This window comes from Homo sapiens, chromosome 6 (genome assembly GCF_000001405.40).
Source record: "Homo sapiens chromosome 6, GRCh38.p14 Primary Assembly".
Taxonomy (NCBI): domain Eukaryota; kingdom Metazoa; phylum Chordata; class Mammalia; order Primates; family Hominidae; genus Homo; species Homo sapiens.
In genome coordinates this window covers 169,931,020-170,001,884 of record NC_000006.12, presented here as the reverse complement: position 1 = coordinate 170,001,884, position 70,865 = coordinate 169,931,020, and the positions used below count along the sequence as shown (strand labels likewise).

Genomic DNA, 70,865 nt, shown 5'->3' with positions numbered 1-70,865 from the left:
GTGCAAGCCCCAAGCCTTGGCAGCTTCCACATGATGTTGAGCCTGCAAGTGCACAGAAGAATTGAGGTTTGGGAACCTCTGCCTAGATTTCAGAGGTTGTATAGAAATGCCTGGATGTCGAGGCAGAAATTTGCTGCAGGGATGGGCTCTCATGGAGAACCTCTGCTAGGACAGTGCAGAAGGGAAATGTGGGATTGGAACCCCCACACAGAGTCCCTACTGGGGCACTTCCTAGTGGAGCTGTGAGAAAAGGACGACCGTCCTCCAGACTCCAGGATGGTAGATCCACTGACAGCCTGCACTCTGTGCCTGGAAAAGCTGCAGACACTCAACACCAGCCCATGAAAGCAGCCAGGAGGGAGGCTGTACCCTGCAAAGCCACACAGGGGCAGAGTTGCCCAAGGCCATGGGAACCCACCTCTTCCATCAGCGTGATCTGGATGTGAGACATGGAGTCAAAGGAGATCATTTTGGAGCTTTAAGATTTTATTGCCCCACTGGATTTTGGACTTGCATGGGGCCTGTAGTCCCTTTGTTTTGGCGAATTTCTCCAATTTGAAATGACTGTATTTACCCAATGCCTGTACCCCTGTTGTATCTAGGAACTAACTAACTTACTTATGACTTTACAGGCTCATAGGCGAAAAGACTTTCCTTGTCTCAGATAAGATGTTGGACTGTGGACTTTTGAGTTAATACTGAAATGAGTTAAGACTTTGGGGGACTGTTGGGAAGGCATGATTGGTTTTGAAATATGAGGACATGAGATTTGGGAGGGGCCAAGGGCAGAATGACATGATTTGGCTGTGTCCCCACCCAGATCTCATCTTGAATTCCCAGGTATTTGAATTGTGGGGGCAGGCCTTTCCTGTGCTGTTCTGGTAATAGTGAATAAGTATCCCAAGACCTGATGGTTTCATAAGGGGGAGTTTCCCTCCACAAGCTCTCTCTTTGCCTGCTGCCATCCATGTAAGACGTGACCTGCTCTTCCTTGCCTTCCACCATGATTGTGAGGCTTCCCCAGCCACATAGAACTGTGAGTCCATTAAACCTGTTTCTTTTGTAAATTGTCCAGCCTTGGGTATGACTTTATTATCAGTATGAAAATGGACTAATACAAGGTGAGAAGGAGGGGATGGCTGGGGTCCCTGCCTAAGCCACTCCAGGCCCACTGCTGGGGATGGCAACATTGGGCTGCTGCAGTGCAGGTGGTCTTGGTGGGGGGTGAGAGTTGCATGGGGCAAGGGCCCCACCCATCCTCCTTCCCATCTTGCCAACCCTGGCCTCATTGGTTTTGTCACCTCTGGGAACCACCTAGGAGAGACAGCAAGGTTGCCTCCAGGGGGACAGCAGCAGGAACCCCCCCCCCCCCCCGCAACAGCGCAAGCAGAGGGACATGGGGCATTCGACATGGCCAGAGCTGTTGACTGTGGCCAGGCAGGTACACCCAGCAGGAATCCGGTGTGAGCCATGCCTCTGGCTGGAAGTGAGTTTGCTGTTCACAGATGGCCCTGGCTCCTCTGTTAGCATCTAAAGCTGGCAGCAGTATGTGCTTTTCTGAGACTCACTGCTTGAACTGCGTGCAGGGAGGAGGCTGGGCACTGGCGACCCAACTGGCCTGGTGCTCTGTGATGAGGATGAGAGATTCGGAGCCATCACCCAAAGGCAGAGCTTCCAAGGCTGTTCAGTGTTGACTTGGAGCCCGAGAAGCAGGAATGCCTTATCAGTAAAAAGAGTCAAAATCTGTAAAATATTTGAAGAGATTTATTCTGAGTCAAATATGAGTGACCACAGCCTGAGACACAGCCTGAGGAGGTCCTGAGAACATGTGTCCATTTTAGGGAGTTGTAAGGCATCGGTCAATACACATCAGGTGCACATTGCTTCAGTCTGGAAAGGCAGGACAATGGGAAGTCAAGGGGCAGTGGGGGGCTTCCAATCATAGGTGGATTCAAAGATTTTCTGATTGGCAATTGGTTGAAAGAGTTGTTATTATCTAAAAACTTAGAATCCATAGGAAGGCAGTGTCTGGACTAAGATAAGAGGTTGTGGAGACCAAGGTTTTCTCATGCAGACGAAGCCTCCAAGTAGCAGGCTGCAGAGAGAAGAGATTGTAAATGCTTCCTATTAGGCTTAAGGTCTGTGCTGATGTTCTTGCTGGTCAGCTTTTCTGAGTTCCAGCGTTTGGGGGTATAATGAGGCATCTGACCCCCACTTCCTGTCACGGTGTTCTTGCTGGTCAGCTTTTCCTGGGTTCCAGCGGTTGTGTGGTATAATGAGAAATGTCTGACCCCCACTTCCTGTCACGGCCTGAAGGAATTTTTCAGGTTAACTTCGGAATGCCCGTGGCTGAGAGAAGGGGCCCATTTAGAGCCTTGTGGGGGCTTAGAATCTTATTTTTGGTTTATACCTTGAGTCACTTCATTCTCAAGCTCAGCGATTCAGAATATGTTTTGGAAACATAAATGTTAAATGGGCTGAGTGTGTGGCAAGACCTTGTTACTTCACTCATCTTAAAGGCCCTGAAACATCCAGACTTTCTCTGGGCCACTTCAGAGCAAAGCACAGTGATTTGTACAAGCCTTAGGTAGAATACAAAGTTTACATTGGATGCACAAGAATACGAACAGTAGGAGTCTACCTTGCCTTCTAAAACACCAAGACCTTTGTTCATACAGAGACAGGGACTCAGAAGCTTGCCATGCACTGAGCTTTTTCAGAACACAAAAAGGGGCTACGCTTGTCACTTCTTTGAACACATTTTTTGTCTTTATTTTAAAAATGTATGATTTTTTTGTAATGTCCTCCTTATATCACAAGAATGCCCTGTAAAAATATTAGAAAATATGAAAAATATAGAACATGAGAAATCAACACCACCACAAGCCCGAGGTGGCCACTTTGGATGCTCCACACTGTCTTTTCCTCTTCCCTTCGTACCTAGCTTTGCATTCTCAGGAGCCCTGCATCCACCAAACAGAACTTCTGGGCCTCCTCCTGGTCTTATTTCCTGTTTCCTAAATTTCCATTTTGATTTCCAATTAAACTTTTAAAACTGCAGTGCCCTCACATTAGTCCTGTCTCAGCCCACTGGTGGCTGCACAGGCGTTGACTTGGCCCTCGCAAATCTCCATCCCATGGGTGAGGGAGCTGCTGGGGAGGAGGATGTGGAGGACACAGGGACCCAGCCTGCAGACGCACAGACTCGCTGGTCACAGCGGTCCTTTCCTGGGAGTCACATCTCATCCTGTGGCTGCAGGATCTCTCCAAGGCCACACTTTTGGCCTTGTCAGTTGAAACGTGCATTTGGAGAGGGGTGGTTTTGCAGCTGTGACCATTCTGGTTCACATCGTCTGTGGCCCAAGGAAGGAAGGACCCCACATCACTTTCTTCTGGGGGTCCCCAACACAGTACAAGGCCCTGGAGAGAAATACACCCTAGGAAAGATTTGATTCATGAATGAATAAAGAGATGAGTGAATTTTGCAAAAAAAAAAAAAAAAAAAAAAAAAAAGATTTTTGTATAGCTAAGACAAACTACTTTTCACTTCAGTTTGTCTAAGGTAAGGAGAAGGGGGAAGTAACTCAATTTCTGACAAACCTGACTCCACTAACACTCACCATCCACTTTCCTGTCTCGTTCTCTCACTCGTTAGAAAACTGTTTCCTGACTGCCTGCTCTAGATCGTTCCACACTTTCAAATAGACGAGGGGTTCATGTGCACCCAACCGTCCCCTCCATGGAATGGGCTGGCTCCAGGCAGATGTGTCCCGGTGGAGTGTCCAGAGCTTACCGAACGTCCCTGCACCAAGATGTTCCTGCCCCCAGGGGCTCCCTGAGGTGGGAGCCATCGGTGCCAGGCCTCTGGCCAGGGGCTGGGGGTTGTGAGTCACTCTTGTGGTGTTGCTGAGGAAGTGGAAGAGACAGGCAGAGCAGAGGCAGAAGAATCCATGCCTCATACACAAGTGTGGTTCCAGCCATGGAGAGTTCCAGCCTTCGAGAATTCCAGGCGGCTTGGGTAGGGCACCCACCTGCTCAGCACCTTGATGGTGAGGGAACCACTTTTCTGTCCAGCAAAAGTCTCTCCAGCCAAGAAGAGGTATCCTGGTTCCTGGGAGATGACTCGGCAATGTTGGGATGATGTTGCTGGTTCTCAAACTTCCTCAAAGTCTGTAGGCATGGCGAAGGCTCAGGAGACAGTGACCACAGCGTCTGGCTATAATGCCAGTCCAGAGACTTAGAAGAACCTCTAAAATTTATTTTGTTTCTCCCTGGGTACGTTTGGAAACACACTCCCAGCAAGTCACATGCACGCATTCACAAAGAGTGCTTCTTACGGTTGCTTGGAGATGCAGTTCATCTGTTGGAATTGGGTCACCCCAGGCCATGAGAGGGGAGGCTCCACAAGGAGCCAAGGACTGGGTGCTGTCCTGGCAGCCATCAGGCCTGCCTGGAAACACCAACCTCAGGGCAAGTGCCCAGTGCCCACTGCTCTCATCAGCACCCACTTCTTACCCTTGCCCAGTGGTGAGGTCCTCGGGGGCCAGGGTAATTCTTCAGTAGGACACCCCACAGCATGGATGATCTTAGCCATTTCTAGGTGTTCAGCTCCTTAGTGTTACGTAAATCCACACTGTTGTGCAGCTAGTCCAGAGCCTTTTCACCTCCGCCCCCATTAAACACTCAGTCCCTGCTGCTTCCCCTGCCCCCATACCCACCTTCCTGCTTTCCCTCTCTGGGATGTGACTCTTCTAGGGACCTCATGAAGTGGGGTCATGCAGGACTTGGCTTTCTGTGGCTGGCTTATTCCACTGAGCATGGTGCCCTCAAACGTCGTCCATGTTGTAGCATGTGTTGGAATTTCCTTCCTTTTGAGGCTGAGTGCTGTTCCACTGTGTGTACACACACACACAACACACACATACACACAACACACACACGCATACACCACACACAACACACATAACACACAACACAACACAACACACACACAACACATACACAACACACAACACACACACAACACATACACAACACACGACACACACACAACACAAAACACACACACTCATACACCACACACAACACACATACACACATGACACAACACACCACACACATACACAACACATACACAACACACACAACACATACACAACACACACACAACACACACACATTTTGTTTATCCGTTGATCTGTTGATGGACCCTTGGGTTGCTTCCACATTTTTACCATTGTAAATAATGCTGCTGGATTCTATGAATATCTCTTCATGACTCTGCCTTCAATTCTTTTGCATATACACCCAGAAGGGGGATTGCTGAACAATATGCTAATTTTATGTTTATTTTGTGAGGAATTGCCTTAGGGTTTTCCACAGCAGCTGCACCATTTGACCTTCCTGCTCACAGGGAACAAGGGTTCCAATTCCTCTTCACCTTTGCCAACAATTTTTAACTTTTGTTGATAGTGGTCACCCGACTGCATGTGAGGTGATATCTCATTATGTTTTTGATTAGCATTTCCCTCATGTTTAGTGGTGTTGAGCTTCCTTTCATGTATTTGCTGGCCATTTGTATACCAGCTTTAGAGAAATAGAGAAATGTCTACTCAAGTCCCTCGCCCGTTTCTAAATTGGGTCATTTGGTTTTTGTTATTGAATTTTAGGAGTCCTGTAAATGTTCTGGATATTAACCCCTTGCCAGATACACGATTTCCAAATATTTTCTCCCATCCATAGGTTGCCTTTCCTCTGTCAATTGTGTCCTTTGATGTACAGAAGTTTTAAAATTTTAATGTAGTTCCATTTGTCTATTTTTGCTTTTATTGTCTGTGCTTTTGGTGTCACAGGCAGGAAATTCGTGACAAATCCAATGTTATAAAACTTTCCTTTATGTTTTCTTTTAAGACATTTACAATGTTGGGTCTTGCATTTAGGTCTTCGACCTATTTTGAGTTAATTTTTGTTCATAGTGTAAGGTAAGTGTCTAGCTTCATTCTGTTGCATATGGACAGCCAGGTTTCCCAGCATCATTTGAAGAGGTCATCCTTTCCTCATGGAGTGGTCTTGATGCGTGAGTTAAAGTCATTTAGCCACAGATGTGCATTTCTGAGCCCTCTATTCTAGTCTGTTGCTCTATATATCTGTCTTTTTTTTCTGCCAGTACCACACCATTTGATTACTATATCTTTGTAGTAAGTTTTGAAATCAGAAAATGTGAGTCATCTTTCTTTTTTATTTTCAAGATTGTTTTGGCTAATCAGGGTCCCTTGAGACTTTATGTATGAATTTTAGGATTAATTTTTTTCATTTGCACAAAATGCCATTGGGATTTTGGTAGGGATTTTATAGAATTCCTAGAGACTGCTTTGCATGTTGTGAATATCTTAACAATACTAAGTGAACACAGGATGCCTTTCCATTTATTTGTGCCTTCTTCAATTTCGTTTAGAAATGTCCTGTAGTTTTCAATGTACAAGTCTTTCACCTCCTTGGTTAAGTTCGCTTTTAGGTATTTTATTCCTTTTCGATGTTCTTGAACCTGGATCCTTTTCCTGGTTTCCTTTTTGGATTATGCATTGTTCGTGTATAGAAACACAACTGATGTTTGTTGATTTTGTATCTTGAAACTTTGCCAAATTCATTTATGAGTTCCAACAATTTTCTTTGTGGGACAAGCATTCAGTAATTTCTTAGGCAAATATAAGACCTGCAGTGAGTGGTCCTGCTGGAAAGAATGGAAAACACTTACTGAGCATTTACTGTGTGCTGAGCTCCTTTACAGCATCTCTAGCCTCAAGTCAGGTCTAACAGCATTCCTTCTTTTTAGGTAGGCACTATCTCTTTGAGGGCCCCCATACCCTACAAAAGAGATGGCTTTCTCCATTTACAAAGGCGAACGCTGAGGTTCACTGTTAAGGCCTGGGAACAGCGGAGCAGGGAGGCACCGGGTGCTGGGTGTGGGTCTGGACTCTGTGCCTGCAGAGTTTGTGTTCTCTGCATTAGAGTCCTCGGCATAAACGAAGCCGCACACACACTCACTCGTGCATCTCTTTTGTTGTTGTTGTTGTTTTGTCTTTGTTCTTCCTTCTGAGTTATACAGAACCCTCCAACACATCTTTAAGCACCATCTGGAGCTTCAATTCAAACACATTTTTAAAAAAGATCTTTCAAATTATTTTGTCTGTAACTCCCAAAGGGCACCCCAATGGATCGATTGATGTTTCATCTGTTTTTAATACTGTAACATAAATAAAAGTTAATGCACTTTAGCACGCCACACAAGCCTGATTCAAAGAAACATCATTTACAGGCCTTGTTAGAGGCGTCTGCAGGGAGCCAGCAGGGAGCTAAGCCCACAGAATTCTGTTTGGGCCTGTGGCTCAGGGTCCTGACGGGGCCACAGGACGGCAGTGCTGTCAGGCTCCTGAGATGTTCTCTGAAGAGCTGGTCCCCAGGAGAGGCTGTGACCACGGGGCTCGGAAGGCCACCAGGGCAGGTGCACCCACATGGATGCTCAGTTGGAAAGGCTGGTGGAGGAGTGGCTCCCTCCTTCAAAACACGTTTGTGGTTGAGCTTCACCGCGCAGGCTGGTGCCCTTGTCCACAAAGGCCCCTGCTCCTGGATCACCCCACAGGGCCCAGAGCCTTCAGCACCTGGGCTGAGCCACCACTCAGGGTCACACCCATGGCTGGAGCTTCTGGCCACAGACACTGGGTGATGCGGCCTTCTAGTCTCCCACCCAGCAGTGAAGGGCAGGGGCTTGGAGGGGCCTGCAGCTCCATCCCCAGCTGCTTGGCATGCATTGTCCTATCGGCAAACCCACCGAGCTTAAAGCAGCTGCCGCCCCCACTCTCAGCACCACTTTGCTTTGTCCCGGCTGGCCCCGGGGGACTGTTCCCCTTCATGTTCAGAGTTAGGGCACGGTCAGGCCGTGGAGACAGCTCAGAGGCTAATGCCAAGGGGCCACACCAGGACAGCTTAGCTCGAGCCGGCACAGAGGGGCAAGCAGGGATACAGACAGACACCTTATCCGCATGGGAACGTACTGTCACTCCCAGAACTGTCCATTTGCTGACAAACCCATGTTTTCTCCATTTTAAACAGCACTGTCAGGATCAGGGGGATTTCACCAGGATGTGGCCCAGCCCAGGGCTGCAACCTGGTCAGGCTGGGCTGTGGGACTCACAGGAAAGAGAGAAAACCATGGGGCACAAGGCCAGGGTGAGGGAGTGGCTGTGGGACTCGGGTCCTCGGCCTCCAGGGGTCGTTTCTGAGACAGTCGGGTCCTTGGGTGGTGAAGCTTCAGACGCCTGCTCCATTTTACTTAAGAAGACCTTGATGGGGGCACCGGGCGCGGTGGCTCACGCCTGTACTTGCAGCACTTTGGGAGGCCAAGGTGGGCAGGTCATGAGGACAGGCGTTCAAGACCGGCCTGATCAACATGGTGAAACCCCATCTCTACTAAAAATACAAAAATTAGCTGGGCTTGGTGGTGTGTGTCTGTGGTCTCAGCTATTTGGGAGGCTGAGGCAGGAGAATCGCTTGAACCCAGGAGGCAGAGGTTGCAGTGAGCCGAGATCACACCATTGCACTCCAGCCTGGGCAACAGGGCGAGACTCTGTCTCAAAAACAAACAAACAAACAAACAAAAAACCTTGAGGGAAGGTGTGGAGCTATTGGCCCAGGATTGCACAATCGACCTGGGCCATGCTGGACCGGCTCAGCATTCTCAGGCACAGAAGCTCCGGCCGGTCCCCTGGTCCAAGGCTTCAGAACCTAGGAGCAACCCTGACCTCTGACCTCAGGCATGTGACAGGTTGTCTAGGACTGCGCCCTGGCAACGGGGCTGCAGACAAGACTGGCAGGGATGGCCTAGAGGCAGGGCGGCCTCAGACCAGCCCCACTCTCTGCAGCTCAGAAGGAGCAGAGGCCTCTCCCACACCACCCGGCACACCCGGAACCCCTGGGGCAGAGGGCCCACCTGCTTGGCCCATGGCCCGCCTGGCCGGGTGCTGGAGGGAGCCGCTGTCCTTCACCTTGGCCTCTGCATCTCTTCCACAGGGAGAGGCCATCAGGATAGCAAATCACCAGAGGGAAAGTAGGTCATTTCTGCTTCCTCACCCTGGCTGGGGCCTGGCAGAGAAAACACCCTGAGCGGCCTCTGTAGAGGGGGGCCTGTCCCGCGGCTCTGCCGGCCATGCCTGTGGGGCTGCCCCCGAGATCTGGGACAGGCACCTCAGTCTGGGACAGGAAGCCACCCGCCCGCTGCAGGCACCGCAGAAGGCTTTCCTCGTACTTCCTGTCCTGGACGGGCTGCGGGGAGGAGGCTAAGGGTGTACGTCTCACTGGGAAGCTCAACTCTATGCCCTTTGTATCTGAGGATGTCTTTACTTAGGGTGATAAATTATGCATTCAGCATTCTGCGTGAATTCACAGAGCTCATTCCCCCATCCTTCCTGCATTTCCCAGATCCCTGGTGACTTGGGCCTGATCAGTGTTCTGAGAGGCGTGTGGGGCACAGAGGAAGGGTGGGGTGGTACCTCAGAAACCTGCAGAAACTGGAACACTGGATTAGCCTGGGTTCTCCAGAGAAACAGAACGAAGTGGACATATACATAGACAATAAGGAGCTGGTTCACTGAGTCATGGAGGCAAAGTCCAAGATATGCCAGTGGCAACCCAGAGAGCTGCCGGCGTCAGTTCTCATCCCAGTTCTGTCTCTCAACCCTTTTGTCGTATTCAGGTCATCAACTGTTCAGACGAGGCCCACCACACCTTCCTCACGCTCAGGTTCAAACATCAGTCTCCCCCAGCAACACCCTCACAGACACACCAAGGCCCACACCTTTCTCATGCTCAGGTTCAAATGTCAGTCTCCCGCAACAACACCCTCACAGACACACTGGAATAATGCTTGACCAAGTATCTGGGCACCTCTTGGCCCGGTCAAGTTGACACAAAAATTTCACCCCCCTAAACACCACAGCAAGGAGTATGGGCTTTCCCTGGATCCTTCTTTCCTCACACTTGGAGAATCAGCTCATTGAGCTCCATAGAAAACTCTATTGGGACTTTGATTTGAATTGGGCTGAGTCTATAGATTCAAACTGGCTAAAATTGTCATTTCCTATCTATGAACATGATATATCTCTCCATTAATTTACACCATATAGGTGAGTATCTTTTACTCCTTGAAATAGGAAAGCTTATCTTAAAGAAAGCTAAATATAGAATGTTGGTAATTTGACCATATTTAAATTATAAACTTTTCTTCATCAAAAAACATCTTAAAAATTTCAGACTGGGAGATTTTGGAATACACGCAACTAAAAATGATAGATACCAAAGATCTTTTTTACAGACCTCTTCTGCAACGGAGTCCTTTCTTCTTGCTGCTGCAACAAATTTCCATGAATTTAGTGGCTTTAAAGAACACAAATTTATTTCCTTCCAGTTCTCAAGGTCAGAAATCCCGCCCAAGTCTTTGTGAGCGAAAATCCAGAAGTGGGCAGGGCTGGTTCCTTCTGGAGGCTCCTGGGAGAAACCCTCTCTGTGCTCTACCCCAGCCTCTGTCTGGTCTGTGCCTGGCCTTCTGGCCAGCCCGACCCTCCACCTCCCTCTTTTCCTTTTTATGGATGCCCGTGAGGACATCAGGCCCCCTGAATCATGTGGCAACACCTCCCTGCTCAGTGTCCTCGATTTAATGGCATTTGCACGGCCCCTCTTGCCACACAGGTGACACATTTCAGGTTCTGAGAATGGGCGTGGGCACCTTGTGGGCCGCTGTCCTGCAGACCTCACACCCACGAGGACCCTGAACAGCCCTGCAGGGTGATTGCAGAGGACACAGAAGGTGTTTCACAAATGAACTGGGCACCCACATGCGCTGCTCAGCCTGAGGCCCCATCCGACACCCATGGGACCTGCAGGAACAGAAAGTCTGGGTGTCCTGGTGTCAGGAGGGATGTGGGGCCATTTGCCTCCAAACCTTGAGGTCCGCGGTAGACTGGGCAGCCGCACTGGAAAGGACTTGGCACTCCTGCCTGGAGGGGGGCCAACCCTCACCCCTAACCCTGCGACTGCACCCGAAATCCCAGGGAAAGCGGGCAGGGCTACGTGGGCTGTGGAGGAGGCTCTGAGGCGGCTCTGAGTGGAGAGGGCCGCGCAGACTCAGGCACGATCCCCAGGCAGGGCCAATGCCTGGGTGGACCAGGAGTCATAGATGGGTGGACTTCAGGGGCTCAGCCTCCGTCCAGAGTAGCAAGTCCCAGGAGATTGCAGGCAACTGCCATCTCACACAATGGCAAATGGCTATAAAGAGAGTTAAATAGAATGTGAGAGCTAAAACCATATAAAAGGGAAAGTGAGGAAATAAAAGAGGCCAACATCTTGGCGGCGCTGCAGCTCCTGAGGTCGCCCGGTGCTTCCCGTGCCCTCGGAGCGCCTCCCACTGTGTGGGCTGAGATCGTCAGAGGTGCAGTTGTATGATGAAGAAAACACTCAGTGAGAATGCCGCTGTTACCCAGTGGCACTCTCAGTCGATGTGAGCAGAAAGCACACTGGTCCACAGACCTCTCTGGCGTTAACAAGAGGTCACTACACTCGGCTCCACTTCAAGTCACTGCCACAATCCACATAAACGGGAAGCTCCAAGGGGTAACCAGCGTGCAAGACGGGAGCCCATCACGTGAAGGGGCCTCATCCTTTATTTCCTGTAAAGCACACTCAGAAACCGACAATGCAAATCATCTTCCTGACAGGCCACACATGACATACAGACACGTGTTTATATTTTAAGGTAAGAAATGATCATTTTTACTTTATTCTAATAAGAGCTTCAGTTTTCCTTTAAATCATGCAGATAGCAAACTATTCAAAGCAGAGGGTGATAGGGGATTTCCGCTCCATCCAATCGTCCGTTTACTTCGATCTGGTTGACTGTGGGGTCTCATACTTGTGTGTGTTGTGTGTGTATGTGTGTGCATGTGAGTTTTATTGTGTGTACCTGTGTGTATGCATGTGTGTTGTGTATGCCCGTGTGTAATGTATATGCATATGCGTGTGTGCTCATGAGTGTTGTGTGTTGTGTACGTGTGTACATATGAGTGTGTTGTGTGTGCCTGTGTGTAATGTATATGCATATGTGTGTTTGCATTCTTGTGTGTGTTGTATGTGTGTAATGTATATGCACGTATGTGCTTGTGTGTGTCATGTGTGTGTGTATGTGTGTGTATGAGTTTTATTGTGTGTGCCTGTGTGTACTGTATAGGCATATGTGTGTATGTGAGGCTTGTGAGTGTGTATTATTGGAACACATGCATGTGTGTGAACATACAGGGGTGCATTTTGTGGACCGGGGACCACTGCGTGCAGAGCATTTCTGGGTGCTGAGGCATAGCACCAGAGGTCAGGGCCTGAGACCAGACACCCACAGAGGGGCCGACGGGCTGGCTGGCCTGAGCAGGTGCCAGGGGCCTGGTTTGGGGCTGGCCTGTTGGAGGTTAGAACCCAGCAGTAGCAGCTGAGGAAAGGGCGGGGAGACATCGGCTATTTGTGGCACTTCGCGTGGGGAGACAGAGTGCAGCCTGCTGGCCCTCGACACCATGAGAAAGGAACCACTCCGCACCTGCAGGTCCTGTGGAGGCTGCAGAGGTCCACGGGGCAGGTCCTTCTCTCAATTCATGTGTAATTTAAATGTGCCGCAGACACACACAAGGGTGGCCACAGGTCTGTGCGGATCAGAGAGGATGGGCTGCAGCACCAGCTGAGGACACGGCCAGGCCAGGAGGGCCGCGCACAGCCTGCCAGATCCAGGAACCTCTGGGTTAGCATCTCCAGACCAGCCTGGTGCTGGCTCCTTTGCTGACATGCACGTCCCAGCCCCACAGGGCTCATCCCGCCCAGCCAGGAGGTGGCCCGATGTGAACCCAAGAGTGTGATGGTGCCCGGCTGAGGGGGCCGTGGGAGGGGGAGGCCACTGGGTTGTGGGGAGGCTGAGCCTGGGGGAGCAGGACGGAGGCTGGCACCGGGTCGATCTTCAGGTGAGGAAGCCCTGGTCACAGGTCCAGTGCAAATCGGGGACCAGGGAGGCTGAGGCCATGAAGGAGGTGCCCGGTGTGCACATGGGAATGAATGAGGGAAGCTGTGCCAGGCATCGGTGCCAGTCAAACACTTGTTTTTCAGTGTAAATGTTCACAGAATTATGACGATGTGGTCTTGGAAGAGCAGGTCCCCCCGGACCCACCCTGTCGCTGGACATCACGGCCACTGTCCCCTCGGACCCACCCTGTCGCTGGACATGGCGGCCACTGTCCCTCCGGACCCATCCTGTCGCTGGACATGGCAGCCGCTGTCCCCTCGGACCCACCCTGTCGCTGGACATGGCGGCCACTGTCCCTCCGGACCCACCCTGTCGCTGGACATGGCAGCCGCTGTCCCCTCGGACCCACCCTGTCGCTGGACATGGCGGCCGCTGTCCCCCCGGACCCACCCTGTCGCTGGACATGGCGGCCGCTGTCCCCTCAGACCCACCCTGTCGCTGGACATGGCGGCCGCTGTCCCCTCGGACCCACCCTGTCGCTGGACATGGCGGCCACTGTCCCTCCGGACCCATCCTGTCGCTGGACATGGCAGCCGCTGTCCCCTCGGACCCACCCTGTCGCTGGACATGGCGGCCGCTGTCCCCCCGGACCCACCCTGTCGCTGGACATGGCGGCCGCTGTCCCCTCAGACCCACCCTGTCGCTGGACATGGCGGCCGCTGTCCCCTCGGACCCACCCTGTCGCTGGACATGGCGGCCGCTGTCCCCCCGGACCCATCCTGTCGCTGGACATGGCGGCCGCTGTCCCCTCGGACCCACCCTGTCGCTGGACATGGCGGCCGCTGTCCCCTCGGACCCACCCTGTCGCTGGACATGGCGGCCACTGTCCCCTCGGACCCACCCTGTCGCTGGACATGGCGGCCGCTGTCCCCTCGGACCCATCCTGTCGCTGGACATGGCGGCCACTGTCCCCTCGGACCCACCCTGTCGCTGGACATGGCGGCCGCTGTCCCCTCGGACCCACCCTGTCGCTGGACATGGCGGCCGCTGTCCCCCCGGACCCATCCTGTCGCTGGACATGGCGGCCGCTGTCCCCTCGGACCCACCCTGTCGCTGGACATGGCGGCCGCTGTCCCCTCGGACCCATCCTGTCGCTGGACATGGCGGCCGCTGTCCCCTCGGACCCACCCTGTCGCTGGACATGGCGGCCGCTGTCCCCCCGGACCCATCCTGTCGCTGGACATGGCGGCCGCTGTCCCCTCGGACCCACCCTGTCGCTGGACACCCCGTCTCTGAACACCCTGTCGCTGGACACTGGCCATTGTCCCAGAGCTCGCTGTGCTCAAGCTGCTCCCCAGGGGCTTCTCCAAGCCTTCGTCCCGCGGGTCCCTGAGCCTTCCTTCCCTCCGAGGCCCTGGGTGACCGGCTCTTCTCTCTGGCCAGCCCTTGTTGACGTCTGTCTCGTGACCTCACCTCGCAGAAGTGGCTCTCATGCCTGCTCCCCAGGGCACCCCCTGTGCAGAGCCCTGGCTCTGCGTCTCCCCAGCCGGGAACCTCGCCCTGGTGGTTCAGGGGCCCCCCAGACCCTCGGCACCACTCGTCCTCCCCCGACTGCCCATCCCCCAGGTGTGGGCCTCGGCAGGTGTGGGCCTCGGCAGGTGTGGGCCTCGGCAGGTGTGGGCCTCGGTGATAATGGGTGGGCCTGGGCAGGTGTGGGCCTCGGCAGGTGTGGGTCTCAGCAGGTGTGGGCCTCAGTGATAGTGGGTGGGCGGCCCTGGCTAGGGGGCGTGGCTCAGAGATGGCGGGGTCGCGGCCGGGGTGCCCGGGCCCGTGCTGCAATCCCTGCTCTCATCTGAGGAGCCTGTCCTGGAGAGGAGGAAGCGTGGGAATGCCCAGTGCTGCCTGGGGCAGGCGGCCACGGCTCTCCCCGGGGCTCTCGGCCTCGACTGAGCAGGCGGGTAAGACGGTCCATGAAAGCATGGCCCTGGGCCCTCGTGGACAGCCACTCCCAGTCCTCGCAGCCCCCGCATCTTTGTCAGACGTGCCCTGTGATGTCCTGTGCATGTTTCCTTGTGGCCGGCGCCTTTGGGTACATGTCGTGGGGAGCGGGTTCCGTCTTCATCTCTCGCCGGCTGCGGTCACAGCCTCTGCTGGAAAACCTCTCTGGACTCTGGCAGGTGCAGGCCGAGAGGGTGGCAGGAGGGACGGGGCCTCGGGATGGACAGCGGCCCTGGCTTCCTGCAGCTGAAGGAACCCCCAGAGAGCAGCAAGGGGTGGCTGGAGCAGAGGGCGGCGGCCCCAGGCCTCACCACAGCTGGGTGTCCTTGCATATAGGCATACACGGTGCAGGGGCTGTGGCAGCCTCAGGATCTGGACTCGCCGCCCGTGGATGCCACCACTGCCAGGCTGAGAGGGAGCTTAAACATTCACTCTCTTTTTCCAGAGTGTTCAGATCTGAAGTTTGAAATTCTTTCCTGCAGGTGTGGCCCTGACAGGGGCAGGTGGCGTCAGTCTGTTCTGCCTGAGACAGAGGTGGCCATTCCCGCGTGGGTCCCCGCCGCACACCTGTAGTGTCTGCCTCTTGAGGGGCACGTGGAGGACCCCGTCCTGTCAGAAAAGCTCTATAATGATGACCACCTGGCTCGCCCCTCTTCAGAATCTATTGTGGACTTTTGTCTTTGGTTTCCACCAAATGACTGTGATGGTGCTTCTGGCCACTGCATTATAGGTCATGCATGTCCTGCGGTGTCCCAGCACAAGTGGTTTTGTGCTGTCCCATAGGCCACGCTGTTTGAGGCTGAGCTGAGAGCTTAGAGGCCCCGCACTGCCCTGCCCTGTCTTCTGCTCATACCCTGACCCCAGCCTCCATCAACAACACCGAAGCTTCTACATGGAAAACCCAGCCAGGGTCTGAGTGCTTCTCCCCACACATCACTGCCATCCGCCCGGGGTCTCTCGCCGAGCTACTGCAAGCCCCACTGCCCTGTGCACTGGCCAGCACCACTTCCAGCACAGTCGGATTTGTGGGTCTGCAGCACCAAGCTCTCCATGGCATCTCCCCTCACTCAGAGTGGAAGCATGCAGGAAAACGTGCACGTGGGAAGGAAGACGCCTGCTTGGTGGTGGTAGCCGTGGTTTGAGACTTCCACATGAGAATCAGGGTCAGGGCTGCTCAGGAGCAGCCGGGCACGGGTCTGGGCTCGGGGAGAGGCGCGGGCTGTGGTCTCTCTGATGCGTGGCTGGTTTGCACGGCGGAGGCTGCATGGGGACTCCAGGGTGAGGAAGGACGGAAAGGCCGCCGTCTGTGTCACATCCATTCGCTGCCTTTGTGTCCTGGAGGGTGCGTGGAGCCGTTTCTGAGCTGCTGTTCAGTCCCTTGTGTATCAGGGATTTGCTGATCCCCACTCAGGCCAGGACCGTGTCAGGCGCCCATGGCCACAGCCTGAGCAGGATGGACCTGCCGGCACCGCTGGGACGGAGCCCCTGCCCCAGGCTGAGAAGCAAGTGGAAGGTTCCGGCAGAGCAGGCGCCAAGCCCTCACCCTGGCCTCTCCACAGTCCCGCACGGGCAGAGCCAGCGAGCCGGGCAGAGCCAACGAGCCAGGCACGAGCCTGGTTCTCTGAAAAAGCGCAAAGTGTACAGCCTCTTTAAATCTGAAATAACATAGACATAAGGGTGCTTATCTCTACTTGATTCAAATGGGGTAAGAGTCAGGAAATGTCCTCTCAGAAACGTGCAGCTCCTATGCCTGCCACTTAGCAGTGGCCCCGGCGCTGAGGGCCTTGAATCCCTGTCCAGCTGGGGAGGCGCCGCCCTGAGCTGCATGTGAGGAAGGATTGGCAGCTGTCCCAGGCCCTGCGACTAGGGGCGGCAGGTCCTAAGTCCTGGTCCGTGTACCAAACCTGACTCGTCTGGGCCACACGCCTCTCTAAGGAGGAGGCCTCCTGGAGAGGTGGCCAGGGTCTCCCACCGCCCAGAGGCCTACAGCACACAGGACACGTGGGAGCGGAGAGGCGGCCAGCGTCTCCCACCGCCCAGGGGCCTACAGCACACAGGACACGTGGGAGCAGAGAGGCGGCTCAGTGACTCCATTCGGGGCTTAGGGGAGTGAGGCCGTGGCCGCCTGCCAGGCCGAGCCACCTTCTCCCTCAGCCTGAGAGATCCCTGCAGCAGACACTGCTCCCAGTCTCAGGGGACCCAGCAGACAGCATCCGGAAGCCAGCCAGAAAGGCAGGGAAAACAGGTCCCATTTTAGGTGAGGCGGCTGAGGCTCAGAGAGGGTGCAGGAACTGCCTGAAGCCAACCAGCAACAGCAGCCATTCCCCGGGGCTGGGACCCCACCTGCCCTGACCACTGTCTGCCTGTGGCCTGCAGGAGGGAGGGGCTTCCCTCGTTCACATGGGTGGGGGCAGTGGCCGCCCCACACTCTTTCTAGGGGCTGTAAAGGCATTAAGCCTTTTCGAGTGGGCCACGCCGGCCACTCGAATGCACTTTATGTTCCAACGAGGTGACCACGTCCACAACCCAACCAAATGACAGAGGCAAACCTTCGCGGAGTGTCTGCTAAAATCAGGCAGACGGGGCCACTCGGCCGCTGCCCAAGGAACCCAGGGGCCCTCGTCACCCTGGAGCTGCTCAGATCTGGACGAGCAGGGTACCGCGGGGCACTTCCTGAAACCTGGGGACAGCTCTTCCTGAGAATGAAAATGAAAATATCACACAAGGGCCTGAAGCCTCAAACTTCAGCCCAGCATATTCAAATCAAAGAGCTGACCAGGTGGGCTAAAAGCAGCTCATCTTGGGAGATGGGTCTGAACTCACCGCCATGTTCCTCCCAGACAAGGGACAAAAGGAGGCAGAAGGAGCTCAGGTCAACACAGAGGGGGTCCTGAAAGACGAAGCCCTCTGGCTGGCACGGGCCTCCTGCCTTGGCGATCTGGAAAGCTGGGGGAGCCTTCTAAGACTCAGCAAGTGGGTAAACTGAGGCCTGGACTCTCAGACCAGGAGAGTCTCCCCTCGCGGTCTCCCTGGAGTGACCTCATGGTGTCCCCTTGTGATCTCCTCTACAGTGATCTCACGGTCTCCCCTGGAGTGACCTTGCGGCCCTTCCTCAGGTGCCTTGTGGTTTTTCCTTGTGGTCTTCCATCATTGCACGTGTGCTGCATGACGGGCCATTGATGTACCTACATTCAGCTTCCACCAGGACTGTCTGCAAGTTTGCATCTACGGCGTCTGCCTCTAACGCTGGGTCAGCATTGTCCTGCTTGCTGCGGTCCCGTCAGCTCAGGCACTGTCACCAGAGAGTGGCCTCCATGAGACTGAGTTTGGAACATCCCAGGAGTTCCCCCACCCCGTCCTATTAACTGGGCCTTCAGGAGAGATTTTCAAAGACTTTGAATGCCAGGATTCTTACTGCTAGGGGCCAGTCAGCTGGACTCCGCTCCCCCTGAAGCCTCCACAGCAAACCAGAGTTCCCGGCGTCCTTCCTGGAGGAGACCCATGGGGGCGATGGCGCCACGTGCCGACCCCGGCTGACCTGACCTGACCTGACTCTGTCCTGCGTAGCATGGGCCACGCCGGCCACTCAAATGCACTTTATGTTCCAACGAGGTGATCACGTCCACAACCCAACCAAAGCCAAAGCCATTTCTTGCTGAGTTCCCACCTTGGGGCCACAGAGCACAGCTGTGGAGGCCACCCCTGCCTTGCTGAGGGGATCCGAGCCTTCCAGGAGGGGCTGGGCAGGGCCACAGGCTGCAGGGATCCCGAGGCTTTGGGGGGATGCAGGTGCAGCCGCTCACCTGGGCCAGTAGCTGCGTCCCCCAGTTCTGCCAGTGTGACTGGGGACTTGAAGTACATTTGAATCAAGTAGAGATAAGCACCCTTATGTCTATGTTATTTCAGATTTAAAGAGGCTGTACACTTTGCGCTTTTTCAGAGAACCAGGCTCGTGCCTGGCTCGCTGGCTCTGCCCGTGCGGGACTGTGGAGAGGCCAGGGTGGGGGCTTGGCACCCGCTCTGCCGGAGCCTTCCACTTGCTTCTCAGCCTGGGGCAGGGGCTCTGTCCCAGCGGTGCCGGCAGGTCCATCCTGCTCAGGCTGTGGCCATGGGCGCCTGACACGGTCCTGGCCTGAGTGGGGATCAGCAAATCCCTGATACACAAGGGACTGAACAGCAGCTCAGAAACGGCTCCACGCCAATGTGTATGTGATCTGTTATGTGATGGGGCTGTCTGTATCTTGGGCTCCCTGTGTATGTGGGAAGCTTGTCTGTGCCACTGCCCCTGGGGCACTCGCTGCCTCTAGAGTTCTGTGTGCCCTCATGTGCTACGCTGAGCACTATCTACCCTGAGTGAATTTGGAGTGGCAAAGGCTTTAAAGCACAGCTGGGACTATATCGGAGCAGGGCCACTCTCAGATCCATCTGAGAAAGGCGATTGCCAACCCTTGGTCGTCACCATCACACACAGCATGTTATAGACACACAGAAAACCCTGTGTGTGCCCGGGATGGAGGGGAGAACGTCCCAGTGTTTCTCTCTCTCTCTGTCTCTGTCTCTCCCCCCTCCCTCCTTTCCTTCCCGTGTCCTTCCTTGTTTCTCACGGGAACCTCACCAGGAGCCTCCATCTGCCCTGCCCATCACTAGTGGGGGCTCTGCCTTAGGCCTGAGCATGGACCCCACGGGGGTGGGAGGCACTGTGGCCCCTGCAGACACCTCTGTGTGTGGGGAGTCAATAGCTGCACCCCCTTATACACGAGGTTATTCCTATGTGGGAGTGTGGCCCCAACGTGGCCAAATTTTTCCAAGAGAAGCAAGAAATCCAGGTTTGATCTGAAATGAACCCATGTTTCAGTCCTGGCCAGTGATTCAAATCAGAACATCTATAGCTCAGGCTAAAGCACCCTGTGAGTGATCCAGATTCCCAGGTGATGTGACTGAGCCAGATTCCCAGGTGATGTGACTGAGCCAGGTTCCCAGGTGATGTGACTGAGCCAGGTTCCCAGGTGATGTGACTTAGCTGGGTTCCCAGGTGATGTGACAGAGCGGGGTTCCCAGGTGATGTGACTGAGCCGGGTTCCCAGGTGATGTGACTGAGCCGGATTCCCAGGTGAGCATCTCCTCTAAGCCAGCAGGCTCTCCGTGAGGAAACTCACACCTTCGCCTTGTTGGACAAGAGGATGGAACAGGCTTGCACGTCCACCTTCAAGGGCAATATTACAGAAGTTGACCTGTTGTGAAGCAGAGCATGAGAAACAGGCTGGAGACCAGCAGGGCTGTGCCCAGAAGGACTGCAAGGCAAAGCAGGCAGTGAGGACACTGAGACCCTCCAGCCTCGGTGAGCAGTGAGGACCCTGAGCCCCCTCCAGGTTCAGTGAGCTTTGAGGACCCTGAGCCCCCTCCAGCCTCAGTGAGCAGTGAGGATCCTGAGCCCCCTCCAGGTTCAGTGAGCAGTGAGGACCCTGAGCCCCCTCCAGGTTCAGTGACATGGGAGCTGCGGGAAGCCCCAGCGGCTGCTGGATGAGGGTCCTGTGGGGACCGTCCTGCTGCCCACCCCAGAGGGGCGAGTGCGTTTGTGGTAGCTGCTTGCTTTGGGTGTGTGGGGGCTGCCACACTTCTGCTTCCCAATCTCCTCAAACGTCAGACGTCTTGTGTGGCTCCCACCACTCAGAACAAGGCGGGAAGAGCGTTTGGGAAACCCAGTCCCAAAGGAGCAAAGCTGATGCAGCACAAACACCAGAAATGGAAGCCACAGGGTGCCCAGCTCGCACAATATGAAGCTGTCAGTGGGCAAGAGGCTTTTAGAGTTGATTTCTGGGAACTGAATTGTTCAGTTAGAGCAAATGCATTTCCATGTGAATCAATGTGGCTGTGTTTCCTTCTGAAAGATGTTACCAGCCTCTGTTCCACCAACAGAGCGCCAGCACCCCATCCACCCTGCTCCTTTCCGCCAGTCTCATGGGTGAGATGTATTCTGCTGCCTTTCTAACTGGGCGTTTCCCAGGACAAGCGAGGCTGGCCATTTGAGTTGTTGTATTCATGTTTCTCCGGAGTCCTGGGTCTCCCCGTCTTTCCATTTTGTGGGTTTCCGTGCCGTGTGGGCGGCTATCTTGGGTCGTACGCTGTGAATATCTTCTTCCAGGCTCCCCTTCCCTTTTCCTTATGGCAGATGTTGTCATAGAAAAGTTTTGTTATTTGGGGGCTTCAGAGTTTCTTGCATTGCTTAGGAAATTTTTCTACCTCCCAGTTACAAAAATATTCTCCTATTTTCTTCTATTGCATTTTAGAACTTTTAAATAGGAAGCATAGTATAGTGAACCTATCTGGTTCCAGCAAGCACCAATTCAGGCGAGGGATTCAGAATGAATGTAGAATGTCACACACTGTGACTAAAGACACAGCCTTTCTGAGGACACCCAGAAAGCAAGGGTCAGTGAAGAGAAAGTCCCCAGCTATCCCATTATGCTAGGCAAGTCCCACACCTCACATTATTTCTTCCATAAATAACCCCCTACATGTCTAAAAAGATAAGCTGTGTTTAGCAAACCATAACCACAGTCCCACTGTCGTGTTTAAAAAGCTATCAATCATTCCATCAGATCAATCAAACTGTCAACTTCACAGTCAGCCTTCACAGGCCCTAGTTATCCACGAGCACCCACCGCTAACTGCAGCGTGTTGGAATCAGTGTGCGTGCGTCTGGACCCTGCGGTGGGATGCTGGGGTTCTCCCGTCTCCCCCTTTCCATGTGATTTACCTGCAACGACATGGCCGTCTGTCCTGCAGAGCCTGCCACCTCCGGGACCGTGCTGGCTGTGTCTGGGCATCATTCAGCTCAGCACTCTGCGGCCTGTGCTTCCTGTAGCTGGTAGCTGGCTCTGGACGCTGTGTCAGATCCAAGTTTGATCATTCACCCTGGCTTGAGGGTCTACCTTTATGTGGGGTATAATCTGCCATTGGTGACATTGCTTTGATTCATTGATCAGGAGGTGCAAAAGGGCAGTATTCTCATGCCATCATTCCCCACTTGGCAGCTGGAAGACTCATCCAAAGAGAACCTTTCCCTCGTTTGTACCGTATTAGTAGTACAGTTCACCTAAAAAAGACAAGATTAATGTTAGATCCTGTTTATTTACCTGTTTTTTAAAAGACATTTGATTCACTGGCATCCTGCAAGAATAATCATATATGTGTGTGTGTATATGATTTAAAGAATTCTTTTATAGGATAAATTACTTACAGAAGTCCCTTCTAACACATGTATGTTTTACAATCACCTGTTTGCATTAATTATATTTATTAATGGTGCTTTGTCAGTATTGACTTGTTCAGATTACCGAATAGCAGTGATCAAAAGGTATCAATTATAAGTTTAGTATTGTTGTGAACCCACCGATCTCAACATTTCCGCATGTTTAATCCCCGTAGCTACCGTCCTTGCAGGTGTTAAAATTATCCCAGGAGCCTGCCGTGGGGTCTGTAAAGGTGACGCCTCTTCTCTGTCTGGATCCTGGGAGGCTTTGCGCACTTGCGTGCCCTCTGGCTGAGAAGGCATCTAGGCTCTGCTTGTACCCAGAGACCACCGCCTCCCCAGGGGGCTTCTCTACTAGTTTGACAGTTTGGCAGTTTGTGTGTTTGGCAGTTTAAGATGACTAGAATTTAGTTCCGTGTGTAGAGTGAGCCAGGGTCAATGCAGTCACATCTCAGAGCCCAGCGTGGTGCTCAGTGTTCCCACGGAGGCCCTGACTCGGAGGCTGACGGTGTGGCACGGATGATCTCAGAACCCTGGCAGGGCAGCACCGGGCCCACAGGAAACGGTGGCTGAGCCAGCACGCGGGACACTCCCGTCCAGAGCCACTTGCTCCCACAGCCCACACTGCAGGCCAGAGCTGCCATCCAAGCCCAGCTGCCTTCCGCATGCTGCACAGATGAAGCCATGGGGAAGCACGCACATCATTTGCGAGCTGGAAAGTATGTCAGTCACTTTCTTGTGAGTAACAGGCAGCCGGAAGGCCTTGTTTTGACATGTTTAGATCTGATGAACAACGGGAATAGCGGGCGGCTCAGGGCAGGCTGCCCAGCTGTGTGTTCTGCAACTCTGACTCGCGGGAGCCACTTTCTGGGCCAACAGGCCACATATGCAACAGAACCGCCTTCCCTTCGTTCCCGCGGGGAGCCCGGGGGCTCAGTGAGAGTGGCGGGTCCCGCTGCCATCCACCTGCTCAGAGATGCTCTGGGGCCACCTTACCTGGGAGGTTCCGTAGGGTTTTCTTTCACATGGTTTTTCCTAAAGACCCCCTCTGTCAAGGGGATCTAGCAGTAGTTCGATGGAAATAGTATTTCACAAAAAAGTTTACTTATTCCTCATAAATTTAAATTTCCATTAATTAACCAAAGCTTGATACCTCTCAAAAAGTACTCTTAATAAGTAGGAATGGATTAATCCTTTAATAGTAAGAATAATGCAAGGGAGCTCCTGGAGGGAAAGCTACTTCCCATATTCAACTGTAATTACTATATGCCAGCTTTTTCCTCTGCCATCCTCAGCTCTAATGAACACGAAGAACAGGGTTATGTCAGACACGCAGTTATTTATGGAGTGACTATTCACCGAGTTCCCACTTCTGTTAGGGCGCTCTGGGTGCAGCTGACCCGGGGCTGGGCACTTGGGACTCTCACGGACTCCGCTGTGGAGCCTGGATCTCCACGGGGGGAGTTACGGGTTCAAAGAAGGTGCCTTCATGCTGCAGGCACCGGGAAGCCCCAAATGCCCCTGCTTGTAACACCCAAGTCCCATCCAAAAGGAGCATCCATTTGGGGTGCCCTGTGGCAGGTACGGCTGGGGCATGGCTATGCCAGGGAAGCCATGGCTCCCTGTGTGGGCTGCCCCTCTGCTTGGGTCCTGTTCCACATTAACCTCACTAAAATGCAAACTCCATCATGTTTCTCCTCTGCTGAAGCTGCCCTGTGGTTTCCGAAGGCATGAAATCCAGACCTTCAGGTCCCCCAACCCTGGCCGCCTCCTTTGCCCACCTCCATCGGCCACCTGAACAGAATGACTCCTGCGAGGAGAGGTGCGTGTCCACATCTCTAACTCCAGTATTTCACTCGCCCTGTTCCTTGCACATTGCACGTCCTTCTGGTCTTCTTTCTGAAACCCTCTGGCCCTTCTTCTCCCGGCCCCAGGCTCTTTAGAGCACACTGTGGTGCCACCTCCCGCCCGGCGTGCGGAGTCTGTCACTCACTCCAGCTGCAACCACGGGGCACGTGCCTGCCTCCCTGCACCCGGGGAGCCTGAGAGGCCGGGCGCTCCTTCCAGTTCATCTTTCTTGCTGATCCCTGGGCCCTGCAACAGTGCCTGTCACATAGTATGAAATTTTTTTTTTTGAGACGGAGTCTCACTCTGTCTCCCAGGCCGGAGTGCAGTGGCGCAATCTCGGCTCACTGCAAGCTCCACCTCCCAGGTTCACGCCATTCTCCTGCCTCAGCGTCCTGAGTAACTGGGACTACAGGTGTCCGCCACGACGCCTGGCTAAATTTTTGTATTTTTAGTAGAGACGGGGTTTCACCATGTTAGCCAGGATGGTCTGGATCTCCTGACCTCGTGATCTGCCCGCCTTGGCCTCCCAAAGTGCTGGGATTACAGGTGTGAGCCACCGTGCCTGGCCCATAGTATGAATTTTTAAAATGTTGACTGAATGAAAGAAAGGAGGAGGGACAGAGGGAGGAGACCAGGGAGGTCCGAGTCACACTCGTGTTAATCAGATGCTTCCGATCTGCATGCTGTAGGACGTGGCAGCCGATTTACCGTAACCACCACCGGAAGGCACCTCGCTCCTGACTCCCGAGCCCTGAGTCCATCGCAGGGATGAGCGGAGATGAAGTCATCGGCCAGACTCAGAAGCTGACATGTTCCCCGCCCGGCACCACCACACCCCAAACACTACAGCCGGTGTCTTCCTTTTCTGAAGGAAACATTTGCAATCAGCACAGTGAAAGGGAAAGGATAAAGTCCCCCGGGGAAGAAGTGTGACCAGGGAGGAGGAGGGAGGAGACCACTGGGACTGCCCCCCCCGGCCCCCCCTGTGCCCGGCCGGTCCTTCCTCCCGTTTCCATAGCACCTGGTTCAGGCATCGCTGTGGGCACTTTCTCACTTGGCCCCATAATTCACACTTGCTTATTCACTTCCTCCACTAGATAAAAATCATGCTGGGGCACGGCCGGCTTCCCAGCACCGTGTCCTATTGTTCAGAGCATGGGGTTATGCAGGGCAAGGTGGATATTCTCCTTGTCAGTGGAGCCAGTGGAGAAGCGGGGAGGCCCCCCTGCCTCAAGGTGCTGCCGTCTTCAGCTGGGGACCTGTCCTCCCTCTGCCGCAGCAGGGCCTCCCAGGGACAGGTTGTGGATATGGAAGCCGCACTGAGCATGGACTCCTGGAAGGCTCCGGTCCCTGGGCCCTGCAGGAGGGTCTTTCACTGCAGAGCTTCTGATGACATCGGATGGGCTCTGAGATCCCCGTGAAGACCACACGGCCCTCTCGCTGTCGACTGAGCTGTGGAGGGTGCACGGGCACAACTCACACTGTTCTCTTTTGGCTTAAAATTATTGACATGCACATCCAGGCTGGAGTGAAGGGTGCCAAGCAGGAAGGAAGGGAAACAGCCCAGGGTTGATGGATAGGCTCTGCTGGTCCTAGGAAAAGGTGTTTATGAAACTGACCCAGAAAAAGAACCCAGCATGAAGATGCTCAAAAACATGTGTTGGGTGCAGAACATGACTGCAATCTGGAGTGTGTACCCTCCTGTGTGCATGTGTGAACCCGGGGGCAGAGTGTGTACCCTCCTGCATGCATGTGTGAACCTGGGGGCGGAGTGTGCACCGTCCTGTGTGCATGTGTGAACCTGGGGGCGGAGTGTGCACCGTCCTGTGTGCATGTGTGAACCTGGGGGCGGAGTGTGCACCCTCCTGTGTGCATGCGAGAACCCGGGGGCCATGAGAGGGTATGTGCAGAACATCACTGCAATCCAGACTGGACACCCTTCTGTGTGCATGTGAGAACCCGGGGACCATGTGAGGGTATTTGCAGTAAAACCCAACTAGATAAAAGCAGCACGTGAGTGACAGCTGAGTCTACTGTGGTCACTCTTCCCCTGGGCCTGGAAAGTGGTGCCTCTGCTCAGGTGCACTGAAGGCTGGGGGCCAACCAGGCATCCGCCCTGCCCTGAGGAGAAGCGTGCTGTCCGAGGCTGGGGGCCAACCAGGCGTCCGCCCTGCCCTGAGGAGAAGCGTGCTGTCCGGGAGGGCCCTGTGGGCACCAGAGGAGGCTGAAGAGTCTCTGAGCACATCCTTCAGAAATGTCAGCTCCGGGACGACCACATTCTTAGGGCAATCCCATGGGGACCGAGACCGGCTTCTCCTAAGTGATAGGCACAGGTGCTGGGGAATGGCAGGCCCCAGGTCTGCAGAACACTCACAGCCTCGACTGAGGGGCAGGCGTGGCCTTGGCTGCTGCCCCTCAGCTGTGGCTCCTTTCCGAGTCACTGGGTGCTCCCCAGCTTGTCCTCCCTCCCCCACCCCAGGTCCAGTATGCTCGATGTGGAAGAGGAGTCAGGCAGAGACCTGGGCTCCTTCTGCCCTTCAGGAGCTACAGGGCCCTGTCCATCACAGATTTTCCCAATATCATATCTTTGGTTCCAGAGTTGTTTGTTTTTATGCTTCGACAGCAGCCAAGGTTTCTGCCTGTTGGTGTTGAGTGAAGTTGCCAGATGGACATCTTCAGACACAACCACACCTATTCCTCTTGTCATCATCTTCTGTTTCGAGTTCCTACTCCTCACCCTGGCACCCAGGGCCACAGCACTGTAGAGGATGGTGACTGGTGACATCCCTCACATCCTCCAGAAGACCAAGAGAAGCCCCATGTGCTGGCAGAGGCTGGCAGGGCAAGAGACAGATGAAGAGAGCAGGTGGAACAGTGCATCCTCACGGACGGCCGAACAGACCAGCCCAGACACCCGAGGCTTGCAGGAATGCCTTGTCCACATGCAAACACGACGCCGTCACATCTGTCCCATCTGCTGTGGAATGATGTACATTCAGTTTTAATCTCACAGCACATTATTATACCTGAAAAATGCATATAAAGCATTACCTTTATAGCATAAGAAGGAAGCTCAACAGACATTTCCACTAATAGAAAGTAAATCTATAAAAACAGTTACAAATAATTAGCAGGATATGATGGCCACAGCCATCCCTCTGTTAAATGTTGCGAAGCAGATAAACCACGTCTCAACAAAGACAGATTTTCTCCTTGACCTGACCAACATGGAAAGGTAACTGGGAGGAGGAAGTGTTTCCTCAGCTCTGACTCAATATTTAACCATGGATGGTGAATTCGTTAAAGACAATTTAAATAGCAGACAAAACCATTTCAATACAGCCAGGCGCCAGTGTTCCGTGCCTTGAAAATAAGAACAAGACATACAGGTGCAATAGAACAAAGAAATGTTGTCCAGAGAGCGCACAGATGTGGAGGAGAAATGGTGGGAGGTGCTGCACAACCATATACGAGTCCACCCACTCAGCTGAGTCAGGCCCCTTCAGTGTCCACACAGTGGGCGACCCAAACTCCGGGTAAATAGGCTGTGTAGATGTGGAGTTCTCCACATAAACCTAGGGTGAAAACACAGATAACCGTGATAAAAGGACAAGGGAAAATATGCATGCAAAAGAGGAGGGTGTGTACTCCACATAGTGACACTGTGCACACCCTCATGGTAGCACACCATGTCTACAGTGACATAGGTGCAGGCACTATCTACAGTGACATGGGTGCAGCCACCCTCCACAGTGACATGGGCGCACCCACCCTCCACAGTGACATGGGCGCACCACCCTCCACAGTGACATGGGTGTACCACCCTGCACAGTGACATGGGCGCAGGCACCCTCCACAGTGACATGGGCGCATCCACCCTCAGCAGTGACACGGGCTCACCCACCCTCCGCAGTGACATGGGCGCAGGCACCCTCCACAGTGACATGGGCGCACCCACCCTGCACAGTGACATGGGCGCAGGCACCCTCCACAGTGACATGGGCGCACCCACCCTCCACAGTGACATGGGCGCACCACCCTCCACAGTGACATGGGCTCACCCACCCTCCACAGTGACATGGGCGCACCACCCTCCACAGTGACATGGGCGCACCACCCTCCACAGTGACATGGGTGTACCACCCTGCACAGTGACATGGGCGCAGGCACCCTCCACAGTGACATGGGCGCACCCACCCTGCACAGTGACATGGGCGCAGCCACCCTCCACAGTGACATGGGCGCAGCCACCCTGCACAGTGACATGGGAGCACCCACCCTGCACAGTGACATGGGTGCACCACCCTCCACAGTGACATGGGCGCACCCACCCTGCACAGTGACATGGGCGCACCCACCCTCCACAGTGACATGGGCTCACCCACCCTGCACACTGACATGGGCGCAGCCACCCTCCACAGTGACATGGGCGCACCCACCCTGCACAGTGACATGGGCGCAGCCACCCTCCACAGTGACATGGGCGCACCCACCCTGCACAGTGACATGGGCGCAGGCACCCTCCACAGTGACATGGGTGCACCCACCCTGCACAGTGACATGGGCGCACCCACCCTGCACAGTGACATGGGCGCACCCACCCTCCACAGTGACATGGGCACAGCCATCCTCCACAGTCACATGAACACAGCCAGCCTGCAGTGGGACACAGCCAGAGCCCTGGTCTCTGGTGCTTGTGTCTGGCTGCCTGCTGCCCAAGATTGCTCTGACGTTTGGGAACAGTGGCCTCACCTGCTGCACACACAGTTGTGTCAAGAACAGCACTGTCCTCCTGCCCCATCCTGAATTGGTAAAAGGTACCTGCTCCCACTGTCCCAGGATCACTGGCAAGTGCAGACCCCGAGTGTGCAGACTTGGGTGGCTCACCTGTCTTCCCCACCATGCCTCTCTAAGGCCTGAGATGCAAGTCCAGCAATGGAGTGTTTTCCATGGGCCCAGAGGCTTGTGTGTGGTCACCAGAAGCTCATTATCCTCAGAAGGCCCTGGGCACTCTGTTCTTCTCCAAATGCATGCACTCATTGTCTTGTAATTAAAAACAGCGATTTTTTTCCAGAGGGCAGGACACCCCGCATTCATCTTTCTTTTCTTCTTGAAATAAGCTTTGAGGATGGACGCCCACAGCCCAGGGTGGAGGCAGCCCTTTCCCATGGTGGCCACTGACCTGCAGGCAGCACCTTCAGGTGGTTCTCTCATTTCCACATAAAACAAGCTATGTGCCAAAGACAGTGGGAAGAAGGCCCAGAGCACCCCTTCTGCAGCCCGGGAACGGGGTGGGGAGAGCTGCCTCTGTGTGCGTAGTCTTCCCTGAGGGTCCTAGCCTCCCCCCACTGCCTGGGTCAGACCCTGGGCCTCTGGACTAGGCGCTTATCTGTAAACCATGACGAGAGAGACTTCACTTCACAGGGGTGCCGTGCGGAGTCCCTGAGATGAGGGGGCAGTTGCCCAGACCTAGGCCGTGGCCCGGCAATCGCTTGAAGAAAGTCTGTTTGGGGCAGGGAAGGCAGTGAGCGAGGAACGCACCCACTGCACGAGAGTCCTGGGTGACCCAGACCGAGGCTGTGGTACTTGGGGGCTCCTGGCAACACTAGGGCTGTTACCCACCTACAAGGCCAGTGAATCCAAGGCATTTCCCTCCAGGCTGGGCTCTTCTGGGGGTAGATGTGGTGAGACTTGGCGTATGTGGCATGGAGCCCGGAGTCTGGCAAACGTTGCCTTCATCTTCACGGTTACATCCTTGTCTCATTCACTATCTGATCATCATTCTCCTCAGCACTGACATGTGGTCGCACTAAACCTCAAAATAAATCATGACCTAGCCAAGGGGTCTCAACCAAGGCCAGTGACAAGCAGGACCCGGGCGCTGGGCTCTGCAGGAAGCCAGTGAGGTCTGTCATCCCTCAGTAGCAGGCAGGGGCTCCAGCGTCCCAGGCGGCTTCAAGCTGCACCAAATCAATTATTCAAAGGGCGCTTGCGGGCGCTGCGGGCATGATGGAGGCACAGCAGAGAGACAGTGGAGACAGACACGGTGGAGAGACATGGCGGAGCCCAAGGAAAAGCCAAGGAGCCGGGGTCTAGGGAGGGCGAGGCCCCAGGTGCAGTGGGAACGCCGGGACCTGGGAGTGCCCTAAGCCTGGGCACAAAGGCCGGGTGGGCAAGGCTGTCAGAGTGGACAGAGACCAGGATCCCGGCCTGGAGATTGGGTCCTGCGGGGCAAGCAAGCAGTCTAGGTGACTCCTCCTGGGATGGCCCATTCTGTTCAGACATAGGCCGAAAATCAAGGAGGCGCAGCCCCCACAGGAACCCGGGGCGTGTACCGGGGTCAACGGCGCCCTGCGGACACACATGAAGGGCTCCCGGGGCTGCGTGCTCCAGGCCCCAGGATGGATGTACCTCTGGGCAGGCGGGCACTTGGCCAGACGGCTTCTGCGGGTGTAGGGAGCACAGGACACCCTCGCCCCTCACCGCACAAGCCCTGTTCGGAACTGGGGCCAAGGAGGCATGCTCCTGGGTTGCCGGGTCTCTGTGCTCCTGGGGCGGCCTGGTCTCTGTGCTCCTGGGGCGGCCGGGTCTCTGTGATCCCGGGGTTGCCGGGGCTCTGTGGTGAGCAGTGGGGCAAGTCCCCTGTCACCAGCCCCCGGGGCGTCTGGTGGTCCCTAAACTGCCCACTGCTGCTGCCCTGTGCCTGAGGGCTGCAGCCTGCATGCTCCTGTGCCCCAGCTGCTGGCCAAGCAGGGATGACCTGGAAACAAAGTTGCTGCTACTCAGGAGCCGCTCTGAGTGCTTTCCGGCCCTACCACACGGGTTCCAGTGCCGCTGCCCCAGGCCCTGCCTCAAGCCAGTGCTCACACCCCCAGGGCACAAACATCAGGGCCGCTGGTGCCCTAGCAGCCATGCATGAGTGCCTATGCCCCAGACCTGGGCCTGCCCACATGCTGGCCACTCCCTCCACAGCCCGGTGAGCCTGCCCCTCACTGCTCCGTCCTGGCCGCAGGCCACCGTACTGCCTGGGAAACCCACTGACCACCCAGGCTCCAGATCAGAAGGACGGCCCCGGGCTGCGCCACATGCATCCTGGCAGCCATCTGGGTGAGGCTGCGCACGGCTGGGAGCAATAAACTGGGTGCAGCTGCGGGAACTGGCCCTCCTGCCTCTGCAGGCACAGGAGGCCCCGGGCCCGTGGAGCAGCATTTGCCAAAACTACCCACCGACCCAGCAGCTAAGAACAGGCATTTTCTTCCTCAGGGCAGCCAGGGCTGTGACAGGCATTTCTCACTGGGGGGCCCAGTGGCCTGAGGTGTTTCTTCTTGGGTTTCAGGGCTAATGACAGGCATTCCTTGTTCAGGGACTTAGGGCTATGCAGATGTTTCTTGCTGGAAGACCTTGCGTTCCTTCTGGGATATCCAGGGCTAATGACAGGGTCTCTTGGTGGATCCGGGGCTACGGGAGATGCTTCTTATTGGAAGGTGCAGTGCTCATGACACTTTTCTGCTGAGCGATCCAGGGTCTAGACCACGTGCTTCTTTTCAGAATCTATGTCTGTGACAGACAGGTTGTGTTGGAGGATTCAGGCTACCACAGAAGTGCTCACCAGGGAGATCCAGGGCTAATGACGTCTCTGTTTTTAGGTGTACTCTTCCCTCCCCTAAAAATCTTCCCACAAGGAGGGCAAGAGCCCAGTGACTTGCCAAGCACTCCCCCTGGGCCCAGGAACCAACTGACCAGCACAGCCAGGCCACAGCCCAGCCTCCTTCTACCTCTCACTGATGGTGCCTTCCACCCCAGGAAAACCAGTCGCTTGAGACACAGTTCATCCTGACGAGGCCGTGTGGGACTGGGCCTCTGTCGGATGGGGATGTGCTGGGGGAGCCTGCACCCAGGGGCGCATGCACTGCCACAGCCATGGCCTTTCTGCGTCCGGAAGCCTCTCGCCTGGACCGGCCACGGCTCCTGAGAACCATATGCTGGCTCCATGCCCTTGATCTTGGGGTGCTTGGGAGGGAGGAGAGGAAAGGGGCAGAGAGGAGAGAGTGTGCAGCCCAGGTCCAGAGAAGACTGTGGGAGCAGTGGGGAAAGACGGAGGGGCTTCAGCAGAAAGACGCAGGTGGAGAAACTGCCGGGGAGGGCAGCTTTGCTGGGCCAGCTCCACCACTGACGCTGCGGCCGACGCCCTGGCCAGGTGCCCTTGGCTACTCTGCAGGGGCAGTGCCAGCTATGGTTTCTCACTTCAACTGCTCAGTAGCAGGGAAACATGATTTATGGGGAGAATTCCCCAGAGGCTTAAAAAAAAAAAAACAGAAAAAGAGAACGGACAAGGTCTTTGACCAGCGAGCAAGGAGACTCATTTGGCACAGAAATCAGTAACTCAGAAACAGGCCTGCAACCCTGGATCAAGGGAATCCAATACAATCTCCTCTTTCTGGCTCAACAGAAAATAGAACAAACTCGGGGCCACTAAAACGGAGTGTGCCCCAGCATGCTCAGCCTTCTCCCGGCTGACTGCGCTGGTCCCAGGGTTACCTGTGTGAGCCACGCTCTCCAGCTCTCAGCCGCAGGTTCCTGAGTCCCTGGGGCCACCTCAGGCTCCTCCAGAGACTCCACTCTCCCTTTAGGACAGGGCCTGGCAGCCGTTGTTCCTAAAATCCCAGCTTTTCCTCGTCCAAACCATTAACCTTGCTGTCCTTTATTAGGGCTCTTGGTCTTGCTGGTCATGCAATAGAAGGGAGGGCTGGGCAAAGGTGGCACCCAGAGCCCAGAGCTGGAGCTGATGCCCAGAGCAGGTCTCATGGTAAGAGTCCAGGGACAGTGCCCACGGGGGACGGGGATCCACCAGGCACTCTGTCCTCATACGCTTACTTGAGATTAAAAGAACGGGGACAGCATCCTGCCACTGAACCTGGGCTGTGACCACCGAGACCGCACAGGTGGTGACAGAAAGAATCTGCAGAATGAGCTCCTGGTGCCCGTCTTCTGTTGGAGGAAGGCGGGCACCACAGCCACTGCCCTCCAAGCTACAGCAGGAGCAGGACATCACCATCCTGGACACACACTGCCATTTTAAGTTCCCCTTGATTAAAAAACCACCTAAATCTGCCCCAAAACATCAGCCTAACAGCTAATGTCAGCATAAACAGAAACACTGCAACACTAAGGTAAACTCCCCTCTGACTAGAGACATCCCAACCCTGCAATAAACTTTCCCTCACATAGAAACAATCCAAGCCTGTGATAAGCTCCTTAATATTCTAAACCCTAAATATTGTTAGTCTGTAAGAGAGAATGCTCCTGACTGAAATCAGCCAGAAGCCCCTCTCAGGTTTATTCTCCAAAATAAACCTGTCTTGGACTGTCGAACCACTTTTCATGATTCTTTCTTCTTTCTTTAACTCTTACACCAAGTTACAGCCAGGAGCAGGAGACCAGGTCCCTGGGAGGAAACTGACCAGACCCGGTTCAGAAAGAAGGATGGATGGCAGGTGGCAGGTGATTCATTTTACGATGATGATGATTTTTTACAGACACGATCTCACTCTGTGGCCCAGGCTGAAGTGCAGGGGCAGGATCATAGCTCACTGCAGCCTCGATCTCCTGGGCTCAAGCCATTCTCCCACCTCAGCCGGCCGAGTAGCTGGGACTACAGATGCATGCCACCACATGTGGTTAATTTTTTAATTTTTTGTAGAGATGGGGTCTTGCTATGTTGCCCAGGCTGGTCTTGAACCCCTGGCCTTAAGCAATCCTCCCACCTTGGCCTCTGAAAGTACTGGGATTGCAGATGTGAGTCACGTCACAGTGCCCAGAGATGAGTAAGTGAGAAATGACTGCTCACCTATCACCCAGATACTTCTGTCCTGCATATGAAACCCTCTTCTGCACATTTCACGACACATTTGCGAGGTCATCCCCCATCGCTGGGAGCTTTGTTAGCCGCAGGTGCGTATTCATCTTTGCACCATGACACTGACAACATAGTCACTCATCTTCTTTGAGAAAAAACCAATCTGTTTGTATCCAAAAAACCGCAAGAAGCCATCGGTACCTCTTTCAAGATTCATTTTTAGTATTTCTGTACCCAAACCCCCCGATGAAGAAACAGCACATGGCACACAGCAGCCTGGCCCAGGGTTAAGGTGAGGCATGAACCCGGCCCAGGGCTAAGGTGAGGCGTGAACCCGGCCCAGGGCTAAGGTGAGGCGTGAACCCGGCCCAGGGCTAAGGTGAGGCGTGAACCCGGCCCAGGGCTAAGGTGAGGCGTGAACCCGGCCCAGGGCTAAGGTGAGGCGTGAACCCGGCCCAGGGCTAAGGTGAGGCGTGAACCCGGCCCAGGGCTAAGGTGAGGCGTGAACCCGGCCCAGGGCTAAGGTGAGGCGTGAACCCGGCCCAGGGCTAAGGTGAGGCGTGAACCCGGCCCAGGGCTAAGGTGAGGCGTGAACCCGGCCCAGGGCTAAGGTGAGGCGTGAACCCGGCCCAGGGCTAAGGTGAGGCGTGAACCCGGCCCAGGGCTAAGGTGAGGCGTGAACCCGGCCCAGGGCTAAAGTGAGGCATGCTTTCATTAGTCCCGTCAGGAGCTCTTGGCTCCTCTGTGACTGCAAATCATTTGCACCCACCTGCGAGTCTCTCCTTCTCAGGATGCACCCTCATGATACATGGAGCAAACACAATAAGCCCTGATCTCATGGGGCTGCTTGGAAACGGGCTGAGGTATCGCACCCCGAGTCACAAGCTTGCGGGAAATGCAGGCACCCATGACCCAGTGCCAGCATGCTCTAGTGGTGTGGGGATTTTGCATAACATAAGGTGAAGCTGTGAGCAGAAGAGGGGCCTGTTGGGTTCTCTGCATCTTTAAGGACTGGGCCTGGCCCACTGACTGCTTCACAGGAGAAGGCAGCATTTCCTGGGGACACAGAGAATCTCATAAAGACACTTCTCTCCCAGGGTTAAAGCAGCTGTGCGGTGCTTTGTACCATGGTCAAGCTCATGCTCCATGGAGGGAACAGGACACGCGGTGGGAATCACGTGGTCCCCTCCTGTGAGTCGATGTTTACTGTGAAGCCTCAGGGGTGAGAGGAGCAGCCAGCTGTGAGTCTTCTCTGGGTGGAGAGCACATGCCGACAGACCAAAACCCAGCACTGGCCCATGGGGAGCTTCCTGTCACAGGGGAGCTGAGGTTTCATTCCAGCGCAAAGAGAACATCTACCAAGGAAAGAGGCTCATGATCCCACTCACACAGAAAAACGTGCCCCTCGGGTGCACACGGGCAGTGGGTTGTGGGGCAGGGGAGCAGGAACACGATCCCATCCACACGGAGGAACGAGCCCCTTGGGAGCACATGGGCAGCAGGTCGCAGGGGAGGGGAACAGGAAGCAGGGGCTCCCTTTGGAGGCTCCTGGAGTCATCCAGGGCTGATGTGAGGAAGCGTCCGCAGAGCTCAGAGAAAGGTGGAGGCTGCAGAGCCAGGAGTAGAAGCTTCCAGGCATTTTTTGGAAATGGGATTAACAGGACTTGGTGAGGCCTGAAATATGTGAGTGGTGGGGCCAACAGAAAGACCGAGGGGAAAAGACGGGCCTCCCAGGACTCTCAGGTTGCTGCTTGAAAATCGGGGTGCAAGGCACTGCCCCTGCTGAGACGAGAACTCCATGCAGGAGTCATCACGTGCCACTGCCACAGAGCACCACGTTCACACCCAGCTCAGTGGAGAGACTTACAGAGCATGAGGGACTTGCCCAAACATCACACGGCTCACCCACCGTGAAGCCAGGACCCTGTCTTCGATCTGCTGACTTCCTGTCCGCCAGCACTATGCGCTCCAGAGGCACTCTGCAGGGTCAGGGCTAGGAAAGGCCACTGTCCGTGATGTCGGCCATTCCTCACCAGGCCCAGCCAGAGCAATGGCCGGGCTCGAAGAGGAGCGTTTCCACGGATGGAGGCTCGGCGGACAGTGCCCCTCTCCACTACGAACTGACAGGCAGGTGTAGAGCAGCGCTGGTTCTCTCTTGGGTCCTCGTCCATCTTCGTGAGTGGCTGTTGCCTGTGATGCCATTTCCATCCATGAACTCCCTGGCCTGTTTTCCTGTGCTTTTCATTCCTCTTCTCCCTGCTGATGGTGGGAGTGTTAAAGGTCATGCCCTACACCTCAAAAAGGGCAAAACTTTCTACTCCCCAGAGTGACTGTACATTTTAACCTTTGCACTCAAGCCAATTCTCAACAACACTGTCTACACGCCCTGCAGCCAATGCGGCCATCCAAACACAGATGGAAGATCTTCAAACTCCTGCCAGGTATAATGCATGCCAGCTTCTCCATCACCTGACAAATACCGCCCATGCTCAGCATCTGCACGCCTGGGCTCACCTCCCCTGAACACCATGTCTTCCCACTGCCTGTTTAATCTGAGCTTTTTCTTCTCCACGAATAATGCCACCTCCTCAGTTTTTACAGTCTCATTAGTGTATAATTAAAGTGTGATAAACAGCGTGCAATTGAAGTATTATCAGCCTAACATATGTATACAGCCAAGAAACCAGTACCACAACCTAAATAGCAAATCTTTTCCTCTCCCCCAAATCTCTTCCTGCCCCTGCAGGCTCCTGTGGGGTGTCTGAGCCCCTCACCAGGCTGCCCACAGGCCCTGGTCCTCCCCATGTGACCCCTTCCCAGGGCTGCCAAGTGTCCTTATGACGGGCAGAGGGCACGGAACAGCATGAGCCGGGAGTGTCCCCAAAGCAAAAGCCACAGTCTTTTTAATCTAATCTCAGACTGGATGCCCCACACCCTGTGCCCTGCTGTTGGTGAGAAGTGCACCATCAGCACAGACCATGCTCAAGCAAGGGGTGGGTCACACCCCTTACTCCTTGGCTCAAGCTCTTATCTCTGCTACCCTCACCCCTGCTCACCCTCAGCCCTGCAGATGCAAGCTCAGATCATCGACTCTTCCAAGTCCTCAGGTGGACAACTTGGAAGCTCTGGCCAGCTTAGAGTTTTTCCTTTCCTTATTAGGGCCATTTCTTATCTCCCTTCCATCAAACACGTCCTTCCATGGGCCACCCACGATGCTATCTCAGCACCAAAATGCTGCAGGCACTGGCCGGACATGCAGAGCTGGCTTGGATTCTGGAGATGCCCTGATCCCTGGGGTCTCTTCCAAATGCTGGTAGGAGGTTTGGAAACCACCACCCAATTCATCTTACCGAGCCTCCTAATTTCCAGGCTTCTAAGCTGCCCTATTCAATCATACGTTGCATTAGAGCTTCATTGTTATGAATTCTTATTCATTCATTACTTGTCTGTATTAATGCCATCTGCCTTATATTTTTAAAGTTCTTAGAAACCAAAATACCCTCCTGGTGTTGATTTAACCATGTGCAGTGTCCACAGGGCACAGTTACAATTATATGCATAATAAATTATTCTGATGATAATTATTCTTCGAACCCAGTAATGATTTAAGGACCACCTGGTTTGGGATTACCTTTCAAGCTTCTTTACTACTTTAAAATGACCCCAAAGGCCTAAGCTGTGGTAAACCGGAGCTGAGGACAAAAATTACAGAGCCATCGCACTCCTTCACAGGAACCGTGGAGGCACTTGGTGCACGGCCCTGCACCTGTGCCCAGAGGAACCTGGAGGCGCTCCGAGCACAGCCCCGCACCTGTGCTCGGAGGAACCGTGGAGGCGCACGCACGCGCACGGCCCCACACCTGTGCCCGGAGGAACCATGGAGGCGCAAGCACGCGCACGGCCCCGCACCTGTGCCCGGAGGACCCGTGGAGGCGCACGCACGCGCACGGCCCCGCACCCGTGCCCGGAGGAACCCTGGAGGAGCACGCACGCGCGCAGCTCCCGCACCTGTGCCCGGAGGAACCGTGGAGGCGCACGCGCGCGCACGGCCCCGCACCTGTGCCCAGAGACCGGGAAGGGAGGGCCTCCAGCCATGCAGGCTGCACGGGTCGTCGTGCTAGACTTCACCTTTTGTCCTGGCTGAGGTCAGGGAAGTCGCTGTGATGTTCCTTTTAGAAAACTTAGCCGAGGGCTGCGCATGCTCACAGATGGCGAAGCAGTGAGAATAACAGGACTCACAGTTCTCTCTGATAACAAAGGAATGACAGAGCTAATCGCTGCGATTCCTAAGAAGTGAGGAATTAATTATGACATACGAATCTTCACCTGCCATTACTTCAAGAACAGAATTAAAGTAGGCTTCCTCTCCTGCACAGTGGTGGGATTCTTCGGTCTGTCTCCCTGGCACCGGGGCGTGATGCTGGACAAGGTCGAGGGGTTGCGGCTGCTGAGGCTGCTCCGGGAGCTCCTGAGGTCCTATGCTGGGCCCTCCCAAGTGCCCCTGCTCACGGCAGACAGAGGGAACTTCCTGCCCCAAGAGAGGGGCGTCAGGCTGGACCGTGGCCCCTGCTCCTGCAGCTCCTAGGCCCAAGCCAGTGGGCCGCCCCACCTGTGTTCGCCTGTGGTCTGGCGGAAGCTGGCCACGTTTCCTTCCCTCCCTGTCACCGGTCACCAAGGGCCACGGGACAGAATTGGTGGTTTGGCTGCGGTTGGTGAGCTGGGTCCGTGTGCCCGGGCTCCCTCGCTGCGTCTCTCTCTTCCGCGAGAACACAACGCACCTCCCTGGCCTCACACACCCAAACTTGGCCCCTACCACAGCTGAGTCGCAGCAGAAAAGGCCATGTTGAAATAAAACCCTGGAGAGGAAGACTGCGAAGGCCAGGTGGGCTGCGGAAGCTGAGGTTTCCTGCGCCCCAGTGGATTCTGCCCACAGCGTGGAGCTTGGTGGCTGAGCCCAGAGCAGCGGAGAGGAGAAGGGGCCGAAATGTGGAGCCCGAGGTGGCTGCAGCAGGCTGGGGGCGCCCGGGGACTCGCTCGGGGCAGCGCAGCCCCTTTCCCGGGCCCTGGGCGCGGACCCTCTGCACACGCAGTCACAGGCCCCAGCCCCACTGTGGCCGAGGACCAGGCAGGCCCCAAGCTCTTCCTCCATGGATTTAGTAATTCGTTTTCAGGGCAAGCTGGAAACAGGACATGAGCCAGGCAAGGCCGCGCTCCTCTCCACTGGCCTCCCCGCGCTGTGGAACTCGCTTGCTCTTACATAGAAAAGTGAGTTTCCTGGTGAAAAGCTGAAAGCACAACGGATCTGGGCGTGGGTTTTGCCGCTTTCTCCTGAAGGAAGCCACGGACGTCTTGGCCTCTTTGAAACCTGTACATGAAATTTGTTTTCTGGGGCAGGCGCCCTCTGCAAGAATCTTACTTCCCTTCAGCCCACCGAGATGGCTGCGGCGTCCCGGGCGCTGAGATGGGGGAGCCCTGAGGGCGTCTCACCGGGAGGAGGCCGTGGGCCCAGCGCGAAGCCGACCCGACATTCCCCCATGAGCCCGGGAGGCATCGCCACATCACTGGGTGGAAGGCGCCCCGCCGCCGGCGCAGGCCCAGACCCCGGGGAACGCGAGAGCCACGAACCTGGGCCAGGAGCCGCCGAGACCAGCCCCGGCCGCCCCAGCGCTCCTCCCGCCCGGGCGCGATGCGGTGAGAATGGCCCCGGGCGGGAACGTCCCCTGTCGGGGCGGCCATGGGAGGCACTGGGGTCCCTGCTCTGCGGCCGCCCCGGTGAGGAGGCGCCCCGGCCACCCCGAAACCCGGGAGAGGCGATGCTGGCGGTGACACCGTCACCCACCGCGAGGACCCGTCCCTCCTCCTGGGGCTGCGCCGGCGCCGGGAAGCTCCCGCGACCCCCGCTCTGTCCGGCTCAGGCTCAGGAGGGCGCCCTCGGGTGTCCGGGAGCCGCATCCTCACCTCCAGAGCGATGGTGGCAGGACAGGCCCACGGTCCTCGTTCGCCCCGGGGGTGCCTGGCGGGGAAGGCGCCCGAGATGCTGAGACCCCCGAGAGCACAGGCAGAACTCAGAGGAGGCTTCTGAGGGAAAATCTCAAATTCACCTCCTTGAAGAACCGACTGTCCAGTATGGGCCCTTAGCCACATGTGGCTACTTAAATTAATTTAAAGTGAACAGAATTAAAACTCCGCTCCTCAGTTGCAGTGGTTGTGTCCCAGCACTCACGTGGCTGTGGCGACCCTCAGTGCTAAGAATCGTCTCCACACCCCGGAAAGTTCCATGGGACAGGGCAGGTCTAGGAGTTGCTGGGTGGTAATCACAGACACATGTGAGAGGCACATGCACACACACACACACACACATACAAACACACACGTAAACACACACATGCACAGACACTTCCCCCTGGCAGTCATCCTGAAGAAGGGGCTGGCTCGCTATGGCGCTAAGCCTAGAACTCAGTGTCTCCTGGAGGTACAGCTTCAGCTCCAGAGAGGAGCCCTGTGTGTCTGCAGTGGAGGCCAGAGGAGTTGGCAGCCGCAGTACAGCGTTCCAAGGATGGAGGGTTTGGGAGGGGCTGCTTCACTTGCATGGGGCTCACCAGGGTCCACGGCTGGGGGTATTGGGAGCACTGAGGCAGAGAGAGTCACGGCCCAGCACCATGGAGCCCACATCCTCCAGGGGAACCCAGGATGGGGACTGAAATGACCAATCCCCATGAGGGCGCTCAGGGACTCATCTGCACCTCCCTTAGCCCCTGGACAGAGCTGCCGAGAAAGGCATCAGTCAGAGCCACGCAGGCCTCCTGAGCCGAGTGCTGGTAGAGAGGGGTGGCCTTCAGGAGGAAGACTGGAGGAGAGGGAGTTTTCTAAAAGGAATGCAGTGTCATTGCCACAGAGAGCCCTGATGGATGTCACACTGCCTCCCCACAGTGTCTGCTGCCTGGCTGGACAAGCCCAGCGCTCCAGCTTGGAGGCTCCTCCCAGCTTAGCAGTGGGGATTCCAGCCGGGAGAAGGCGCCTATATTTAAAACTAAAGTGAATAATGGAGACATTTTCTATTCAGGCTTAAAAAAATAAATTTACAAAAGACATGGAGTTAGGCCCTGGTCCTTCTCTGAAGGGAGGTCATCCGGCCAAGGCCCCACCCAGTCGCCCTAGTGACTCAGGGATCCAGCTTGGCTTCCCTGAAGGAAGGGCCCAGCGGCCAGCATGGCACCCAGGGTGGGGAACAGCGCAGGGCTCCTCACGGGCTCAGGCAGGCGCCACTCTCACCAGCACTGGGATTGCTAAGCCTCACAGAGAAAAGTACCATGGTTCTTTTTTAACTTCGCAGGAGTTAAATGTAACCGCATTTCTTGCCATGGTTAATTATTTCTCCATGTTTCCTAATTACCAACGGACTCTGCTTGCCATCAACTCCTAAATTAATTCTGATTATTTGGATGAGTGATAACAGGATTTCTGTTGCTCCTAATACTAAAACCAATCATTTGAAATTCAAAAGCACAGACATTTTTTCAAGAGCCTTTTCAGAACCTTATTGGGAGTGGGCACTCAATAAATGTTTGCCAAATTGATTTAAACCCTAGACTGAACTCCGTTAATAGCATTTTAGGACATTCATCTCGCCACTGAGCAGGTGCTCCTGCCAGCCCCTGGGAGGCCCTGAGGGCTCTGACTGGCCTGGGGCCTCCTGCTGCTTGGGCTCCCATGTGGCCTCAGGCCCTTGCGTCTGACCTTACCCCTGGCCCACGGAAGCAGAGCTTCTTCCCTGGAGTAATGAGTCCAGGCTCTGCTGATGAGCTGAGAGCTGAGAATGTCTCAAGGTTGGTGTCCAGAGGCTGCATCTTGGCTTTTTCCCTCAAGGTCAGAGGAGGGGAAATGATTGGGCACCAAGATTGGTGTCTGAGCACCCGCTCTCCTCCATGGGGCAGCAGATGGACCTCCGCAGTGCCCTCCAGCCGTGAAATGCCCAGGACCTCTGAGGCAGGCCTGGCCCCTGGGACTTGACCAATCCAGATGCAGGGCCTGTGGGTCCTAAGAGAGCCACCCGAGGCCCTGTCGCCGGCATCCACTGCAGGAGGCAAGACCCCAACATCGCCACCTTCCACAGCACACACAGCCCACTTGCTTAGCTCCCTGTTGCATTAAAAGATTTTCACAGAAATGACTTCCTCCAAGCTCAGATGCCGCTCTTTCCCCCTTTCCTGGAGGCTTTCTTGTTCTGTGCTCTTGAAACAGCTGCAGATCCTAGTGGCTTTGAGACACAGAGGCGGCCCGGCAGATTTATCATTCACTGCTAGCTCGTTAGACATTGTCAAAAAGCATGATCTGGCCCAGCATGAATGTTTTAACGGTGCCAGGGGGAGAGGAGGGAGGAGGGGAAGCCGAGGGCAGGGCTGGAAAATCGGGGAGGGGAGGAAGGAGGGGAAGCTGAGGGCAGGGCTCGAAAACCCGGAAGAACCGGGGTGGCGGGAGGGGGACCACCCCGCAGGCAGGAGGTGTGCGTCACAGACATGCTGGGGCTGCACGGCACTGTCCCAACCACAGGTGGTGTTCTGGAGGAAAACGCTACTTCTGCGTCTGACGGCCAAAGTGCCCTTGTTGCTACTGATCCGCTTACTGAGTGGAGTTCGTAAACACCAAGTACCAGGTGCTTCTTTCAGCAGGAAACAGGCCATCTGCTAGTGACTCAGAGGACGGAAGAGAATGTTCTTGAACGTCTTTCATGCTCAGGTACCATGCAGGTATAGGGCAGGTGCTCTGCTGGTGTGTTCACGCTTTGACTTACTTGTCTGAACCATCCTCCGGGAAGAGTTTTTCTTCCAACTTGCAGAGGAGGGGACTCAGCACAGCCAAGTCTCAGTGGCTCCCAAAGCCACGGATTAATGATCAGCAAATCTGAGGTTTGGCCCAAGTATTTAAAATAACCCTAATTTATTGCAGTGAAATTCACAACTGTAACGTGGAGCATGTGGAAGTGAACGGTTCGGTGTGTCCCACCTCCATCTAGTCCAGAACGCTTCCCCGACTCCAGAGGAGGCTCTGAACTCCCTGCACAGTTTCTCCTCACCCCCTGATCCTCCAGGCTGGCAAGTAGCAACCTACTTTGCCTCCATAGATTTGCCTGTCCTGGGCATTTTGTATGAATGGAACCACACAACACGTGGTCCTGTGTATCTGGCTTCTTCCACAAGCTTAACGTCTTCAAGGTTCATGCATGTTGTCAAGGTCTTACAAGTACTTCTTCACTGTTGTTTAGGGCCGAGTAATATTCCATCTCATGGATGGACCGCATTTTGCTCGTCCATCTGTTGATGGACATTTGGGCTGTTCCCACCTTCTGGCCACTGTAACGAATGATATTATGAACATGTATGAACAAGTATTTGCTGGAGTCTGTGTCTTCAGTTGTAGGAGTGGAGCTGCTGGATCGCATGCTAAGTCCATTTGCTGTAATGAACTCTTGGGGAGCCCCTCTATCGTTTCCACAATGGTTCTCACGAGCAATGCTCAAGGGTCCCAAATTTCTCTGGATCCTTTTGCCATAACGTCTTATTTTTTTTTTCATTCTCTTTCTTCCTGTCTTTCTGCCATCCTAGTGGTTGTGAGTGACCCAGGTTTTTTTTTTTCTTTATGTCAGTTGGCCTGATTCTATGACTCAGAATTTCTGTTGACTTTGGTTCCTGCTTAAAATTGAAAGGGGCTATCATCGACTTCAATTTCTCTAGCAAAAGTTAGAATAAAGATTACTGCGTTTATATTACAAGTGCAAAGAACCAATTATCTGTGACATTTTTTTCTTTCTGGAAAACTATCTCAACGAATAATCTCAAGCCTCTCACTGCCCCCAAGTTCCACCAAAAACAAAACCACTTTCAACCACTGAGGAGCCAACCTGAGCCGGCCATTGCATCTGTGGCGGCCTCCCTGGGGAGGGGCAGTGGCAGCCGGGAGGGTGCAGGATCGGGCTGGCGAAATAATCTCAGGGGAGGGCCGTAGGGTGCAGGGAGGACCGGAGGGTGCAGTGAGGACCGTGCTGGCAGAATGATCTTGGGGGAGGTGCAGAGGCGCCACGGGGATGTGCCGGCTCAGCCAGCCAAGGGCAAGGAGGCTCAGGGGGGTGAAAAGGAAGGAAGGAGGCCTCAGGCAGGGAGGCCCGTGTCCAGGTGCTGCGCCAGGACCCACCGCAGGCTCAGGCCGCAGAGGCACGGGACCCCGAGGGCCATGGTGAGAGAAGTAGGCACTCAGACCCCACCACAAGGGACACGGGGCCCAGGAGGGCCGTGTCTCATTCCCCAGCCACTGACCACAGTGCCTGGGTGCAGCCTCCAGCCCAGGCTGCCCTTCGCTTTCTCCCAAAGGTGCCACCTGCCCAGGCCTGCTTCTCCCGTGAGACATCAGGACCCGCGATGGCTCAGCGACTACTGTGAGAAGCAGCAGAGCCCAGAGGCGAACCAGCAGCCACAAACCCAGGTCCCATGGCCCTCAGATGCAGACCCCAGCCCCCAACCATAACCCTCTCAGATGCAGGGTCTAGCCCCCCACCACAACCCTCTCAGATACAGGGCCCAGCCCCCCACCACACCCCCTCAGATGCAGGGCTGCAGCCCCCCACCACACCCCCTCAAATGCAGGGCCCAGCCACCCACCACACCCCCTCAGATGCAGGGCCCAGTCCCCCACCAGAACCCTCTCAGATGCAGGCCCCAGCCCCCCACCACACCCCCTCAGATGCAGGGCCCAGCCCCCCACCACACCCCCTCAGATGCAGGGCCCAGCCCCCCACCACACCCCCTCAGATGCAGGCCCCAGCCCCCCACCAGAACCCCCTCAGATGCAGGCCCCAGCCCCCCACCACACGCCCTCAGATGCAGGCCCCAGCCCCCCACCACACCCCCTCAGATGCAAGGTCCCATAACTCCCTAGACACGGGCCCCAGCCCCCTATTCCCCCCCAGACATGGGGACCCCAGCCCCAGAAGGTGCCTGTTCAAAGGGAGCTCCGGGGTCCCGCTGGGCACCTGGGTGTGCTCCTGGACGCTGCCTCTGGGCACCACAGGGAAGGTGTTGAGGATGGACAATGCATGGGGCCAGTGGTCCAAGAGGAAGGACCCGTCCACTGGGGCCCAGGGCAGGTGCCAGGCTCAAGCGCAGAAGGCCTCTGATCCCAAGGAGGCAGCGCCGGCACTTTTGGAAATGGAGCAACATTTGGAATGCTTTAGGACTTTCTGTCCAGTAGGATTTGAGAGCAACTTTTAGTAGAATGAAAAAGAAGAGAGTGTTGTGAGGCGCTGCCTTGTAGCTTCCCGGCCGTCTGCCTGTTGAGTCTGTGTTCTCGAGTTCAGGATGAGATTTTCTCAAAGGCGGCACATGCAGCTGTAGCTACTTAGCGTCCTGATTTCAGACGAAGAAAATGCAGGGACGACTGAAAACACAAAACGGATACCACATTTGAATTCGGTGGCATGACCTGCAAAAGCGGACCCCAGCGTCCCCTCCTGCCGGAAGCAACTGAACACAGGTGAAGTGGGCGTGGCTCAGCAAGGCCTGGCTGGTAGGGTCGGCTGAGGCCGGAGGTCAGCAGCCCTGTTGGTTGCTGGCTGGGTATGGGTGCCTTGAGGAGGTTGCCATTAGCTCTGGGTGATGCTGGTGGGGCTTCAGAGACCCTGGTCCGCTGCTGAGTGAGGTCCGGACCCTCAGGACAGCCAAATTTGTTTCCATCCTGCATCAACACTTGCCACCCAAAACTCTGCTCTTGTGTCCTCAGCCCCAGCCCACCCAATCCTGAGGGCTGAGGTGGCCCTCCCCTCCACGCCCCCTCACCTGAAAGCCTCCTTGGGGCCTTGGCAGCAGCAGCCAGCTCTGTGGGAGGGAAAAGGAGGCTTGTCCAAGTGAAAGCCAAACACACAGCCACCCCCCCTTCACCCAAGTTCCCTGTGAATTTGCGTCTTTCTGCAAAACTCTACCCAAATCGTGTATGTGGAGCAAGACTACTGCCGGCCCCTCCCTCCCTCACCCTGGAGGCTGCAGTTCACGTTAGCACAGTGAACACTCTTCCGTGATTGCACTAAAGAAACTTGCTTGTCGTTTTTAACCCAGCACTTCCCAAACTTACTCGCATGGAGCTCTTTTCTTGCAAAACGCGTATTAACATTTGGTGGAACACTTGTACTCCTGAAAGCACAGCAGCGGCAATTCTCGTCTATAAATGGTTTTGAATTTAACAAATGCCATTCAACGAGGTTTTTCTTAACAGATTTATTGAGATATACTTTAAATGCATACAATTCTGTGTTTTTAACATACGAAAAGAAATCAAGCTGTTATTAGCAGTTACTTCCTGCTTCCTCTTCTCTCCTCCCCTGGCAACCCTAATCCACTTTTATTTCTACAGGTTTTCACTTTCTGTACATTTCACATAAACAGAACAATGCAACATTGGTCTTTTGTGGCTCTTTCACTTAATTTTTTCAGGTTCATGCATGTAGCATGTGTTTGTAATTCATTCTTTCTTTTCCTTTTTTAAATAATTCATAGATTCACACATCATTTCTTTGTAATGGCTGAATAATATTCCATTGCGTGTGTTTGTGTGTGCATTTGTGTTTTTGTATTTTTGTGTGTTTTATGTGTTTGTGTCTTTGTATTTTTATGTGTTTTTTTTGTTTTTTGTTTGTGTGTGTGTATGTATGTTTGTATGTTTGTGTTTGTATGTTTGTGTGTATGTGTTTGTGTGTGTGTGTTTGTGTTTTTGTATTTTTGTGTATGTTGGGTGTGTTTGTGTTTGTGTGTGTGTGTGTCCCACCTTATGTCCTTTCATCAGTTGATGGGCATTTGGGTAGTTTCCATTTTGGGCTATTTTGAATAGTTCCCTATGACATTCTTTGTTTTAGTATGTGCTCTTCTTAGACACAGAGCCAATAGGATGCATGTACAGAGAGAAAGATAAGAAGGGGATTTTTTAGCGGAATTAGCTCATGCAATTTTGGAGGCTGAGAAGTCCCATGACAGGTCATCTGCAAGCTGGAGAACCAGGGAAGCTGGTAGAGTGGTTCAGTCCAAGTCTGAAGTCTTCAGAATCAAGAAAGCTGATGGTGTAACTCTCAATCTGACACCAAAGGCTCAAGAGCCCAGGGGGTCACTGTGTTAAGTCCCAGAGTCCAAAGGTCAGAGAACCAGGGGTTCTGACATCCAGGGCAAGAGAAGAAGGGGTCCCAGCTCCCCAAGAGAAAACAAGAATTCAGTCTTCCTCTACCTTTGTTCCATCCAGGCCTTTAGCCCAGATCATTGAGGGCAGATCAATGCAGGTGGACCTTCCCCACTCAGTCCAACAACTCACACCTCAGTCTCCCCCAGAAACACCCTCACAGACATACCTTGGACAGATCAATCATTCTAATCAAATGCCAATCTTCCTAGGTTTCTCTTTTGGCAGAAGAGGGATGGGCTCAGTGCCTCCTGGAGTACTGAGGATGATCAATGGCCTCCCAGCTACCTGGGCATCTCTTGATCCAGTCAGGTTGACACTTATAATCAACCATCACAAGTCCACCCCTTGTCAACTTGGCACCCACATGCATCTCCTTAAACCATATTTAATCTCTTAAAAAGATAATGACAAGGTCATAGTTCCACCTAGCATGATACAATTCGTACAATAAAAACACACTAATTCCTTCCCCAGAGGAGGAAGTGAAGTCCTTGAGTGACATTTACTCCTCTCCTGTAACTTAAACACTATGGTGTAAAATTAACAATACTTAAATACTGATGCAAACTCAATACATCTCATATGATAAAGGAGTAAGATAGAAAAGAAGAAAAATTTGCCTAATATATGTATATTTACATGCAAACATATTCGTAGCAACACAGGGAGAAAACACTCATGGCAGTGGCAGCCTTTGATTCTGTAACTGGTCCCGTGGGTGTAGCTGGTGCTCCTAATGACCTTCTACCACCTGCTGTGTTCTGTTTGCCTGCAGCAAGACCTCAGCTGGTTGCCGTGCTGTACCTGGCAGGGTGACCCAAACCTTCATACCTGAAAGGCCTGGGACATTCATAGCCTGCCTGGATTGGGTTGTGGTCATTTCCCATTGACCAGAATCACAGGCATGGTAACACCAAGAGATGCCCTAGAGGATCTCCTATTTCTCCCTTGTGAAGGAGTAGGCCAATTTCTTCTTGGTATCAGGTCAGACAGCCAACACTTTGACTCCCTTCTTAGCATGACTCTGAGGCATGAGAAGCCCAAAGTGGTCAGATAGCATCTTAACTTCCAGTTCAGTTGAATTATTGTTGTATCTCCTGGTGGTAGCATTTCTCCCTATGGAAGGAAGACCTCTAGGCCAGCAGAGCATAAAGTTGGAAATAGGAAGTAATAACTCCTCTAGCAGGTCACTAGGGGTGATGGATGGTGAGTGGTGGTCAGAAGCAGTGCTGTATGGAGTATCATGAAAGGCCAGAGAACCTGGAGTTCTGACATCCAAGGGCAGAAGAGAGAGCAAGAATTCGCCCTTCCTGGCTCAGTGCCTACCAAATCATTGAAAATAATTCTTTGCCAACCATCTGGGTATTCCTAATCCATTAAAGTTGACACCCAAATCATCTCATTCCTGTACATGTTTTTGTGTGGAAATATGTTTTCATTTCTCTTAGATGTTCACTTAGGATTGCTGGGTCAAGTGATAACTATGTGTTTAACGTCCAAAGAACTGCCAGATATTTTCCAAAGTGGCTGCACCGGTTTACATTTCCATCAGCAAGGAGGGCTCCAATTTCCCAACATCCTTGCCAAGACTTGTTATTGTCTGTCTTTTTAAATACAGCCATTCTGATGTGTGTGAGGTGGTATCTCATTGTGGCTTTGATGTACATTTCCCTAATGACTAATGATGCGGAGTATCTTTTCATGTACTTATTGTCCACTTCCATATCTTCTTTGGAGAAAATGCCACTCAAATCCTTTGCCCATTTTGTAATTGGGGATTTTGTTTTTCTTATTGAATTGTAAGAGTTCTTAATATATTCTAGATACATGTCTCTCATCAGATCTATGATTTGCAAATATTTTCTCCCATTGCGTATGTTGTCTTTTTACTTCTTTGATGTCATCTATTGAAGCAAAAAAGTTTTTCATTTTGGTGAAATCCAATTTACCTATATTTTTTCTTTTGGTGTTTAAGAATGCATTGCCTAATCTAAGGTCTTGAATAGTTATTGCTATGTTTCCCTCAAGGGCTTTATGGTTTTAGCTGTCACATTAGAATGTTAATTAATTTTGAGTTAATGTTTGTGCATAGCGTTAGGTAAGCATCCAGCTTCATACTTTGGCATGTGGATGTCCAGTTGTCCCCAGCACCATTTATTGAAAGACTGTTCTTTTCCCTACTGAATTATCTTGGTGTATCAAAGACCAATTGAACAAAGGATATATTTCTGGAATCACAGTTCTATTCTATTCATCTATGTCTATCTTTGTGCCAATACAAGTACTTAGTACTGTAGCTTTGTAGTAAGTTGAAATCAGCACATGTGAGTCCTCTAATTTTGTTCTTCTTTTTCAATAGAGTTTTTGAGGACCCTCAGTCTTTAATTCTTTGGTCACCAGATGGCCTAGGTCTTGTTATGCCTCATGACAGATTCAGAAACCTGTATTTTGTTTTCTCTTTTTTTGTTCTTATTCTGTATCTGAAGGTGGTTCATAGTCTATCTCTTCTTGTATATCTTGTTCCCAAATCATATTAGTGTTCATTGTTGAGGCTCTCACAGTGCAATCTTCACCCTTACCCAACAAGAGCTATAGACATCAGGTGACTCCAAAGATGGTGAGTTCACCTAGAAAATAAGGATTCAGACTCTTTTACCTACCAGGCACCCAAGGAGATACATGTCTATCCAATTATTTTATCTCTCCAATTATTTTATCTCTCCAATGTTCCTGTTTGAGGCCTGGAATGGCACCACAAACCTTAGATGATGATGACTAGCAGACAAAACTATACAGAATTAGAGTATAGTGTATTTGATCCTTTGTATCAAACATCCCAGTGTGAGATCCTCTCAACCCTGTAGTAAACTGAGGCTGTGTTTTTAGACCATGGATAAAGAGCATTAATAATACTGTTTTGTGAGACAAGGAAGGTGCTGTGGCTGTTTTCGACAACCAGTAGAATTGGTACCCTCCGCAACTGTTCCAGTTATCTAATGCTATGTAACAAACCATCACAAAACTTGGTGGCTTAAAACAATAACATAAATTCTGCTCACAAATCTGCAGTTTGGGCAGGGCTCACTGGGGACAGCTCATCTCTGCTTCACTTGGCCTGGTCTGGGGAAGCTCTGAAGCTGGGAGCTGAAGTCACCCACAGACTCACTCATGCCCTGTGTCTAGTGGTTGATGGGGAGAAGGTTCAGTAGCTGCAGCTACCCAGGCATTTCTCTCTATACACAACCTTTCCATGTGGTCTCTCAGGCAAGGAAGCTTCTGGATTTGTTGCAGGTTGACTTGGAGCTCCCAAGGGACATGTTCTGAGAGAGACTGCTGAAAAGAATTACATCTCTTTTATTACCCAGCCACAGAAGTCACACACAATTCTACTACATTCTATGTGTTACCAACAAGTCACTAAGTCCAGCCCATATTCAGAGGGAGGGGAGTTAGATTCCATCTTTTGATGAGAGCTGTCCAGGGATGTGTGGACATGTTTTAGAACAACCCCAACTACCTGCATGACTCCATGATACCACACTTTAGCTAAGACAGAGTGTCCTTGATGTGAATATGATAGCTTTCTTATGGTAATTTTACATTGGGACAGAATGACTAAAATAAAAAAAGGGCTGATTAGGATCAGGATTATGTAGACCAAGAAGAGACTTGGCTAATAGGGTCAGGATGATGAAAAGCGTCTGTAGGTCATTCACAGCCAGAAATGTGGAAAGATGTGGAGGGGCAGAAGCTGCTGCAGTTGAGCCAGCGAGGATCCTGCAGGAAGAAGATCAGCATGGATGCCCCAGTTGTCAAAATATTGAAATGTTTCCCTACTAGATGAGAAAAATCTGCTTATGGGTACAAGTCACCCAATAATGCCACCTGGTGGCACCAAGGGGAGAGGTGACAAGGCCTGAGGTGGCAACACAGGAACAGGCTGGCAGCATGAGGAATGGACATCTCGCCCTTCATATTCAAGTGCATGCTGGCCATGTGGCCTCATGGCTGTTCACCAGGGAAAGAGCTGGATGCCATTCCTGATGTCAAATCAGACTTCAGATAGAACACCACTTGGCTACTGTCAATCTTGTCAAACAAAAATAAATCACACCAGCAATTTTCTAAAAATAAGATTTGGAAAATTTTAAAGTGATTTGATGAACAACTATGCCACAACTTATGTCATTTGATAAGCAGTTTTATGAAATACATATATACATAGGCACATATATATACACACATTATATAAATGTCACCCTGAAGCTCACCTGCCAGGTCTCTTTATGGGAGTGCAGAGATTCAGCTGGATTTGTTGCAGGTTCTCCTTAAGTCCCAAGGTTTATTCAGAAGAAGTTGGAAGTTCTCAAAGGAGGTGAATGGTGAAATAGTTAATGGTCAACCTGTGGCTAAGCTAAATTCCTACAAATGATTTATTGCTTCAAGCAAAATTTGCTTAATTGAGGTATAATTTATGTGTAAGAGAATTCATCAATTTTCACTGTAGTGTTACAAATTGGCAAATGTAACTTTATAGTCATGAAATCACCACTACAATCAACATATGGAACATTTCCGTCATTTCCCGAATTTCCTTCTGTCCCTTTACAGCCACTGTCCCCCCAACCTCCAACCCTGGCGCTGGCAACACTCCTCTGTCTGTCGCTGTGGTTTTGCCTTTTCTAAATTTTATATAAATGGAACCATATAGTATGTACTCATTTGCATCTGGCTTCTTTCACTTAGGATGTTTTCAAGATGTATTCACATTATTGCATCATATATGAGCAGTTCATTCCTTTTATTATTATTTCTTTGCAGAATAGAATTCATTTTTTTAATATATGCCACAATTTATTTATCTACTCACTAGTTGAGAGTCACTTAAGTTACTTCCACTTCTTGGATATTATTAGTAAAACTGCAGCTATGACCATTTGAGTACAAGATATTGTGTGAACATAAGTTTTCACTTCCCTTATGTACGTACTTAGGAGTGAGATTGGCAGGTTGTGTGTTTTCAGTTTATTTTTTAAATTGCCAAGTGTCTTCCAAAGTGTCTGTACCACTTTGCATTTTCATCAGTAACGTATGAAAACTTCAGTTACTCCACATTTTCACCAACACTTTGTAGTGTCAGATTTTTTTCAAATTTGACCATTCCTAGTGTAGTGATACCTCATTGCGGATTTAATTTGAATTTTCTTAATCACCAATGAAGTCAACATCTTTCTGTATGCTTATTCCCATTCTAGCTCCCTTAGTGAAGTGTCTGTTCAAATCTTTTACTCAGTTTTTTAAAAAACTAGGTTGTTTATCTAATTATTTGTGAGTAGTAAGAGTTCTTCAAGTATTATGGATATAAATCTTATGTTTAAAATGTGTATTTCTCAAATACTTTCTACTAGTCTATAGTCTAGTCTATGGCTTTTAAAAAACACTATTTTCTTAACTGTCTTTCACAGGGTAGTAGTTTCAGTTTTTATGAAGCCTAATTTATCAAAAATTTCTTCATGAATCATGCTTTTAGTGTCATATCTAAGAAATATTTGCCTAAATCATGGTCATAAACATTTCCTTCTATTTTTTAGAAGTTTTATAGTTTTAGCTCTTAAAGTTTTTGACATATTATGAGTTGACTTTTGTGCATGGTGTGAAGTAACTGTTTAAGTTTATTTTCTTGTATATGGCTAGCCAATTATCCCAGAACTATTTTTTGGAAAATTATTCTTCCCCATTGAATTACACTGGTATCATCATCAAAAATCAATTAACCATAAACCTAAGTTTATTTGTGGACTTTCTATTCTGCTTGGTTGGTTTATGTATTTATTCTTACACCAATACCACACTATCTTGATTATGGTAGCTTTTTAGCAGGTTTTGAAATCAGGTGGTGTAAATCCACCTGCTTTGTTCTTTTTCAAAATTGTTTTGGCTATTCTAGGTTATGTTTACTACCATATAAATGGTAAAATCAGCTTATCAACTTCCATAAAAAAGATTTGCTGATATTTTAATAGAGATTGCATTCAATCTGTAAATCAATTGGAAGAATTTTCATCTTAGCAATAGTGAGTCACCCAATCCATGAACATGGAATGTCCCCCATTTTACTGGGATATTTAAAACTTAGTAATATTTTGTAGCTTTTAGGGTATATGCCTTGCACTTCTTTTGTTACATTTGTTTCTTCTACATATTTTATTCTTATTGGTGATTTTGCAAGTGTGATTTTTTAAAATTTCATTTTTGGATTTTTACTTATTAGTATATTGATCTACAGTTTTATTTTCCTGTAATATTTTTGTCTGGCTTCAGTATTAGAGTAATGTTGGCCTCAAAGAATGAGTTAGAAAGCATTCTCTCTGCTTCTATCTTCAGGAAGAGTTTGTAGATAAGTGGTGTAATTCATTTTTTAAATGTTCAGTAGAATTTACCAGTGAAATCATCTGAGCCTGCTTTCTGTTTTGAAAGTTTTCAATTATTGATTCAATCTTTTAAATAGATATAGACCTATTCAGAATTTCTGCTTCTTCTTGTGTGAGTTTTGTCAGCTTGTGTCTTTCAAAGAGTTGGTTCATTTTATTTAGGTTATGAAATTCATGGGCCCAGAGTTGTTCATAATATTCCTTCATTATTCTTCTAACGTCCATGGGATTTCCAATGATGTCCTCTCTTTCATTTCTAAGTTAGTAATTTATACATTCTCCCTTTTTTTATTGGTTAGCCTGGCTAGAGACTTATTGATTTTATTGGTCTTTTCAAAGTACCAGCTTTTGGTTTTGTTGATTTTATTTATTGATTTCCGGTTTTCAATTTTATTGATTTCTGCTCTTATTTTTACTATTTCATTTCTTTTCCTTACTTTGGATTTAATTTGGTCTTGTTTTTTCTACTTTGCTAAGGTGGAAACAGTTTATTGATTTTAGAAATTTCTTCTTTTCTAATATATGCATTCAATGCTATAAATTTCCCCCAAGCACTGCCCCCACACCCAATTTTTTTTTAGACAGAATCTCACTGTCATGCAGGCTAGAATGCAGTGGCATGATCTCAGCTCACTGGATCCTCCACCTCCCGGGTTCAAGAGATTCTCCTGCCTCAGCCTCTCGAGTAGCTGGTACTACAGGCAAACACCACCACATCTGGCAAATTTTGTATTTTTAGTAGAGATGGGATTTTGCCATGTTGGCCAGGCTGGTCTTGAACTCCTGACCTCAAGTGATCTGCCCACCTCAGCCTCCCAAAATGCTGGGATTACAGGCATGACCCACTGCCCTTGGCCCCTAAGCACTGTTTCTGAAGCGTCTCACAAATTTTGATGAGTTGTGTTTACATTTAGTTCAAAATATTTTTATTTCTCTTGACATTTTGTTTTCTACTCATGTGTTATTAAGAAATGTGCTGTCAGATCTCCAAGTAGTTAGGGATTTTCCAGCTATCTTTCTCATACAGATTTCTAGTTTAATTTGATTGTGGTCTGAAAGCAGACATTGGGTGGTTTATATACTTTCAAAATTTATGGTCCAGAATGTGGTTTATCTTGGTGAATGTTTCCTGTGAGCTTCAGAAGAATGTGTATTTTGCTCTTCTTGGAAAAAAATAGTCTGTAGATGTCAAGTATATCCAGTTAATTGAGGATGCTGTTGAGTTTGAGTATATTTTTACAGATTTTCTGCCTTGTGGATCTGCCTGTTTCTGATAGAGGGGTATTGAATTCTGCACCTATAATAGTGGACTCATCAATTTCTCCTTGCAGTTTTATAAGTTTTTGCCTCTTGTATTTTGATGCTATGTTGTTAGACATATACATATTAAGGATTATTATGCCTTCTTGGAGAACTTACCCCTTTATTATTATGTAATTCCCCTCTTTTATCCCTGATAATTTTCCTTGTTCTGGAATCAGCTCTGTCTGTAATTAACATAGCTACTCCTGCTCTTTTCGTGTTAGTATAGTATATATTTCTCCATCCTTTTACATGTGTGTGTGTCCATATTTAAAGTGGGACTCTTGTAGACAACATATAATTGGGTCTTATTTTTTGATCCACTCTGACGAACTCAGTCTTTTGATTGGTGCACTTAGACCACTGGTGTTTAAAGTGATTAGTGATATACTTGGATTAATATCTATCATATTTGTTACCATTTTCTACTTTTTTTGCCATTGTTTGTTACTATTTTTGTCTTCCACATTTTTCTGCTTTTTATACTTTGAATTGAGCATTTTATGTGATTCCATTTTCCTTCTTTACTTCACCTATCAATATTTACCTTTTATAACTTTTTTTTATTGGTTGTCCTGGAGTTTGGATCATACACTTGCAACTGATCCAAGTCCACTTTCAAGTATCACTATACCACTTTGGGGGTAGTGCAAATGTCTTATAGTAACAAAACAATCCTAATTCTTCCCTTCTATTCCTTGTATCATTGTTGTCATTCATTTCAATTATACATAAGCATATATAGAGACAGATATAGGTATAAGCATACGTAATTGAGTACGTTGTTACTATTATTATTTTGAACAAACTGTTGTCTGCTAGGCCAATTAAGAATAAGAAAAATGGCCAGGTGTGGTGGCTCATGTCTGTTATCCTAGTGCTTTGAGAGACCAAAGCAAGAGGATCACTTGAGGCCGGGAGTTTGAGACCAGTGTGGGCAACATAGCAAGACCCCACCTCTAAAAAAAATTAGCCAGCTATGGTGGCATGCACTTGTAGTTCTAGCTACTCAGAAGGCTGAGGTGGGTGGACTGTTTGAGCCTAGGAGTTTGAGGCTGCAGCGAGCTATGATTCTGCCACTGCACTTCAGCCTGGGTGACAGAAGACCCTGTCTCTAATTTTAAAAAAATAAGAATAAATACAATATTTATATTATCTTCACTTATTCATTCTCCACTGCTCTTTCTTTGTAGATCTAGTTTCTGATCTATTTTTTTTCATCTTTCTAAAACAGTTCTTTTCATAATTCTTGCAAGGTGGGTCTACAGACAAAAAAAATCCCATTTTTTGTTTATCTGAAAAAGACTCTATTTCTCCTTCATTTTTGAAGGATAATTTTGCTGGGTACAGTATTATAGATTGGTGGGGGTCTTTTTCCTCTCAGTATTAAATATTTCATTCTACTCTCTTCTTGTTTGCATGCTCATATAGTTTGGATATTTTCTGCCCTCCCAAAAGCTCATGTAACTGAGGCCTGGTGGGAGGTGATTGGATCATGGGGGTGGATCCTTCATGAATGGTTTAGTGCCACCCCCTTGGTGCTGTCTTCATGAGAGTGAGTTCTTGTGAGATCTGGTTATTTAAAAGTGTGTGGCACCTCCTTCTCCCTTGCTCTTGCTTCCACCACGTGACACACCTGCCCCTCCTTTGCCTTCTGCCGTGAGTCAAAGCTCCTTGAAGCTTCCCCAGGAGCTGAATAGATACCACGGCCATGCTTGCACAACCTGCAGAACTTTGAGCCAATTAAACCTCTCTTCTTTATAAATTACACAGTCTCAAGTATTTATTTATAGCAATGCAAGAAGAGCTTAACACACATGGTGTCTGATATGGTTTGTTTCTTTGTCCCCACCCAAATCTTATCTCGAATTGTAATCCCCATGTGTCAAGAGAGGGACTTGGTGGGAGGTGGTTGGTTCATGGGGCAGGTTTCACCCATGCTGTTCTTGTGATAGTGAGTTCTCACGGGATCTGATGTTTTACACGTGTTTGACACTTCATCCTTCACACACACTCTCTATCCTGCCACCATGGGAAGAAGATGCTTGCTTCTCCTTCCGCCATGATGTAAGTTTCCTGAGAGCTCCCCAGCCATGTGGAACTGTGAGTCAATTAAACCTCTTTCCTTTATTAATTATGTAGTCTCAGCTATTTCTTCATAGCTGTGTGAAAATGGACTAATACTGTGTCTGAGAAAAAAAGGGATGTCATTTTTATCTTTGCTCCTCTATAGGTAAAGTTTTTGTTCCCTCTGGCTTATTTATCTTGGATTTCCTGCAGTTTTAATATGATATGCCTCTGTGTAGTTTTTGGCATTTATCCTGCTTGGTATTCTGTAAACTTCCTGGATGTGACATTAATTTAGAAAACTTCTTAGTCATCATTGCTTCAAATACTGCCTGTGTTCCTTTCTTTTCCTTCTGGTGTCCCATTATGCAGATGTTTTTCTCATTGCCCTTTTGTAGTTGTCCCCCAGTTCTTGAATAGTATCTCCTGTTTTTCATGGTCTTTTTCACTTTGCTTTTTCAGTTTTGAACTTTCTATCATCATAGTGTCAAGCTCAAGTATTCTTTCCTCAGATGTGTTCAGTCTATTGATGAGCCTGCCAAAGACCTTATTCATTTCTGCTAGTGCTGTTGATTTCTAGGACTTAAAAAAATAATCTTAGTATTCTCATCTCTCTGCTTACATTTTTCACATATTCTTTGCATGTTGTCTTTTTTTCCACTAAAGCTCTTAGCATATTAATTATAGTTTAAAAACTTCCTGGTCTAACAATTTCAACACTCCTGCTACATCAACTTTGGTTTTAATGCTTGCTCTTTCTCTTCAAACTGTGTTTTTGCCTTTTAGTATGCCTTGTAATTTTTTTGAACTCTGGATATGATGCACTGGGTGAAAGGAACTGCTGTAAACAGAGGCCTCTAGGGATGTGACTGAGTTGTGTGGGAGGGGAACTGTTCTACAGTCCTGTGATTAGGTCTCGGTCTTAGTGAGCCTGTGCCCCTGGTCTGTGAACTTCACAAATATTTCCTCTCTTAGGTGGGACAGGATGACTGGATTGGGCTGGAGCTGGATATTTACCTCCCCCCAGGTCGGTTTGGCTCTGATAAAACCCCTGCAGGTGGGGCTTGGTTAGCTGGTTTCTTGTTAAGGAGAACAGAATGCTCAAGTATCTCTCAGAATGGTTCCTTTTTGCCTCCCTCTGCCAGAACCATGAGGGGACATTTCTCCAATATTCAGTGGGTGAACCTGGAGAAGCTCCAGGAGGCAACACTCACAACAGTGTGGGGCCCCTGTGAGCTGCTCCCAATGCTCAGGCTTGTCCACGCTAAGCCTCCACCGATTCCTCAATTTCAGTTCAGGTCTCCCTGCCCCAGCACTGGTTCCCACAGAAGTTTTGGCTCATGCGTTTCTGCTCCAGCAAGCTGTGATTCTCTGTATTTGCCTGTTTCTCCAATTTTTGGGGAAACACTTTACACTGTGACCTCACTTCTCCGACAGATCTAAGAAGAGTTGTGGATTTTCCGTTTGTTCATCTTTACACTTGTGGTTAGGATGGAGTGGTGACTTCCAAACTCCTCACATGCTGACTGAAAACCAAATGTCAGCTTCTTAATTATTTTTAAATTTTTGCTGATACACTATTTGCTTATTAGCTCTATTTTTTTAAGTGGTGGCTCCAGGATTTACAATGTTCACCTTTTGTGTATCACAGTCCACTTTTTAATAATAACATCCAAGCTCAGGTTAGAAGAAAGAGCCTTGCAAGAGCGTCCTTTATTCTAATACCTCATGCCTTTGTGGTTTTGTTCTCATACGTTTCATCTCCATAGATGCTGTAACCCCTAGAATACATTGTGATTATTATTCCTTTAAATAGCCAATTATCTTTTAAAATCTCAATTTAATTTTATTTTCATTGACACTATTACAGATAGAGTGACCAGAACCATATTAACATCAATTATCTTCTTAAAAGATTAAAAGGAAGAGAAACATTTTTCTTATTTACTACATATGTACTATGTCTGGCCTTCTTTATTTGTGTAGATTAGTTTTCATCTGACATCACACTCCTTCTGCCTGAAGAGTTCCCTTCTGTGTTCTCATATTGCAGGTGTGCTGGGTTCTGTCAGTGTTTATTTATTCCACTTCCAGTTCTGAATGGCCTTTTCCCTGGATAAAGAATTCCAGTCTAACTGCCCACCTTGCTCCTTAAGGATGCATCTTCACCGATGTCTGGACTGCGCCGTCTTTATGGTTTGTCTGTCATCATCCTCATCCTCATCTCTCTACCTGCTTTTTCTCTGGCTGCTTGAAGGGTTCACACTTTGTCACTGGTTTTCAGCAATTTGATTCTGGTGTCCCTTGCTGTGGTTTTCTTTCTGTTTAGTCTGCTCTTGGTTTATTGAACAACTTGGATCTGTAAGCTTTTGTTTTAATCATATTTGGAAAATTTATAGCTATCATTTTGTTAAATACTGTCTATCTTTGTTTCTCTTTCTCTCTCCCCCTATCTCTATCTCTATTTATACAGCTGCAGATGCAGATACCCACATACACATACCTGTGTCTCCTACTGGTTTCTGTGGAGAACCCTGACTGACATAGTGTGAGAAGAGGTACTTTGCATTTTATGTCCTTCTGTACTTTTTAAATTTCTTAAAGGTTATATTAATATTGAATTTATTTTAAATTACTTTAAACTTGAATTAGAAGTTTTAATTTAAAATTTAAATTGTTATTTTTTGAAATTTTTACTTTCAAATTGAAAAAAAATTAAAAATTATATAGCCAGCTTTCATTTTAAGTAACAGCATACTGCATCTGCACCCGAGTAGCCGGCCCTAAATGTTCCATGGAATATTAGTGCCACGTCCTTCCAGAAAAGTGAGGGCAGGTGATTTCACGGTCAAAACAAAATTTAGTAAGCACTGGATTTAACCAGGAAGTAAAACCTGTTGACCTTCAATTAATGTCTTTACCACATTAACCATCAACTAGCCTGGGCATCCCAAGCTTCCACTCCTTCTTGAGCTAGCAGCAGAGACAAGTCCTGGATTCTCACTCGAAGGATGTCTAGAATCAGTCATTCATTGAAAAGTCTACGTTAGTTTGGAACTTCAGATACGTCTTTTCCTTGTGTTGTGTGATACCTGTCAGGTGGAGTAAAGAAGCAAAGGTGTTGAGCCGAGGAAGCGAAAGTTAAAACCGCACGTCCCCACTTTCTAATTCTGTGACATTTGGAATTTCACTCACTCTCTCCAACCTGGGTTTCCTTGTCTGTAAAGTGGGTGTAACAGAATCTTCTTCACGGGTGTGCGGTGCAGACTGGTCATTTCGTGCTAAAGCATCTGCCACACCGTGGGCATTTTGTAAGTGGCGGCGGTGGAAGCCATGGGGTGTCGCCAAAAGAACACTCTGCATTTTCTTTCAAAAGACAGTAAAATCTACTCAATGAGTGTCACTTTTCACCCGTCAGCTTCTCTGCCTCTCTGGGCACCATCTTCTCCCTGTTCTTCTGAAAGCTCTTGATTCTGCTCTTACTCTTTACGGTTGGCTTTGCTTGTGTAAAAGATGGAACCCTCTGAGAGCCCTTTTGTGGACCAGTGGGTTGAGACTCCTTTAACTGCTGTTACTTCTTATCTCCAGCCAGGGCCCTTCCCACAGGGCTGGTCAGGCGATGGCCACACTCACCCCCCACGCCTGGCCTCTACCTTCCAGGGCCGGTGCATCCCTGGACCAGCCTCCCTCCCTCCCTGGGTTGGCCTGAGGCCGTCTCCCTCCCTGTACCTCTGGCCAGCCAAGGCCATTCCAGAGACAGCCGTGCTGGGGAGAGCTTAGGCTGTAAATCACCTTCCTCCTGTCCTGCCTGTCCTGGGCTCAGCTCCATCTGCCCCTAAAAACACAAGGTGCTGATTTTCATGAGGCCCCTCTTGTCATCGCAGGCTGTGATTTACAGACGTGCCCTCCTGTCTTCCCGGGAATGCCTGGGTCATCTTACAGGAGCCTGGAGCCTGGTTTGCAGGGTCGGAAAAGGCCTCCCTCTGCTCCCCGCATCCTCCATGGTGTCAGCATTGCTCCCTTGCTTTTTTTTTTTTTTTTTGGTTGTTGTTCTCTGGACAAACAAATCAAATGGACAGGTCTGGAAAAGACATCTGCGGCGGGTGTCTTTGCAGACTTCCCGGGAGCCCTGCTCTGGCCGAGTGCTGCCCTGCGGGGGTTACCAGCGCAGTCCCGGTGAACAGACCTCCAGACAACAGCAACTGGAACCCCCAGGGTGGGGCCACTCCTCAGGGGCAATGACAAACCAGCCTCGGCCCAGGCTCTGACCCCGGGCCCCTCCAGCCGCATCTGGGAGGACGAGGGAGGGGCGAGAGGCAGAACGCCCTGAGCAGCTGCGTGCCATTGTCATCACAGCCTGGTTGTCACCGGTGCCTGGAGTCACGTTCCTGGGGCTCAGCCACTCACCAGCTCTGCACCCTGCCATAAGGGGTTGAACTGTGCCCCCCAAATTCATGTGTTAGAGTCCAAACCCCCAGTACTTCAGCCTGGGGCCTCTTTTGGAAATAGGGTCATTTCCAAAATGACCATCTCAGCAAGGACATCCCTGGCCATGCTGGGATGTGGTAACTCATTAGTAAGCTGTGAAATAAATTGAGAGGATTGGGACCAGTGGACATGTTTGTTTTGTTTGGTTTTTGTTTTATAGAATAAAATCGGAAGAAGATACCAGAATGTGTCCCACGTGGCCAGGCCAGGGCGGTTCTGCACAGCTCCTAGGATCGGCAGGTATGTGTCTGCACCCGTGTGTGATCCCCAAGAAGGACGCGTTTCCTGCTGTGAAGCTGCCGCTCCGAAGTCCTGTCTCTCAGGTGCCCGTCAGCAGTGGCTGCTCCATTCTCCCAGCGTTCGTCCCCGTCCCGGTTGCGGCCCGTGCTCATCCCTGTCCTGGTTTCGGCCTGCGCGCTCTGAGTAGATCTTGCCTGTCTTTTGGGTACCATTTCCCGGGACCTGGGCCATGTCCGCAGGACCTGCAGTGTTGGAATCTCAGCTGTGCCTGTTCCAACAGCACCGCTCTTCGCCCAGAGCCACCAGTGTGTCCACTGCAGAGAGAAGCCCCACACCCCTTCCTGGCTGCCCATCCCACCTCACGCAGCTCTGTGGACCCCGAGTGTCCGCTGTGCACCAGCTCTGGGACACTGGAGGCCGGCGATGCGCTCCCAGATGGGCTTGGCCACAGGACTGTCTCTGCAGCGGGTGCCCTTACAATCACCAGGAATGGCCTGCCTGCCGCCCTGCCCAGTGGATCCTCCACACGCCGAATGCTCTCCCACCTTCCCACCGCTTCAGCACCCAAAGCTGAGACGAAGCAGGGACCCCTCTTAGGAGTCTTATCCCCCACCCCCAAGCATGAAAATAAAGGAAAATCTTGAGTTCTTTCAAGAGAAATTTCAGGTACCCAGCTCGCCCTGAGAAGTAAATGAACAACTTCACAAACAAGAAGGTAACAGTAGCTTAAAACAATAGCCAAGGAAGCAGCAGTCACGAGACGTTTAGCTCCTGGTAGAAACTAGAGACCCTCTTCATGATGTGCCCGAGTCGCTTTTCAGAAACCCAGACCAAATGCGTCCCCTGCTCGCAGACCTCGGAAAAGGTGCAGTTGAGGCAGAACTCTGAGCCCATTCCTTGTTCTAAATTTCTGCCTGAGGGGCCTGGGGGAGGCCACGCCCATGAGCCAGACCTAATGTTTTCTTCTGCGGATCCCTAAAGTTTAGACAAAGCTTTGCCTCCTCAATCAACTGCAAATCAGAAAATCTTTGAATCCACCTGTGACCTGTGGGCTGCCTTTCCAAATCGAACCAACGGACAGCCCTCATGTGCTGATGATATATGACTTTGCGGGTCACCCATGACCCCCACCTTTGAGACCTCACCTTTAGGCCACTGGGCAGGTCGGGACTGAGGCACCAGCTGCCTGAGTCTCCCGGCTCAGCGCCCTGCAAATTAGTGCCTTCCTTTCTCCCACTGCAAACCCCATGTGAGCATCTGGCCTTGCTGCGTGGGGAGAGTGGACCCCAGTCAGGTCCAGCGGCAGAGCCCCGGTGTCTGTCTTCTCTGCCGAGAGCCCCCGTCCGTCTTCACCGCCGAGAGCCTCCATCCCCTGCCTGCCCCACCGGCTCCCATGCTCTCACTCCTCCAGCAGTTCCCCCCTTCTCTGCTTCTGAAGGTGATTTGCTGTGCTTCTAGGGTGTGTTCCCACATATTCATTAGGTACAAATCCTACCTCAGCAAGCGTCAAACCCTACCTGAGCCCCTGCAGTGCTTCCGAGAAGGGAAGGACTTGTGGAATCCCGGGCCTGAGGCTGGCCTGATGGGGCAGGCGTCGCCCTCCCTGTCCGGAGCCCGGTGGCCTCTCACACCGGCGTACTGTGTCTGCAGAGCCAGCTTCACCCCTCCCCAGGCTCTCCCTCCCCAGGGCCCAGCATAGGGCTTTGGGAAAGGATGCTGGGCCAGTGTTTTCGGAGAGAGCAGATGAGAGCTCCACACTGGAGACTCAACACCTTCACTGTGTGATAAAGGCAGGGCTGGCCCTGGACAGAGGGGCTGCCGGGTGGGGCTACTGAGAGGGCTGGGGCGGGGGTGGCAGGTGCCGGTCTCCGCTCTGCTGCCTAAGTCAGGTCACCTTGCGACTCCTAAAGACTCAGGGCTAGATGGTGGGGGCAGGAGCGGGGAAGGGTGCTTCCTGGAAAAAGCACTGGGTCCTGGAGATCCCAGCAAAAGAGTGGACAGAGGAAGCCTATGCCTGTTAACGGAGGAGGCGGCGGGCTACATGCTTCTGCAGAACAATAGGAAAACAAGCCCTGTCGGCAGGAGCCAGGCCTTTCATCTGGCAGGGGGCAGGTGAGGGAGGAGGCTGCGTCCCAGGCTCAGAAGCTTCCACTTTCTGCCTTCCTTGAGGTGGTGTCTTGCTCCCAAGGGACCCAGGAAGATGAGAATTTCACAGGGAAGGAACTCAGAGCTGGCAAAGAAGGAGGGTGTGGGGCACAGACAGGGCAGGCAGGAGGCTTCAGGCAGCAAGCCCAGCCCAGGCCGCACGGACACCCTCGCAGATGGAGCATGCAGAGACCAGACCACGTCCACACAGAACCCAACCTGGCACGGTGGTCTGGGCTTTGTAGCCCCCCAGAGTCCCTGCTGCTCCAGGCCTGCAGGGTCTGCCTCAGCCGCCCCCTTGAAGTGAGCACCCTTCACCCTGGGGCCTGGCCCTATGTGGGGCCGGCGGGCAGGTGGGACCGGAGGCAGGTCTGGAGCCCCAGCCTCTGTCCTGTGCTCTCCACACCTCGTGCTTCTGCACAGGGCTCGGCAGGGTCCAAAGGATTCCAGTGTGGTCTGTCAGGCGCGTTGTCTGGGTCAGGGCCCCCAGCACACTTTTAGTTTGATTTGTAACTTTAAACGTTTGAACACAGGGCACATGGGCTTCTCTTTCCCTGGCCCGCACAGTATCTGGAAGGTCAGCTCAGAGTCCGGCACAATCATTCTCTATGAGAACTTTGTGGTCAGACAATATGGCTCAAAGGCAGCCTCCTGCCGTGTGGGCGCTCACCGAGCTGCCCTGACCTCGGTTCCCTAACCTGGAAAACGGCAGAGAGACCCTGCAGAGACGTGCCCTGACCTCGGTTCCCTAACCTGGAAAACGGCAGAGAGACCCTGCAGAGACGTGCCCTGACCTCGGTTCCCTAACCTGGAAAACGGCAGAGAGACCCTGCAGAGACGTGGGGCAGGAGTCACAGGCGACGCAGAGCCCGATGGGCCGCGGCACTGGGCTGGGTTGGGCAGTGCCCCCGAATTCATTTCCCTGGAGCCTCAGGATGTCACTGTAGTCGGAGAGAGGGTCTTTGCAGATATGGCCAAGTTAAGGTGAGGTCATTAGGATGGGTCTGGTCCAACGGCTGGTGTCCTTAGGGGAAGAGGGAAATTTGAACATAGACACGGGGAAACGCCACGTGAAGACGGAGGCTGGGGCTGGGGGGCAGCGTCTGCAGGCCGAGGAAGGAGTCGCCAGGAGGGCTGCAGGGCCGAGTCTCCCCGGATTCTTTGGAGGGGCCGCGCCTGGCCCGCCCGGCCTTGGCTCTCAGACATCCGGGCTCTAGGACCGTGGGAGGCCGCATCCCTGCTGGTCCAGCCGCTGGGTTTCTGGGGCTTCGTTTCAGCAGCTCGGCATGTAAGAGCCGCAGCTCCTCTTCACTGCCCACCCTCAGGCTATGTGGAAACCCCACTCTCTTAGGACTAGGCAGACCCTTTGCTTTCTAAACTAGCGAGAACGCCATTCCCTGGGTCTGGCAGCTCCCCTGCACTGTGCCGACACCCAACGCTCACTCAAGGTCCGGGCCAGCTCGTCCTCACTGTGCCGTGGAGACCCCTGGACCTGCCAGGTCCCACAGCCGCTTACCGGCCAAGTCGGTGGAGACCAGAGACCATCGCTGCTGTTTGTGCCTCACACGGTTTTGAATCTCCAGGGACCAAGTGACTTCCGGGAAGGTGCGGTGAGATCTGGACTCACTGCTGATTCCCTGAGATGTGGGCCGAGGTTCAGCTGCTCCTTGAACCTGTGAGGTACAGGCCAGGGGTGAATGTGAGTTGGCCAGAAACAGTTCCCCGAGGATACCAAAAAGCTAGTAATAAAATGAAAATAAGTGCAGCTGGCAGCTCCTAGGTGCCACCCTGCCCTGACCCAGTTCCCTTGGCCTCAGCAGCACCCTGGAGGATGGGAAAAGGCTGGCAGCGTGATGGGGAGGCCCCGGAATCCCCTTCTGCATCAGGCCTGCTCCTGCCAAGCACGCACCCGCACCCCACAGCCTGGGGGCAGGCAGGCCTGGGCTGCATTAACCCTGTTACCCAGGGGACCCCCGGGCACTCTCCTGGGTGGAGCCCACGGGGCACTTGACTTGGTTTTTGCAAAAAGACCTGCCAGTCTCTGCGTTGGCTCCTCCCTTTCACTCTCTCCTCTGGGTACATCTCCAGGCCAGGGGGTCCCAACTCCAGAGAGCACGGGGCAGTAAGAGGGCAAGTGTGGGGACGGCGTGAGTCCACTGTGCAGGTCGGAGGTGGCCCCAGCCTGAGGAATACTGCGCACCCTCCCTAGCAAGGACCACAGTGTGGTATGTTTGCTCGGCTCCAGAAAACATAAATCAAATCCAAGAGGAGGAAGACCTGAGTGGTATTTACCGCTCAAACCCGATCTTTTTTGAACTCAGCTGCCTCCCTCACTGAACGGGGATTGTGCGGTCAGCCTGGGTGCAAGCCAGGGTCAGCAGACATACATCCCTGCCCACAGTGCCCTGCAGTTGAGCGTGAAATTCCACCACAGCTTCCCGGGGCCTGGTTGGTCGGGAAGACTCACATCCCGGCCTCTCTTCCTGTCGTAAAATCACCCCTGCGTGGTGTTGGCATATTTGCTGTCCAGCTCAGCAGGGGCGGGCCCCTGGAGCTGCCACGGATCAGCCACCTGCCCCTCCAGGCCTCCTAGCTCAACAGGTTGTGGGTGCCACTGGGACTCATAGCTCCCGGGACACTGGGGCTACCCGTGCCTACTTGGACAAAGCTGTTAAAAGCCCAAGCCCCCACGGCTGCTCCGGCTCAACGTGGGCTCCCTCGTGTCAGCCCTGCTGATGCTGACCTGGCTTTATTTCCATCAACAGACCCAACACCCAATCACAACACAGTGAAAGAAGAGCTGGCGAGGAAAACCGTGTTTGCTTGCACCAATGTCCTGGACTTCTTCGCTGAAACCTAAGTGGACGCTGAGGAGAACGCCCCCCACGTCCTCAGGGACCGAGCCACTTCCAGGCCTCGCCAAGAAGAAGGGCTGCTTTCCACAGGTTTCTTTTGTGGAAATGCCCTGTCCAGCCTTGAGACTCACGCAGGGAGTGTGCGAGTGTGTGCCCGGGGAGTGTTCATACCCCTCCGGCTTCAGAAAACAAAGAAAAATCACCTTTACCTACTGCTTTTGGTGTTCAGGCATATCTGAAATTCATTGTTATGATTATGATGGGTTGGAGAGGTCATCGTTTCAGGATATGACAGAGTTTAGTAACACAGACCATGAGGTTCTCTCAGCTTTGTGGGACTCAAGGGTGCCACACTGCCATGTGTTTGAAGGCTACCGCGAGGTCCCCGGAGCTCAGGAAGAACCGCGTCCCTCTGGGGAGGAAATGCAATTTGCTCTTGCTTAGGGGCCTGTGTTCGTACCCACATATCACAGGGACACGGTGGGGCTGTGAGGCAAGGGCACATTTCACGCAAGAGATGCACCACGACCGTGAACCAGCAGCGGACGCAGGACGTGCGCCAAGACAAACACGGCCCAGGCTGCCGGGCAGTCTGCCCAGGGCAAAGCCTGATTACCAGATGGGGCCAGGAGGAAACGGGCGGACCCGGCTGCTGTCCCGTGGGCCTGGTCATCGTCCACAGTGCAGCCAGGGCTCGCCCGTACACTCCGTGCATATTGTCTGGAATTCACTTCTGGCTGCTACTAAAGCGGGGTCGCCGTTTATCCGCACGGAGGAAGGCCATGAGAAGCCACACATCAGTGTGGATTTACATCCCACGTTCCCTAAAGGAGACAGCGCGGAGCGCTTGAGGCCAGGACAGGCACCCGCACACAGCCCGTCTGCCGGCCTCGCTTCCTCCAAGGGGGTGCCGGCCTGACCCCGTTCTCTTCCAGGCTGCTGAGACCAGCATCCGAGCCAGCCCAGGCCATAAACAAAGCCACAGCCAAAGGTGCTTCAGCAGCAGATGCCCATCCCCCAGCTTGGGACTGCAAGCCTGGGGTCAAGGTGCCAGCAGAGGAGGGTCCACTGAGGCCTCTTCCTGGCTCACAGAGGCACCTTCTCACTGAGCTTGGCAAGGCCGAGGAGGAAGCCAGCACTCCCTTTTCTCTTCTTGCAGGGACACCTGTGCCATCCTGAGGCCTCCACCCACAGGACTCCATCCAACCTCAGCACCTCCCAAAGACCCCACCCTAACACCGTCACAGGGGGCTTAGGACTTCAGTGCATGGATCCTGGGGGATCCATTTCAGTCCACAGCAGCCATAAGCCAAAGACTTCCTTCCGAATTCTTACCTGGTTAAGCGAGAGGCTCCTCTGGGCGTTGTTGCTGCCCTAATGGGGCTGGTGGGCCACAGACGGCAACAGGCCAGGTAGCAGGATCCCCAGGTCCAGCAGTCCTCGCCGCATCTGCTGCTCCAGCAGCTCCTCCACTCTTCCTAGGGCCTGAGCCTACGCTGTGAGGGACCTCGCATGCAAAACAGAGGAGGTTGTAGGGGGTTGTGGGGGGCGGGGACGAGGGATCTTTGTGATCAGAGTAGAAGACGGGCAGGTGAGGAGTTAAATAGGCCGCCAACCAGAGGCAGGTGTGAGCAGTTAAACAGGCCCAACCAGAGGCAGGTGTGAGCAGTTAAACAGGCCCAACCAGAGGCAGGTGTGAGCGTCACCTGCTGCTGAACACCTGCTGTGAGCCTTGGGAGCCCCAGACAGGGTCCCTGACTCTGTAGCTGGTGTTCCCCTCCCTCCCCCGCGAGTCCTACAAACCAGGCTTAATTCCAGTGAGTGTTTGTGCTCAAACCTCCCCATTTGCCTCAGAAGAAGGAGGGAGTCGCGAGCCCAGAGGACAAGGAGAGCTCAGGGGTCCGCATCAGAATTAATGAAGGCTTGGGGGCCTCCATTCACTCCCTCAACAAACACTGAGTACTTTAGGAAAAGGCCTCATGCTTGATGTGTGGATCTGAGAGTGTTTTATATTTTTCTCAGGTTTCTAAGTATCGTTTCAAAACCTCACACAAAATTTTTTAGGCTAAAGTTTCAGGAGTTGCCAAATTACAGCACAAGCAAATTCCAAACATACCGGTGGAAAATAACCCACAGAGGTAGATGTTCTCTTTAGAGCTGAGATCAGAAATTGCTCTGCTGTAAAACTTCAACCACAAATAATAACGTCGCTGTTAAAAATAAGCATCATTATCTATGGAGTCTGAGAGGGGAACGCTGAGAGGAAGGGTCGGCCAGCCGTGTGCAGCAGGACCAGGAGGCCCTGCGAGCCCCAGATCACGTCTACCGCGCGTGTGTGCACTGATCCACCCACACAGGCGTTCAGGGCCCTACCTGGCCAATCGCGTGAAAGGCTGGCTCAGAAGGCGGTAAACTCTGTCAGGTCAAAATGAGTAATAACATTTCTAAAGCGACAAGGCTACAAAGGAAGCTGGACTCACCGGATCCCGGGAGGTTTGCGAGGCCCAGCGAAGGGCGTGGGCTGGGAGGCCCCATGAAGGAGTCATGGAGCCAATACGGGGCTCACCACCCCGCAAGCGGCGCCCCGGAGCCCCTGCTGGTCCCAAATCTCTGACCTCAACCCTCAGTTCTTGTCCTCTGACCTGAGACTCTGACCAGAAACCATGAGTGCGTGACCTCAGGCAGCCTGAGAGGTAATTCCACAGCTTCTAGTTGGGTGAGCACATCCCCTTAGCAGGGTCAGAAAGTCCCGGAAGGGAGACAGGGGTGTAGACAGCCAGAGAAGAAAATTCTCTGGCTGATTTGGTAATCGGTCAACTGGACTTGAAGCAATGAGCTTTGTAAGAGTTTTGATATTTTAATTTTTAAAGGCATCTGAAGTTTATGAGCATCTGAAGTATAAATTTGTGAGCTTATCAAAATGCTTAAGAATTTTAAAGTTTTAAAAAGATTAAGCTTTTCATCAGTGTTTAAATACTTAAGGCAATGGTTCCCAGTCAGGGGTAACCTTGGTACTGTGGGGAGATAATTTTTATTGTCACAACTGGGAGGTGCTGCTGGCCTCTTAAGACCCTGTTGTAGGACAGCCTCCATAACAAAGAATTACCCGCTCAAAACATCCACAGTGCTGGGGCTGAGAAACTCGGATTTAAGGAAGTCACCTTTGAGTCAAGCAGCCTGTTTGTAAATATTGTCTAATTGCCTGAGAAGATCTTATTCATTAGATTTACAGTTTTCCCTTGCTAGGGGTTTGAAGTACTTACGAAAATCAGATATGTTAAATTTATGATGATGGTTTGAAAAACAACGTCTGAAGAAATTTTATCAAATAACTGGTCCAAAATACGTATTTAAATTTAATCTGCAAAATGTATACACTGAGTATTAAAGAAACAGGAAATGTGTGTTTTTAGTCTTCACATCAAAATTGCTCTATTAATGAACAAATAAAAGATTAAGTTACACCTGCAGGCTTAAGAGAAATGGTTTTACAATGTACACTTGATGCACGTCACTAAAATAAGCAAAAGCCTTTGCAGGAGAGCAGGCAAGGCAGCCCTTTGTCGCAGAGCTGGAAAGAGGACGTCTGCAGGGCACAGTTTGCGCTGCTGACCCCGCGAGGCAAGGGCAGTGGCAGCCGCCTCTAAAAGCTTGTGTGGGAGCAGCACGGGGGAATGCAGAGCACATGCAGAACCGGTGCCCCATGAGCACGACTCATGGCGATCCTCAGTGTCTTGACAATACCTTTGGGGAAGCTGCTGAGAGTGGGGCAGGAGCAAGGGGACAGCAGCACCCCTCCCTGTGTGGGCCCCCAGGATGTCCTTGGGAGGACACATAGTGGCCAGAGCCAGCCTGAGCTTGAATTTTCACCAGCCCTGTGACCCCAACCCTGTCCACTCACCAGACCTTGCTTTAGCCCCAAAAGCTGGGCGTCATTGTCTGGACTTCATGGTGGAGGACAGTGAGCCCACTGACCTATCCATCCTCACCCCACCGCTGACGTGTCCAGCTGGCGAAGGCAGATCTGTTCTATTCTGGCCCGAATCTCTTCCCATGCTAGGCTGTGTAAGATTGGGGGTGTCAAAAATCAACAACCATTCTCATTCTCTTGGGATCTCCCCGGAGC

General features: G+C 52.0%; 2 long non-coding RNA genes and 1 other non-coding gene across 5 annotated transcripts; all 3 read right to left on the bottom strand.

Moving 5' to 3' along the window:
- Positions 1–19,220: 19,220 nt before the first annotated feature.
- On the bottom strand, positions 19,221–42,349 carry LOC107986675 (uncharacterized). 3 transcript variants are annotated; one of them, XR_001744484.3, is made up of 2 exons: positions 41,742–42,349; positions 19,221–22,139 (listed from the first exon to the last, which is right to left on the bottom strand). It is a non-coding gene; the product is annotated as an uncharacterized LOC107986675 (transcript). The 3 variants fall into 3 exon arrangements; XR_001744486.3 differs by lacking the exon at positions 41,742–42,349 and adding an exon at positions 39,625–39,894; XR_001744485.3 differs by lacking the exon at positions 41,742–42,349 and adding an exon at positions 22,437–22,539.
- On the bottom strand, positions 34,207–39,262 carry LOC100131532 (uncharacterized). The gene is made up of 3 exons (NR_027434.2): positions 38,128–39,262; positions 34,624–36,258; positions 34,207–34,275 (listed from the first exon to the last, which is right to left on the bottom strand). It is a non-coding gene; the product is annotated as an uncharacterized LOC100131532 (long non-coding RNA).
- A 4,263-nt stretch (positions 42,350–46,612) lies between the features above and the next one.
- Positions 46,613–68,242, bottom strand: LOC107986674 (uncharacterized). The gene is made up of 5 exons (XR_001744483.2): positions 68,075–68,242; positions 65,401–65,557; positions 51,483–51,576; positions 50,456–50,541; positions 46,613–49,838 (listed from the first exon to the last, which is right to left on the bottom strand). It is a non-coding gene; the product is annotated as an uncharacterized LOC107986674 (long non-coding RNA).
- Between the last annotated feature and the right edge of the window lie 2,623 nt (positions 68,243–70,865).